Below are 72089 nucleotides of genomic sequence, written 5' to 3' on the forward strand. Positions count from 1 at the left end.
GTCAGCCGGTATGGAGTATAAATATATGTGTTGCTTCTTGTATTCTAATAGTGTACATTTTCTCTTTGTTTTGCTTTTGGTAACTTTGTTTTCATTTCATCAGTCATTATTTTTGTTCGTAAAACAGAGGTTTACAATGCACTTTATATGAAGAGCCAGCAATAATCCTAATAGCTTTTGTCTGAGTAATGCATACAACTAGACTTTCTTCACAAATCAATATCCAATGACATTACACTTCAGAAAAAATGAAAAATAGGTAGTTCTAATATATATTTCAAGTACTTAGTCAAGAAGCACCAAAACAAAAACAACTTAACATCGTCGAAATATACAACCGAAAACTCATCATAAATTGGATCAGCTTGTCATTTAGAGTAAAAATCAACTGCCAAGTTTTGTTTTCATTCAGGAAGAATCCATTTGCTCTAAACCAATAAGATGCTTGAGCGATTTTCTTTTCAACACAACTTTTATGATTACTGAAATATTTAATGTTCTAAAGGAAAGTTGTGTCATCTGATGGTAGACCTCTTCAGGCTCTAATAAATGAGCACAGGTTTAGAAACAAGAAAGTACCTAGCACAGGTCCCTGTGGAACACAACTGAAGTTGATCTATGCTGTACATTTTTCTCTCAGCAAAACTTTCTTATAGCTCTGCAAATAGGATTTTAATAATTTTAGGCTTTTATCTCTAATGCTATAGCAGTCCGGTTTTTCAAGCATTGTGTGCTCCACACAGTCAAGGGCCTAATTTAGGTTACAAAAAGTGACTTGAGCAACACTGGAATCTTTGCTACAACTACTTCGAGATATTTTGTTCCAAATAGGCAATATGGATATGTCAAATTTCTCTGAAGAAGAAGAAGGAGGAGGAGGAAATACAAAGTAATTACGAAAATCAATAAATTCATATAAGAGCCCATGAGCTTGAATTATCAACAAGCAAACTGTCTGAGTACGACTGTATAAATATTGTTAAGTTATGAAACTACTTAATGTGATTGAAATTTATGCAAAATAATTCACAGTATTATGTGAGACACATTTTAGCACCAGCTAATCTGTGTGACTGTGTATGATGCTTTCAGAAGAATTAATGATTATGGTTGTGAAACCCAGAGTAGTTTTATAGATTTGTTTTCCAATACAAAATAAATAAAAATAATTTATATAAAAGAAGTGCAAAGATCATCATTGCAAAATAAAAAAGGATAAATCAGTTTAGCTCATTTTTCATGTCAGTTGTCAAAGATGTACGGGGACAAGCTGTTCTAAATTAACAAATAATGTCCAGGGTGTTTGGCTGCATATATCATGTTACTCCCTTTGAAAAACTGAAGTTTTATGAAATTGGTGGCTTTATGCACAACTGGCTTGAGACACACTTTACAAATAGAATGTAAAAAGTTCTTCTGAATAATTCAAACATTTTTGGAAGGGTAGAAAATTTTAAGGGCTGTGAAGAGATGACAAATGGGCCCCTACAAGGCTCAGTTTAGAGTCTACTCCTATTCCTTGTGCACTGATGTGACAGAGGTCATGAGATACCTACATATATCGTGTACAACCCCCTTTTGCCCAGTGTAATGCAGCAACTCAACATGTAATCGACTCAACAAGTCATTGGAAGTCCCCTGCAGAAATATTGAGCGATGCTGCCTCTATAGTCGACCACAAACGCGGAAGTGTTGTTGGTGGAGGATTTTGTGCACGAACTGACCTCTCGATTACATCCCATAGGTGCTCGATGGGATTCATGTTGGGCGATCTGGCTGGACAAATCATTTGTTCCAGTTGTCCAGAATGTTCTTCAAACCAATTGTGAACAATTGTGACTCAGCGAAATGGTGCACTGTTATCCATAAAAATCCCATTGTTGTTCTGGAACATGATGTAAATGAATGGCTGCAAATGGTCTCCATCTAACAGAACATAAGTATTCTCAGTCAATGATCGGTTCATTTGGACCAGCGAACACAGTCTATTCCACATAAACACATCCCACACTATTACAGAGCCACCACCAGCTTGCACAATGCCTTGTTGACAACCTGGGTCTGTGGCTTCATGGGGGTCTGCGCCACAAACGAACCCTACTATCAGCTCTTACCAACCAAATCGGGACTCATCTGACCAGGGCACGGTTTTGCAGTTGTCTAGGGTCGAACCGATATGGTCACAGGCGCAGGAAAGGTCCTGGGGCTACGTTGTGCTGTTAGCAAAGGCATTCACGTCAGTTGTCTGCTGCCATAGCCCATTAACGCCAAATTTCGCCATACTGTCGTAATGGGTACGTTTGTCTTACGTCCCACATTGATTTCTGTAGTTATTTCACACAGTGTTGCTTGTTTGTCTGTTGGCACTTCCAAATCTATGCAAATGCGCTGCTCTCGGTCGTTAAATGAAGGCCGTCGGCGACTGCGTTGTCCATGGTGAGAGGTAATTGCTGAAATTTTGTACTCTCGGCACACTCTTGATACTGTGGATCTTGGAATACCGAATTCCTGAACGATTTCCGAGATGGAATGTTCCATGCATCTAGCTCCAACCATCATTCCAGGTTCAAAGGCTATTAGTTCCCATTGGGCGGCCATAACCACGTCAGAAACCTTTGTACATGAATAACCTGAGTACAAATGAGAAACTCCGCCAGTGCACTGATCTTTTATAACTTGTGTACGCGATACTACCGCCATCTGTATATGTGCACATCGCTATCCCATGGCTTTTGTCACCTCAGAGTATAAGTTAACGGCGTTCCATTTAACATTCATCAAGCAGAATTGGTGCTTTTTGCAAGGGACACTAGTGTTATAATAAATCTTATTAGAGAAAAAGAAGATAAAGAGATTGTTGAAGATGCTTTCCAAAGAATTGTTAAGTGGCTCTCAAAACTGGACTCTTAGTTTTGAGAAAACACACGGTTTTCAGGCCTGTACAACAAATAGTTATATAGCAATTAGCGTACCGCATGAACGGGAGACAGTAAACATGGTAGAATGCTCCTGTTTTGGGTGTACATAATGATGAAAACTTGAACTGGAAGAAGCATATTACAAATCTGCTCAAAAAGTTAAAGCCCAGTCCACACGCAACGATCTGTCTGCGCTGACATCGGCGCAGATGTCTGTACATGCAAAAGATCGCTGCAATTGTGGTGTGTTCACACCACACAAACCCCAATCTACTACTCGCCCGCCATCTGTCGGTGTAGAAAAGAAATATCAGTGGCAAGCGACTACGCTCCCCGTAAACGTCAAAAATTTAATTCAGTTATTTTGAAATATAGAAATGGAGGAAGTTCTGTTGTGGTCTGTGTTCGCAACTTGTGATGCAAAAAACATTCAAACCAACTGCAGGGAACAGAAAGCGGTCAAAATGGTGTAGACAGTGGCTGCTAAAGCGAAAGCAGTTTTCTCACGTAAATTTACTGCGAGAGTTGCAGGGCGAACCTAACGACTGGTGAAATTATTTGCGGATGGATGTCGAAACTTATAATTATCTCTTAAAGCTTCTAACCCCTCATATCATGAGAAAAAATACTTGTATGAGAAGGGCAATTTCTCCTCATGAACGGCTGGGGGTAACATTAAGATTCCTAGCAACAGGAAGGAGCTACAACGATTTGGAATTTTCAACTGCAATATCGAAACAAGCGTTGAGTGAAATAATACCCAACACATTTACGCTGTCCTGAAGGATGAGTTCATGAAAGCAAGTCAAGTAAATTAAGTCTGTCAAGTTACAGATAATATTTTTGGTGTTGTAGACGTGTTTGAAACACAGTAGGCCTATATTATTAGAGATTATATACCTACATGGCCAATGAGCTATGGTTTACTTTGTTTCTGAGTAGGCATTTTCAGTTCGATACTGTGTAGAAGCAACCTGTTACAAACTTTTGTTCCAGGATACAAAACTCCTACACCAGATCTAGATTTCTAAACTTTGGATAACTCTTTTCGGTAAACAGTTCGCAACGACTTTTTTTATTTTTTTTTATTACTGTTTCTCTGTTTGCCGAGGAGTCAACTGCCCGCAATTTTTCAATTAGAGCATTGTATGCTGGTCTTTTTGTCTCGGTCACTATATTCTTTACTTTTAATCTTCCACAAACATGGTTGGTTTCTATATATTTCAATGAATTCACTTACAAACTCTCGAGAACACTGACGATTATCAGCCATTTTAATGCCCTGTGCGCACAAATACAAACACTAGACTGAGCAAACAGCTGTTTCGCGCCAGATTTGCGGCGATCTCCTGTCCACACGCTCCAACTTGTCTGCGCAGATGTGGTTTGAACCCACAGGTTTGAGAGGTTTTGCTCAAACCTCCAACTCCAACTTCCAGGTTTGCACACACCTCAGGTTGGTGCAAATCTTCTGTTCACACGCAACGATCTGTCTGCGCAGATATGATGTGTGCAGACATTTGCGCAGGCAGATCGTTGCGTGTGGACGGGCCTTAAGTTCCGCTACTTTTGCTCCTCATGTAATTGCTAGTCTTGGAAACAAATAAACCAACCTCCTGATATATTTCGCATATTTCCACGCAGTAATGTCTTATGGAATATTTATCTCATCTTTTGGCCGCGCGGAGTGGCCACGTGGTTAGAGGCGTTATGTCACCGATTGTGCGGCCACTCCCGCCGGAGGTTCGAATCCTCTCTCGGGCATGGGTGTGTGTGTTGTTCTTAGTATAAATTACTTTAAGTAGTGCGTAAGTCTAGGGACCGATGACCTCAGCAGTTTGGTCCCTTAGGAATTTACACACGTTTGAACGCTTTTTAACTCATCTTTTAGAACGGAGGTATTGATTACACAAAAGAAGGAGGAAGGAAGATAAGAATTTAACGTCTCGTCGGGACGGCCTCATTATAGACATATCACATGGTCGAGATGTTTCAAGGAAGCTCAATACGCACCAACAAGACGTTTTGGTCATTTGCCAAATACCATAAAATGTGCGACAGGTAGCAAATCAAGTATAAAATTTAACTTAAAATCAGTTCTCTGGACAACTCCTTCTATTCCACCGACGAGTTTTTCTTTAAACTTTGTTAGCATATTAAAAGAACCTGGTTTATACATGTAGTTGCATGATTAGGACTGGAAAGTAATTTACTCATCAGTTTAACACTAATTATGTATACCGTACATAACCTGTAAATTGACTCCGTCCACATCGTCACAAGAGTTGTTCAAATTATCTATGCAACATGCAAACAGCTAACGTGATAAAATAGTCCAACTTTTCCTTTACCGTGTGACAGGTAATGTTTGATAGGTAAAAAAGAAGATATTTTATTCATTGGCTGTTCCAGATAGCCGCAGTAAATAAGTTATTGAAGTTTTTTTATCGTTAAATCTATTCTGAACGATAACTTACAGCCAGCTACAAATAATGAGCTATGGAAAGTGATGCAATTGGTGATCCATGACTTCGGTCAATCTGATATAAAACCCGACTACTCTTTAAATACCAGGTGACAGGATGCCACACAGTGGTATTTACATCATGTCTCTGACTCTTAGCATGACTCCTTGTGGTGTGCGTCATAGGAGTGAGTTTTTATTCTATGTTCCTTGGGAGTGAGTTGTTTACCGATGCCGGAGGCAGTGTAGTCGGCGTGTGTAGTGTTCGTAAGCGTGACGGTATGGCAGTAGCAACGATGGATTCGGAGAAACAGTGTAATATTCAGTCTTTTGCAGTGCTTGATTTAGAAACAACAGGCTTACCAGTGTTCGAATGCAACAGAACGAGAATAACAGAATTGAGCATTGTAGCCGTAACTAGAAAACATGTTATCGAGACTGGGAATTCAGAAGAGAAGCTTCCTAGAGTGCTGCAGAAGCTAAACCTATGTATTTACCCAAAAAAGAGAATATCACTCGAGTCCTCTCAAATGTCAGGTATGTTAAAGTGCATACGTGCCAATAACATTTCTGTGGTACTTTGTAACTTCGTAATGTCGTTCCGTAGGTAACGGTACAGTTCAGGTGTTCACGTACCTAGGAGACACCTATCTGACATGTATATACCTTCCATAGTCTTCATAGGATTTTTATGTAGTGCCTGTTACTTTTGATTGTGCTGTAAAAATGGTGTAATGTATGAAGGGTGCCCATCTATTTCATGTGCCGTTGTATGACCATTTGTTAGATACCATGTGTATGTCTTCCATCCAGTTACTCTGTTATTTCTTTATTGTTGTATTGCCCCTGACGTTGCCCAAAATGCAGCCCTTAAGGGATCTTTAATACACGTCAAGATGTTATCATTGCTTGAAAAAATGTGTGTACGGTTGGACACTGATTTTTGTCTTAGTGTTGCCTTGCATTTGATGTCAGGTTGTACTTCTCCAGTAGCACTATGTTTCTGAATTAAAATAGAAATAAATCCTTATCAAATTATAAAGTCTTTGGCGTTCGAAATATGTATTATGTACTCCGGAAAGTTTCTTATTTCGTGCCGATTTTACTGTCGTGAATATCTCTCTTAGATTCTTATGATAAAATTTGTGTAATTCATACCTGTACATTACATTGATCTAAATTTTACACTATGTTGTGCACTGGAACTGGAGTGTAATATATATTCTGAGCTGGACCTAATATCCCTGCGGTACTTTCTTTATCGTTTAATACAAATGGCTGTCCCTTGTTTGCCCTTTTTGCATTAAAGGGAAAAAGAAAGATCAGTCTTTAAAATTCCAGATTAATTATGTGAAATCACCATCATAAATGTTAATTCAGATGTGGTTTTAGTGACACAATTCAGGGGTCGACAGAAGCGTCTGATCCCACGCGTCGGCTTTGACCCGTGACGTAAGGGTGTTGTCGTGTGTGACTCATGACGGCGCGGAGTTTGGTTTGAGTGTGGCTGTCTCCAGTTCTGTTTTATTATTTTATATACTTTTCTGATCTGTTCGTTCTATCTCGTGAGATTTTTTTTTTTAATTTAAAAACACTTATTACTTATTTTAATTATCTGTTTCGTCCAATTTCTGTTTTAGTTTATTATATTTATCTTTCTGATCGTTCTATCCCGTGAATTTTTTTTTTTAAAGACAAAAGACACTAATCAGCTACTGAAGCATCTTTTTCTCTGGGTTGCAGGGGTTACGACACCTGGGGAGGTGGGTGGGGTATTCATGCATGGCTGTCTTCACTTACATGTTGTAGCTACGCAAGGCGTCTAAATTTGTTTATATTTTGTTTGCCCCCCCACCCAAAACACCCTATTTCCCGCGCTTGTCCCGTTAGTGTCATTAGGCTTCTTGTGGAAAGTGTGTGTGTTTGTTTTTTGTTTCCGCCATATTTGTGATGTCATGGGTCGGAAAGTGTGTGTGTTTTTTGTTTCCGCCATATTTGTGACGTCATGGGTCAAAGCAGACGGGCGGGATCGGACGCTTCCGTATTTCCCAATTCAGTAGGAATTTTATTAGTGCAAGAGGCATAGCTGTTTCATAAGTCACACGTTAGTACCACGAACATCAGTGATGAAAAAAGTCTGTGCTCATTTATATATGAGTGTTGCACAATAAATTCTCGAAACAAGTCATTTATATTGTTTATAGACATATATGTGTTTTACAATACACTATACAGTGTATCGCAGAAAAAAAAGTTCCAACGAGCTTTAGGACAGGTTCCGTGGTTGGTTTTTTTTTTGGGGGGGGAGGGGGGGGATAATCACAAGTAGCTTGGGATTTCAGTGGGTATGTTGGGAGCAGTGAAATAGAAAGAATTTCTAATGGTCACTTCCTTCAGCCCTGTTTAAAATCCCTGACTCAGTTGGGCGTACAATACACGGTAACTAAATGCTTTAAGTAGATTAAAGTTTGACCTACGTGTGAGAAGCATGTGCTCTATCTCCCTTTCTTCCTCCCACCTTCTGTGTTTGTGTGTCTGTATATAGACTGTATGATATGAGTTGTATCATACATTTCTGTAGCTGTGTGCTGTCTTCGTGCAAGTTTTACACTAGACCTGGACACTTACATTTTTTCATTTATTTTGAATCCTGTATAAGTCATTAGATAATAATTTTCTTGATTTTTAGGACTAGACAAACAATCATCATCATCATTTAAGACTAATTATGCCTTTCAGTGTTCAGTCTGGAGCGTAGCCCCCTTATAAAATTCCTCCATGGTCCCCTATTTGGTGCTAACATTGGTGCCTCTTCTGATGTTACACCTATTACTTCAAAATCATTCTTAACCAAATCCAGGTACCTTCTCCTTGGTCTGCCCCGACTCCTCCTACCCTCTACTGCTGAACCCATGAGTCTCTTGGGTAACCTTGCTTCTCCCATGCTTTTAACATGACCCCACCATCTAAGCCTGTTCACCCTGATTGCTACATCTATAGAGTTCATTCCCAGTTTTTCTTTGATTTCCTCATTGTGGACACCCTCCTGCCATTGTTCACATCTACTAGTACCTGCAATCATCCTAGCTACTTTCATATCCGTAACCTCAACCTTGTTGATAAGGTAACCTGAATCCACCCAGCTTTCGCTCCCATACAACAAAGTTGGTCGAAAGATTGAACGGTGCACAGATAGCTTAGTCTTGGTACTGACTTCCTTCTTGCAGAAGAGAGTAGATCGTAGCTGAGCGCTAGCTGCATTAGCTTTGATGTAGTTGTTACAATCTTTTCTGTTTCCATGTTTAAAGATTGGTGTGATTACTGCTTTTGTCCAGTCTGATGGAACCTGTCCCAACTGTGAAATGTGATCCTATTTCCATCATAATTCCTATCCCATTCTACCTCGAAATCTGAAACATTACTGCTCGTATTTTCACCTACATTGAGCAACTCTTCAAAATATTCCCTCCACCTTCCGAAGGCATCCACAGGATTCACCAGCAGTTTTCCTGACCTGTTCAAAATACTTGTCATTTCCTTCTTACCTCCCTTTTGAAGACTACTAATTACACTCCAGAATGGTTTTCCAGCAGCTTGATACCATAGTCTCCAACCTGTTTCCAAAGTCTTCCCAAGATTTCTTCTTGGATGCTGCAATTATCTGTTTGGCTTTGTTTCTTTCATCAACATAACTTTCTCTGTCTACCTGAGTTCTAGTATGTAGCCATTTTTGATACGCCTTCTTTTTCCTTTTACAGGCTGCCTTGACTGTGTCGTTCCACCAAGCTGTTTGCTTCATCCTACCTTTACACACTACTGTTCCAAGACATTCTTTAGCCACTTCTAGTACTGTGTCCCTGTACCTTGTCCATTCCTTTTCCAATGACTGTAATTGACTACATTCAACTAACTGGTACCTTTCTGAGATCGCTGTTATGTACTTGTGCCTGATTTCCTTATCCTGAAGTTTCTTCACCCTTATCCTCCTACATATGGACCTGACCTCCTGCACTTTCGGCCTCACAATCCCAATTTCACTGCAGATTAAATAATGGTCAGTGTCATCAAAGAATCCCCTGAATACACGTGTGTCCCTCACAGCCTTCCTGAAATCCTGATCTGTTATTATATAGTCAAATGACAGATCTGGTTCCCCTGCCTTCCCAAGTATACCGATGAATGTTCTTATGTTAAAAAAAGGAGTTTGTGATTACTAAGCCCATACTGGCACAGAAATCCAAGAGTTGTTTCCCGTTCCTGTTGGCCTCCATATCCTCTCCAAATTTACCCATAACCTTTTCATACCCTTCTGTTCGATTTCCAATCCTGGCATTAAAATCACCCATGAGCAGAACACTGTCCTTGTCCTTTACTCTAACAATTACGTTACTGAGTGTGTCATAAAAACTATCCAACTTATCTTGATCTGTCCCTTCACAATGCGAATATACTGACACAATCCTAATTTTCTTGCTAGACACTGTCAAGTCTATCCACATCAGTCGTTCGTTTACATACCTTATTGCAACTACGCTGGGTTCCATTTCTTTCCTAATGTAAAGCCCTACACCCCATTGTGCTATTCCTGCTTTGACTCCTGACAGGTAGACCTTGTATTCTCCCACTTCCTCTTCTTTCTCACCCCTTACCCGAATGTCACCAACAGCTAAAACGTCCAGCCCCATCTTACTTGCAGCCTCTGCCAGCTCTACCTTCTACCCAGAGTAGCCCCCATTGATATTAATAGCTCCCCATCTCATTACCATTTGTTTGCCAAGTCGTATCTTAAGAGTCTCTGGTTTGTCAGTTAGAGGTGGGACTCCGTCACCTCCAAAGGTCCGAGGCATTTTGCTCTGACTGTTACCAGCATCATATTTAAAGTACCAGGGAAGCAGGTTGCTAGCCATTGAGTTTTACCCCTAACGGTTGAGGGACTAACCGTAGGATTTGGTAGTCTTTGCCGTATGAGCACAAAGGTGACCACGGCTCAGAATATGTCAGAGATGCCCAGCCTTATTCCAAAGTAACTGGTATCCCGAATGTCGGGACCACTTACTTAGCCACTTATACGTTGCCTGTGGTTCATGAACTAGGACATGACTACAGGAACCCACACCATGAACCACAAACATTTTACAAAAATTATTACCAAGATTGATAAAATGTGAAAAGAAATACACCTAACAAATACAATATGAAATATATTTTTACAAAGATACATTGACAGTTAAATAATCAATAGTGTCAGTTTGAAGACTTTGCTAAATAAAGGATAATTAGTGTTCGTGAATACTTGCTGATAGTTAGCAAATTCTTTTCAGTGACTACAAAATCATTCATGTATTAAAAATTATTGTCTTACTGGTCATACCTTAAAACATTCGTCAATTTCAATTTATGGTATGAAGATGGAAATGCACATTTGCATCAATGTGTGCTAAATCTTCATTGTATTACAAAGTCAGAAAGACATACTTTTTGTCCTATAGATCATGAAGAAATCTCATCCATTCCATTGGACACAATCCTTCACAATAGTCTACCTGCTGAACTCTATTCAACCTGTATGATTTAGGCAAAACTTAAGTTTGCCCTTTCCTCACTTAATATGCTGTGTATAATGAATGAAGAGCAAAAGACAGCTTGTGTATTCCTACATTTCTGGGAAGTGTTTGGTGCAGTGCCCTACAGCAGATGTGAACAAAGCTCCAAACCTCAGAATAGGTTCCTAGACAGATGAGTGGATCAAATACTTGTTGAGTAATAGAATCCAGTATGTTGTCCTGGGGAGTGAGTGTTTATCAAAAACTGTTGTCAGGAGAGCCCCAGGGAAGTGTAATAGGACCACTTTTCTCCTCCAAATGCAAAAGAGATCTGGTGGATAGGGTGAACACCAGTATGCAACTGCTTCCTGGTGACACTGATAGGTGCAAGAAAGTGCCATCATTGAGTGAATGTAGGATGATACATGGTGACTGAAGAGACAGAATTTCTATTTGGCATGATGCCAGATGTAGAAAAAAATATAAGTTGATGCAGCTGAATAAGGACAATCCTGTAGCATTGAAATACAGTATTAGTGATGTGCTGCTTGAGACAGTCACATCAGTGAAATATCTGGGCATAACACTGCAAAGCAATATGAAATGGAATGAGCACTTAAGACCAGTAGTAAGGAAAGCGAATGGTAGACTTCAGTTCATTGGGAGGATTCTAGGTCAGTGTAGCTCACCTCTAAAGGAGACCACATTAAGACACTTGGGTGACTCATTCTTGAGTACAGCTAGAGTGTTTTGGATTCCCACCAGGTCAGATTAAAATAAGACATTGAAGGAATTCAGAGATGTGGAGCTAGAGTTATTATCGGTAGATTTGATCAACATGCAAGTATTACGAAGATGCTTCATGAACTCAAATGAAAACGTCTGTAGGAAAGACGACTTTTTTGCAAAACACTATTCAGAAAATTTATGGAACTGGCATTTGCGGTTGAGTGCAGAATGATTTTACTGATGCCTTCTTACATTTCTCATAAGGACCACAAAAAACAAGATAAGAGAAGTTTGACTTGTGCAATGAGGTACAGTCAGTCATTTTCCTCTGCTCCATTTTTGAGCAGGACGAGAAAGATTGAGTTGTTGTGGTACCAAGGAACCTCAACCATACACCATTTGGTGGCTTGTGGCATATGTATGTGAATGTAAATAGAAATTTATATGTTACAGGAAAAAGGAAGATTCCTGTATAATTAGCAGGTCTCTCTCCCTTATACTAGTGGTTGCATCAGTTTGTGGTCATGAGGTATTTTCTCAGTGTACTAAATGTTTTCCATGCCTTGTGTAATTTATTTCATGTTATTAGAGCCAACTGACTACAGGAGATGCTTTGATACTTTTTAGACTTTTAATTTGTCTTACAATTTCTCCATTTGGTCTTTGCGAATAGAGTGATTTTCGAGGGAATTTATTGTGGAAATCTCTGTGGACTCATGGAAATTTAGAAGTTTCTTAGACTATAGATCATTTTAGAGAATTCTCTGCAGTTCTCATGGTGTAATTACCAGTCGTCCATTTTCAACAGTATGAAATGGATGGTTTGCTACTCACCACATAGAGGAGTCACAGAGTTGCTCCCCCTGCGGGTTCGGGGGTCAGAATAGGCCCGCAGTATTCCTGCCTGTCGTAAGAGGCGACTAAAAGGAGTCTCACATGTTTCGGCCTTATGTGATGGTCCCCTCTCGGGTTTGACTTCCATCTTTCTAAATCATTCCGAAGAGCGAGCCAATTGGGGAAGGGCGCCTTACGTGGTGCACTGTATCCGTCGTGCAATTAGACCTTTAGCCGGCTTTCTCGTCGTTGCAATGGCGTCCGGCTCGTTTTCGATCTCTTGGGCGAGGATGCGTCCCTGGGTGCGATTACCACACTGCACTCTGCAGTGTTTCTTTTAACTGCGACGACGACCTTGGACATTTTTGCACCTAAGATCCAGCACGGTAGCCAGTCCGTTGTGGTGGGGCCGCCATGTACCCTCTTGGTTGTAGCCCCCTGACGACACAGGGATCACTCTACTGATGCCTGCGCCGTTAACTCCCTACGTATGCCAAGGAGTAGATGCCTATCCTACTGGGGTATCGGGACTCCCGGCAACGGCCATCCTGCCAGGTGGCCTTTGCTGTGGCTGGGTGGCGCCCGTGGGGAGGGCCCTTGGTCGGAGTAGGTGGCATCAGGGCGGATGACCCGCAATGAAGCATGGTACATCATCTCTCGCTGGCGGCCAGCCGCCAGCAGTCTCTAAGCGTTCTCGGGCTCAATTTAATGCTCAGAAGTACGATCCGAAAACGTTCCCCTCCATGGCCACGCCGTTGGAGGAGCGTAAGTCTCAGGATGGAGGTAACAGTTATTCGCCCCGATTCTTAGTTTGCACGAGAGCTGATGGGGAGTCTTTTCTCCCCACAAAGCCTCAGTTCTTCGTCGAGCATTTAGAGGACAAGTTTGGGGAGGTGGAGGGCTTGTCTAAAATGCGCTCTGGGTCAGTACTGATACAAACGGCATCCTCCGCCCAGTCACGCAGGTTACTTGCTTGTGGCAAGTTGGGGGATGTTAACGTTACTATTACACCACATAAGAGTTTAAATATGGTCCAGGGTGTTATTTTCCTTAGGGACCTCCTTTTGCAGTCTGATGACGAGCTGCGCGCCAACTTAGAACGTAGAGGTGGTCATTTCGTCCGGCACGTCCATCGGGGTCAGAGGGACAATCAGGTTGCTACCGGTGCCTTCATCTTGGCCTTCGAAGGTGATACGTTATCGGAAAAGGTCAAGGTGATGGTCTACCGACGTGACGTCAAGCCCTGTATCCCTCCCCCGATGCGGTGCTTCAAGTGCTGGAAGTTCGGCCATATGTCTTCCCGCTGCACTTCCAGCCTCACATGTCGTGATTGTGGACGCCCATCTCATCCCAATACTCCATGTGCCCCGCCTCCCATCTGCGTCAACTGCGGGGAGCACCATTCACCTTGCTCGCCAGACTGCAGAGTGTTCCAGAAAGAGCGCAAAATCATGGAATATAAGACCCTGGACCGGCTGACTTATACTGAGGCCAAAAGGAAATACGACCGCTTACATCCAGTGAGAATGACATCTTCCTACGCTGCTGCTACAACACCTGTGCTCACCCCATCAGTTTCGCGATTTCCGGCCGGATCGACGAGTGGTACAACTCCTCCTGCCCCCTTGCCAGTGGGGGGCTCTACCCACCGGGTTGCTCCTGTGCCACCTCCCTCGGGAGCAACACCATCCCCCCCATCGGGGACGTCGGTCCCTGCTTCTAAGCCGGCGAAGTGTCCAACTTCTTCGGCTTCCCACGCTCGCAAGGGGTCCCTTGGGTCCCTCCCTTCCCAGGTTTCCACCAGCGGGAAGGCTGACGACCAACAGTGGCATAAGTGCCCACAATCAGCTGGTCGACGGGCTTCACGATCCTCCTCAGTCCCGGAGACTGAATCGGTGAAGCCCTCCCCGCCAGTTAAACCCAAGGAGCAGCGTGAGAAATCAAAGAAGAAGAGCACTAAGCCCAAGGAACTCGCGGTGGCAGCCACCCCGCCGCCAACTTCCAGCTCTGCGTCTGAGGACGAAGTGGAGATTCTGGCGTCCGCTGAGGACCTCGATCTCGCCAGTCCCTCAGACGCCATGAATAGCACTAGCGCAGGTGCTCCATCGGAGGCAGCAAGTGACCCAGTGGCGTAATCTGCCTTCCCTGTCCCGTCACGCCTTTCCCAGCCATGGACAACACCATCCTCCAGTGGAACTGCTGCGGTTTCTTCCACCATCTAGCTGAGCTCCGCCTTCATCCTTTCCTTTGCATTGCTCTGCAGGAAACTTGGTTTCCAGCAATGCGAACCCCCGCCCTCTGTGGCTATCGGGGTTATTTTAAGAACCGGGCAGCTTATGAAAGGGTGTCTGGTGGCGTCTGCATATATGTCCTTAACTCTCTTCACAGCGAGTTTGTACCTCTACAAACAGCTTTAGAGGCTGTTCGGGTGTGGACGCCACAGGCTATTACCGTCTGCAGTATTTACCTTCCACCGGATGGTGCTGTCGCGCAGCATGTCCTGGCTGCTCTGATCGCCCAACTGCCGCCACCTTTCTTGTTGCTGGGCGATTTCAATGCCCACAACCCTCTATGGGGTGGGACTGTCCCCGATGACCGCAGTCGTGCCGTGGAGCATTTGTTGGCTCAGCTCGACCTTAGCCTCTTGAACACCGGTGCTCCCACGCATTTCAGTGTAGCCCATGGCTCGTTCTCGGCCATCGATCTCTCTCTTTGCAGCCCCGGACTTGTCCCATCCCTCCACTGGAGAGTGCATCCTGACCTGTGTGGTAGTGACCATTTTCCCATCTATTTGTCACTGCCCCAGTGTCATTCTTCTGGGCGCCTGCCCCGCTGGGCCCTCCACAGGGCTGACTGGCCGGCTTTTACTTCCGCGGCAACCATTGAGTCTCCCCCACAGGGTGACATTGACGAGGTGGTCCGTGTGTTAACCACGTCAATCATTTCGGCGGCCGAGGCTGCCATCCCCCGCTCTTCTGGGCTCCCTCGGAGGAAGGCTGTACCCTGGTGGTCGCCGGAGATTGCTGAGGCTATTCGCGACCGTAGGCAGGCCCTCCAGCGTCATAGGCGGCACCCGTCTCTCGAGACCCTCATCACCTTTCAGAGGCTCCGTGCCTTCGCCCGTCGTCTTATTACACGGCGTAAGCAGGAGTGCTGGGAGCAGTATGTCTCCTCCTTGGGCTCCCGTGTCTCCCCCTCGCTCGTGTGGTCCCGGATACGGCGGATTTATGGACACCGGACCCGTACGGGTGTCCCTGGGATCTCTTTGGACGGCGCTGTCTGCACGGACGCTGCCGCCATCGCTGAACACCTTGCTGCACACTTCGCTAAGAGCTCTGCGACTGCAACTTATCCCCCCGCCTTTCGCTCTCTCAAGGAGCGTGCCGAGCAGACGCTGTTATCGTTCCGCACGCGTCGTTCTGAAAAATACAATGCTCCTTTCAGCGAGAGGGAATTCCTCGCTGCCCTCGCCGATTGCCCTGATACAGCACCAGGCCCGGACTGCATCCACGCACAGATGCTGAAGCATATCTCCAGGGACTGCCAGAGACACATCCTCACCATCTTTAACCGCATCTGGAGCGAGGGCGTGTTCCCGTCGCAATGGCGAGAGGGTCTTATTGTCCCCATCTTGAAGCCCGGTGCGGACCCACTGGCGGTGGACAGCTATCGTCGCATTACCCTCACCAACGTTTTGAGCAAATTGCTCGAACATATGGTGGGGCGGCGTTTGTGTTGGGTCCTTGAGTCGCGCGGTCTCCTCGCTCCATCCCAGGGTGGCTTCCGCCGGGGCCGGTCTGCAGCGGACAATTTGGTGCGGCTGGAATCTGCTGTCCGTACGGCCTTTGCCCGACGTCAGCATCTCGTTGCTGTATTTTTCGATCTGCGGAAGGCGTATGACACCACCATGGAGGCTTCACATCCTCGCCACGTTGCATGAGTGGGGTCTTCGTGGTCGGCTCCCGGCTTTTCTTAAACGCTTTTTATTGCGCCGCTCTTTCCAGGTGCAAGTCGGTGCCACCTCTAGTTCATCTTATATACAGGAAAATGGGGTCACGCAGGGCTCGGTGTTGAGCGTCTCCTTATTTCTAGTGGGCATTAATGGTCTGGCTGCAGCAGTGGGGTCGTCGGTGTCTCCTTCTTTGTATGCCGACGACTTCTGCATCTCATTTAGCTCCACGACTACAGGAGTCGCCGAACGCAGGCTGCAAGTCGCCGTTCGCAAGGCAGCATCATGGGCTCTGACTCATGGTTTTCAGTTCTCTGCTGCCAAGACTCGAGTTATGCACTTCTGCAGGCGTCGGACGGTCCACCCTCATCCTGAACTTTACCTCGACGGCCACCTGCTTGAAGTGGTGGACACTTGCCGCTTCTTGGGGCTTGTGTTTGATGCCCGGCTCACATGGGTTCCTCATGTTATTCAGCTGAAGCAAAAATGCTGGCGGCACCTCAACGCCCTCCGCTGCCTTAGCCACACGTCTTGGGGTGCAGATCGCTGCACGCTGCTGCGATTGTACAGAGCCCTTGTGCAGTCCCGGCTTGATTATGGGAGCCTGGCCTATGGGTCTGCTTCACCCTCAGTGTTGAAGTTGTTAGACCCCATACACCACTGTGGGGTTCGGCTTGCAACTGGCGCTTTTCGTACCAGCCCCGTGGATAGTCTACTGGTGGAGGCCGGGGTTCCCCCGCTGCGGATTCTCCGCCATCGACTGCTCGCCGACTATGCTGTCCGCGTGCATTGCTCGCCAGGCCGTCCCAATCATCGCCTGCTTTTCCCTGCCATGGTCCTCCATCTGCCCGAACGGCGACCTAGGTCTGGGCTTTCCGTAGCTGTCCGCATCCGGTCCCTGCTGGGGTCATTCCCTCTTCTGCCTCCCTTCCGGGTCCGTGCACCTATGCCTCCCTGGTGTTTGTCCCGGCCGTCCGTCCGTCTGGACTTGGCACAGGGACCCAAGGACTCGGTTCCGCCTGTGGCCCTCCATCGCCGTTTTCTTGCGCTCCTCGCCTCATTTTCGGACTGTGAGACTGTCTACACTGATGGTTTCCTGGTTGATGGTCGCACTGCCTACGCTTTTGCTCACGCTCCCCATGTTGAGCAGCACTCCTTGCCGGCTGGCTGCAGTATTTTTACTGCAGAGCTGGTGGCCATATTGCGCGCTCTTGAGCATATGCATTTCTGCTCAGGTAGGTCCATCGTCATCTGCAGTGACTCCCTGAGCAGCCTTCAGGCCATCGACCGCTACTATCCCTCTTCTCCTCTGGTGTCCTCTATTCAGGAGTCTGTTTCCGCCATTGCCCGTTCTGGTCGTTCGGTGGTCTTGGTTTGGACGCCAGGTCATGTTGGCATCCCGGGGAACGAACATGTTGACAGGCTGGCCAAAGGGGCGCTCGACGCCCCAGCTTTGGCGATCGGCCTCACGGCTCCCGATCAGCAGCTGGTGTTGCGCCGTAAGGTGCTTGGGATGTGGTCTGCTGAGTGGCGAGGCATGACAGTGCCTAATAAACTGCGGGCTGTCAAGGAGACGACCGATGTGTGGCGCTCCTCTCTGCGATCTTCTTGCAGGGACTCTGTTATCCTGTGTCGGCTCCGCATCGGCCATACATACCTGACGCACGGCCATCTTTTGCGTCAGGAGGATCCCCCCGTGTCGGTGTGGGTCCCGGCTGACGGTCGCCCTCATCTTGTTAGAGTGTCCCCGACTGCGCCCCCTCCGGCAGTCTTTTAATCTTCCGGGCACTTTGCCTTTGGTTTTATGTGACAATGCCTCCATGGCTGACGACGTTTTAAATTTTATGCATGGTAGTCCTTTTTATGATTCCATTTAGAGTGGTCCTGCACCTTTCCCTTTGTGTGTATCTTGTCCTCGAGTCTCTCATATTTGGTTGCAGATTTTAGTGTGTAGTCGGTTGGTTGACTCTTTCCCTTTTTTGTTGTCGTGGTCAGTCAACCAGTCTCCGGTCGTCTTCTTTTGTTCTGTTTCTTTTTGTCTGGTGTCTTCGTGTCTGTAGTTTTCGTTACCGCATTTGTGTTCTTTTAGGGCCTGGGGGGGGGGGGGGGAGGGGTCTCCTTCCCCTTGGGGTTTTACCTGCTTCGTGCATTTATGTCTCGCCTGTTTTTGGACTGGGGGACTGATGACCTTAGCTGTTTAGTCCCCCTTAAACACACCAACAACCACCACCACAGAGTTGCAGACAGGCATAATGAAAAAGACTGCTAAATGTGGAGCTTTTGGACAAGAAAGGTCCTTCTTCACACGCGCGCGCGCGCGCGCGCGCGCGCGCGCGCGCACACACACACACACACACACACACACACACACACACACACACACACACACAAAAGAAAGCACAACTTACATGTACACATGACCTACTGATGTAGCCATACGTGAGGTGGGGTAAACATTGAAGAAGGTGGCTTGTTGGCTGAGGACGACGAAGCGAAGTGGATGATGATGATGATGATGATGATGATCTGGAGGAATGTGGGCTGCCTGTTCTCATGAAGATGCCATCTTTGACCTGAACCAAGTGAGTGGTTTGGCAGTATGGGTGGTTAGCAAGCTTTCTTCCAGGTGGCCCATGATGAACAGGTTGGCATAAGGTGTAACTGTCTGCGTGCTGTAACAAAGATTTGTTTGTAGGTGATACCTTCAAAGGAGAAGTAATTGTGAGTGATAATATAGGCTAGTTGCTAATGGTGACAGAGGAGGAGGTTATAGGTTTGGATGCAGTCGGACTTTGGAAAAGATAGTGTTAAATAGCTGCAAGGCCATGACTGTTGGAAGTGTTAGTGTAGAGGGAAATGGCATCAACAGCGACGAGCAGGGCACTAGAACTGTGGAGGAAATGGTTGGTGTCTCCTATTTTATAGGATACCTTATAGGTAATAGGCTGAAGGTATTGGTCCATGAGCGCAGAGATTCTCTCTGTGGGGTCTCAGTACCATCCACAAAGGGTGTCCATGGTGAAGGCTTTCTGGGCTTTAGGAAACGTGGAGAGTGGTAGGGATGAGGAGAGAGATAGACTTAGGGGAGAGGTTCTGCGATGGACATCAGGATTTGATGAGGAACAAGAGACCCTGCTGCATTTCAGGAATCAGATCACTGTGTCAGGATTTGCAGGTTGTCATATCTGACAGCTGGTGGAGTCCCTCTGCCAGGTAATATCTTTGTTTAATAACCACAGTCGTGTAGCATTTGAAGACAGATAGGATTATAAAATTGGGATCAGTTTTTAGTGGTATTTTGTGGATGTAAGGTTGTTTCCATGTTAAGGGATTTGGGGAATGATGGTGAGGCAGGGTTCGAGGTTAGGAAATTCTTGAAAGTTAATGGGATGGTTTGAGGGCATCACATTAGGATGGAAGAGTGAACTGAGTCCTGCATGGTTCAGTATTAATTATGGATTGAGCCCAGTTGATAAGGTTGGTAGCGAAAAATTGTTTCCACTGTAGAGTCCAGGAGATAAGCCCAGCATGATTGAATTTCTTCATCTACATCTGCACTTTAACCTCATTTACAAATCCCTTTTTGATCCCTTTACTGCATGTTCAGTGTATGGATTGAATGACATATTAGGGATAGGCTACAATGTTGTCTCACTCCCATCTCATTTACAGCCTTGTTTTCATGCCCTTTAACTGTTAGAACTGCAGTGTGGTTTCTGTATAAGCTGTAGATAATCTTCCACTCTCTGTACACCAGACCTGATCATTTCAAAGTGGATGTTACATACGAACTCCCATATATTTTGGGTAATAACAACAAAGGTTTGAAATGGCTGTTAGAAGTTTTTGTTTCTGGGAGAGGGTGGTTAGTATGGTTTGCATTGTTGCCACAAGTCATATTGTAGAATTGTATTCATAACTATTTATATTTTTTAGTAGCTTTGTGTGCTTCTCCTTCAGTATGTAATTTCCTGCTTTACCACAACCGTGTTATTTTTAAATATGAAAGAAAATATTCATAGACATAATTTTAAGTCCTCAGCAGTGGCTGTTTTTTTCTGAATATCCTACCCAGTGCTGTGTATTGTAGATTCTTCCCTGTCTTTTTTGAGAGAATATGTTGGTGTACACAATACGGGAGTTTGTTTTGAGATGATGGGAAGAGAAGTATGTAAAAAAAAAAAAAAAAAGGGAGAATTTCCATTACTTTCTCAGAAACTTCACAGTAAGCAACATATGGATGAACACAGAAAGCTTCAGTTTTAGTGAGGGTGCTATTTTCTGTTATGTATATAGGATACATATTGTCTTCTTCTCCAGATGAGGTTCCGAGAATCTTCCTTGCTTAAGTAGCTGTAAAGAACGTAAACTTATGAACAGTAAAAGTGAAAAGACATGAGTGTCACAGCATTTCACAACACTTAATGTTGCCAGTGTGTAATCCAATCCTGTCTAGTCTGAATGAAATTAATACACCACCACTTTTTATCGCAATAAGTACAGCACTGTGTTAGTGGTGTTAATGTTCGAAGCATTATTTATGATCAGACGGACATAAGAAGGTTGTCCAATGCTGCGTATGTGTTACTGCACATATTTACAAAAAAAGGAGTATCTAATGAAATGATAAACCATTCTACTTTATATGCTTCCTGTCTCTTTAATTTTTTAAACCTTATTGCCAAAGTACATGACATTAAAAAATGAATATATCCTGTGTCTCATTTGTGGTGGTGGTGGTGGTGGTGGTGGCAAGTACGCTGCAGAGCAAGGTTTAATGTAAGCAAGAAAGTCAAATGCGAATAGTTCTTAAATATTGATTATTAGGCATAAAGACATGTTTCCTGTTTTTTCTCTATCACGTAGCATGTTCCCAAGTTCCTTCATTATAATTCTTGCTTTAATCACTTTCAGACACCACCTCTTTCTAATTTTTTTCATGAACATTTCGATTATCTGGCAAGTCAAGATGATTCGTTCAAGAGCTGTCCTCAGCCATGCAGTGGGCTTAGATTTATTTGGTGTTTGCATCTGTGCACATGTCAACATAACACTTCAAAAACTCCAGGATGGAAAACAAATTTTCATGTGGGAAGGATTTCTAGTAAACATTCCTGAAGTCTAATTTGGGTGTTGCGTAATAATCTCTGATGGGGCGGGTGATAGGAGGAGGGGGAAAACAGCTGTGGGTGAGAAGAGATAGTGCCACTGTTTAGCGCACAGGTGCATGCAGCCCAGTTGGGTGGCATATTTGTGGAAAGATAGGATATTGTATCTTTACACTATTCTATGTTTCAAGAAATGTCTGCCACCTGTATTGCATGTACCTGTATGAAATATTGATAACATTAGCAAAGAGGACAGACGGAGAATCCAGAGTGAGATAACAGTAAAGGAAGTTACATATGGGGAGAAATCAACAGGCATGAAAAAGCTTCAGACATATTGTATGAAATGTTAAAAGATCATTACTGTTCACAAAATAAAATCTGGTGCATAGTGTCAGTGATTCCATGAAACTGTTCATGAATGACACTGTGCTTGTAGGAATGTAACTGACCTCAAAATTATAGCAGATACACAGAGAATTGTTGCTTCTTGCAGAAACTCCCAGTTGATTATCAGAGTAAATAAATATTTAATGCATTGTATGTTAATAGACAGGAAGAGCCATTATTATATCACACAACTGATAGTCAGTAATTGGAAATGGACCCAAGCTCATAATATCTATGCGTATGGTGCAGTTTTAAAATAGGAACGGTCGCTCAAAACTGATTACAGCAAAAGCAGGTGTCAGACAGATTCATCAGAAGAATCATAATGAAATGTAATTCTTTCATGGAGGACATAGCTTACAAACCCTGTGTTGAGACGAACTCTTGGGTATTGCTCATCACTCTGGGACCATTGATGTAGGTTTAATAGATGACAGAAAGAAGATCCAAAGAAGATCGTTTATTACAGTGTGTCTGTCATGCTTTGTTTAGCAATTATAAGTGTGTCATGGGACACTCACCCAAACCCAATAGCAGAGGCTACGAGAGCCATTGTGCATCGTGCAGAGACTCTTTGTAATAGTCCTGAGAACACACTTCAAAGAAACGTCAAGCAGTCTTTGTCTCGAATGTGCCTTGAAAAATTACGTTAATGGGACGATCTGAGAAATTCAGACTTGTGCAGAGGCTTTTTTGGCAGTTACTCTTACCACCCACCATTTACGCATGGAACGTTTAATGTGAGGAGAAATGATAATGGTTTATAATGTACCTTTCACCACTCACCAAGGGGTGTCTTGCTTAGTATAGATGTAGATTGTTATGGTTGCTGTGAAGTAGAAAATTACTAAGGGATGTATTACTCTGATATGAGGATAAGAGGGTGCAATGGAGTGGGAAGAGAAATGGCAGTAGAGTCAGTTAGAGGAAAGTGAGTCTGTGTGGTCATTAATGCTTGGAGTTTATTAGTGTTAAGTTTCCAGACAGAGCGCCTGTCACTGCTTTGTCCTCTTCTTTTTCCTCTTACTGTGTGACTTCAGCCAAGAGCCTTAAATACCTACTAATTCACACCTTTCCGCTTATATGTTGCATGTCATTGCTTTGTGTTTGAATATTTCATGCATTAGCTTCCTAAAGTATGTATTTGTGTCATGTTTGTGTTCCTTTTATCCAGACACGAAATGCATGATAACCTGCCTGATGCTTTTATTCTTAACATTGCTCTGGCAGATCTGTGAGCTATGAGTCATCAATTACTTGCTTCATGAAAATGAAATGAACAACTTTTTATCCTGGCGAGAGTGATGCTTTAAACAGCAGCATTGGTTTGTGTCAGTGTGCAGGGATCAGTGCTGAGGTAAGATGTTAATTCGTTGAAATTCTCCATTTTTAACATAAGACAAGCACATAGCAGTTGAATTTCTAGTCTTTAAAAGATCCTAGAAATTGATAGTTACACTGTAAACTAATTTTGAACCATTATGTTTACATACAAGGCATTGCAATATGTGGGGCATTGACAGGAACTTGTAGTAGATAGAACACAGTACAAGGTTATGCAGAATAGTTCACATTGTTCACATGGTATACAGCCATCTAAGGTACTGAACCTTCATAAACTTGCATTTTATTCTGTGATCCTTGAGGCATCCAGTCAGAAAATTGGCACAGAAATCTTTTGCAACACTGACCATGGAAGAAAACTGAAATACAAATTATATCAGTATTTAAATATAGTGTTCATACATGCAAGCTGATACATATTACTGAATTATTCATAGTTCACTAAATTTTATTGTTAAACTTGCAGATTTTTAATGATTAGAAAATATTTTTGCATTTTGGTTCATTTGGGGATTTAATGTCTTTGACTAGTGCCATTATGATGACTTTTGTTCCTATATAAAGCTGTATTTGAAAATTGCTATGCCTTGGGTCTATGAACCCCGAGTATCTATAGCATTTCCTGCGAATGGGGGAAACAATATATTGGACAGACGCAGCATTGCATAACACAATGCAGGTCTGAACATGTGAGAAGCGTTTGCCTCGGACAGAAAGAAAAATCCATGGTAGCGAAGCACAGCCTCCTCAGTGAAGAACACACGTTTCCATTTGAAGAAACCAAGATACTGTGTAGAGCAAAAGGCTTCTGGGACTCGTATTAAAGGGGTAGTAGAGATACGGGTCAGTAATAACCCAGTCAGTTGGGATAGTGGATTCCAACTCAGCATCACGTGGAACACAAAATTATCAAGAAGAAGGCAAGGGCGCACCGATGGAGACAGGTTGGTGGCAGCGATAGGTTGGTGGCGGCGGATGGAGTAAACAGGCCACATAGACGAGACACCAGGACCCAGCACCCGCGCCCCCAACCCCCTTCCCCAACCACATGCTTCTGTGCTGATTCCACTCGCGCCTGATTTGCCCTAACAGCACCGAGCATGCGGAGAAGCCCGTGGTCCGGCAGCTATAAAGACCTGGATGAAACATGAACCCAACACTTTGCCTGAAGATGGCAAGTAAGGAACTTACAGTAACATTTCTGGAGAACAACGCATTGACTCAGCTGTCAACCCAAGAAGATTTTGTCGTAAACAAACATTTTGATCTCTATGGAGTAAGACTCATTGCTAAAGGAAGTCATATTTTGTACCTTTGTGGAAACAGTGAGACTTCGCGTTATGTGGGTTACACAAATGTTATGTAATATCACACTAATTTCGAACAGCGTGCCACTGGTACCTCTGGTGCATACACCGGACTGCTTGAGCAGGAAGTTTGATATGTTCTCCCCTAACTGCAGTGGAGGGCACAGATCGTTATTTCTAGGAAGTTCATGGGTGACCAGAATTTCACGGGCTCCAGGAGGTTCTGACATGCAGTTGCTGTTCCAGGGAAGTTCACAGAGCCGTGTTTTTTCTGAGGGTACTTGGGTATGGAATAGAGAAGCAACATTCATTGTGAGAAGATAGTCATGTTTGTGAATCAGTTAATGCTGTATTGAAACAGTGATAGCATTGGAGTGGAAAAGATAAAATGCACTAAGTACATACCTGAGCAAAAAGATAGGGAAGAGTGATTTGTTGGGCCACTGTTCCCTGCAGAATAAAATAGATTAACTACATAGATGATTAACACATGAACCTACAATTCAGTTCAAAAGTATGATTATTACTGGTTGTAATATTTATTATCAGGAATTAATAATAAGATGTGTTAACATCACAATCAAGGAAGGGAACAGTGACCACAGTGCTACAAACTACAAACAGAGAATTGTAGGATGAAAGAAAATAACTGAGTTTGTCATACCTTAATATTGTTTGCAAAGGGTTGGATATGCTGTAATGCTGCAGCTTCAGAGGTCCAGATTTCTTTTAAGATTGACAGAATATTGTGTTTATTTAAGTATTTTCTATAATTTTTATTGTTATATATAAAACAATAAGTTAAATCATGGTAGTGCCTTCAGTTGCCTCAAAGTTTTCTCCTAGTGCCCTCAGATCTCTGAAAATAATAATAGATGTTTTGCAGAACTGTCTTAGATAGTATAGACATTGTAATGAATTATCACAGCACAGTGATTCCCATCTGCTTCAATCTGCAGAGCCTAATGAGCACAACTACTACTATCCTCAATACAAAAATATTAAACTATGGTATGTCATGATGATGATATGATATGATGTGATGATGACACAACACCACCCAGTCATCTCGAGGCAGATGAAAATCCCAGACCCTGCCCGGAATCTAACCCGGGACCCCGTGCTCGGGAAGCAAGAACGCTACCACGAGACCACAAGCTCCGGATGGGATACGTCATTATCTCAACATGCCTTAGTATCCTTTTTTTTCTGGCATATGGGATATGTCATATTCCAGGAAAATAGTGAAGGATACTAAGTGTGTTGAGATAAAAAAAAAAGATACAGTTGATGAAGTTGCCAACAAAGCACGTAACAAGGCACTGTGATTTGGTGAACTGACCCCCACCATGGTATCATGCAAAATGAAGAAGAATGGTCTATTGATCCTGCAGCCCTTTGAATAGAGATGAAAAGGAATTAGATATTAGCTGCCTGTGGGCATTGATTTAAATCAATGGGGAAAGTTGAAAATTTGTGCCGGGTTGGGATCCAAACCAGAGTCTCCTGCTTACTAGGCAGATGCACTGGCCACTACACTGTCCGGACACGGGTCATCACAACTGCATGGACTATCCTAGCATGCTGTCCATCAGATCCAAATTATACACACACTACCGATGTAGTGACCCTCGCCCAATATCATCAGCAGACATGTCTGAAAGAATAGACATCACATATATAACTAAGGTGAGGCTGACCAATGATTCTTCAGTGCAGATGTACACCGAACTCGAACTCTTCTGGGAATCGGCGAAATGCCATGAGTAGTGTAGACAATGGGTAATTGATCTGATAGGAGGCGTGCTAGGGTAATTCATGCAGTTGTGATGACTACTGTGCTTGGATGGTGTAATGGTCAGCACATTTGCCTAGTAAGCAGAAGACCGTGGTTCAAATCCTGAGCCAACACAAATTTTCAACTTCCTCCTTTGATTTAAATCTATGCCCACTGCTAGCTTAAGTCTTTAACTCCTTTGTGATTTAAGAAGAATAGTGTTAAAGTAGGAAAAAAATTGTTGTGAAGCATAGAACAAAATACTGCAGTAATTCATATCGGCAACTCTGTTGGGGGTGAACCTCTTGGCAGCCCCATCAGCAGAAGGAACGAAGCCACACTTGCTGTACTAAAAATAGGACATTATCCTTTAGTATAGTTTACCTTCCAATGAGAAGGCCAGTCAACTCATGTAGTTTGTGAAGTGCCTCAGTTGGTATAGTGTATTGTAACAAGGTGTATTTTACTTGATGAGAGCTGTGGAATTGCAACGTTTGTTGTCAGTACATCTGCTTGTTTTCATACTTTTTTGGCCAGGCTGCCCTAAGGTGGTGGGAATTAGTACTACAATGAAAGGGCTTTCTGTGTCACAATTATTAAGGCCCCATGAAACTGAGTATTTCTGGTAAATGTAGTTTACGTTATTATTATTATTATTATTACTATTAGTATCACCACCGCCCTTTTTGATGAGTCATTACAGAACTTTTGACAAAGGACGTGAAATGAAAGCCATAGTTAAGAAGGGGGTGAAGCAAGGTTGCAGCCTATGCTCAATATACTTAGAGCAGACAGTAAAGGAAACCAAGGAGAAATTTGGAGAAGATATAAAATCTTTTAGGTCTGCCGATGCAGTTACAGACAGTAAAGGACTTCGAAGAGCAGTTGAACAGAATGGTTAGTTTCTTGAAAAGTGGTTATAAAGTGAGCATTGACAAAAGTAAAAGTAGGCTAATGAAATGTAGTTGGATGAAGTGAGGAGGCAATGCCGAGGAATTGGATTAGAAAATGAGAAACTAAAAGTAGTAGAAGAGTTCAGCTATTTGGGCAGCAAAATAAAGACTGGCTATATCAAGGAAAACATATCTGAAATGAGGAATTTGTTAACATGGAATATAAAGTGTTTCAACATTTGTCCGAAGAGTAACCTTAATGGAAGTATAATTTAGATGACTAAAACAGTTCAGATGAGAAGAGAATTGAAACTTTTGAAATGTGATGCCATACAAGAATGGTGAAGATTAGATGGGTACCTCGAATAACAAATGATTGGTACTGAAATGAATTGGGGGGGGGGGGGGGAGTAATTTATGTCACATCTTTATGAAAAGAAGGGATCAGTTGATATGATGATTTCTGAGGTATGAAAAAACTGCCAATTTGGAAATGGAAGGAAGTGTGAAGGATAAAAATTGTGGGAGGAGACCAAGGCAGCAGATTTAAATTGAAGTAAGTTGCAGTAGCTATGCGGAGATGAGGTGGTAAGAATTGTTTAGTTTTGCATATTATCTAGATCCGCAAAACATACAGTAATGAAACTTTGGATGATTTATCATCACACAAATTACATTGTTGTAATAATCCTTCTTTTACTGTCTTTCTTCAAATTTTATGTGTGTTTCTATTTTTCAGGACTGTACAATGACACACTAGAGGACTGTAGCCCATTTGATGATGATGTGTTCATGTTATTGGATGCATTTCTCAGACGACTGCCTCAGCCTGTGTGCCTAATTTCACACAATGGTTTTAGGTTTGACTTCCCAATACTTCAGACTGAACTATACAGATTGGGAAAGGTGATACATTTTTTTCTGTTTATGATATTGATAAACGCCTAATAGTCATAAATTTGATGATGCCAATAAATTATTGATAAGTATGACCCATGTCCAAATTTAAAAAAAAAGTTAAAATAATATATGAATGTGGAATAACTCATGGTATATATTAACCCCTGTAGTGCCATGTATTTTGCAAACTGTCTGGTGCAGAGTGGTACAAAAATGTTTTGACAAAATGTTAAAAGTACAAGGTCAAATTTTTTAAATTTTATTTTAATTTTTTACTGTGGAGAACAGCTTTGTCTACAATAAAAAGCAAAGTAAAATTTATAAAAGAATGCCCTCAGAGCAAAGAGGTAAAGTGTGGTGTTTTTTAAAAAAGGAATAAAACTGAAATCTGTTACTTCAGCTCATATTGAGATATGGTTTACTGTTTACCTGCTCAAAAATTCTTTATTGCTTTCACAAATTGCATACCATATTCAATCATAGTGTATCATACTGAAAAGTATTATCAGCTGTAATGACTAATTAAAAATGCACACTGCAGTAGTAGAGTTTTTCTCATTAAACATTCTAAATTGCAGAAATAAATATCGTATTCATTGTCTCGCAGATATTACCCAACAAATATGACATAAAATCTCTTTCCACTACAAAATCTCTTAAATTATCAAATGTTGCTTATAGAAGTAGCACTTCTTACGTGATAATAGACAAATGGCATTATAATTATGTCGTGTTTGACATCAAAAGTGTTAACAGAAAGAAGTGTCTAATTCCTTAGCGTGTATTAAGAAGCAGCTAAATTGTTCAGGTGAGATTTTAGTTAAGTATTTAGCAGTAGGAATGTCCTTTTTGTGAGTTGAAATGCTATTATCCCAAGTACTTCAGTTTATTGTAACAGAATGCATGCTGCTGGTTAGAATGTGCTTTTAATAGTTGAAACAAAAGAAGGCAACTTCGAGAAAGTTTCACTTTTCTACATTCAGAAGTGTTTAGAGGGCATTGCTGGAATTTTAAAATCAAGTGATTCCTCAGTTGTACATTGTTCATTAGAACTTTTAATTCTCAACAAGTAAAGAACCTGCAGAAAGTTAAATGCATAAAGGAATCTGCAATCGAAATGAAGCTACACATAATCTTCAGCTACAGCAGATGTATTGTTGCTCGGAGACCTGATAGCTATTTCCAAAGAGGAACTGAAAGCTGAAGGCTGAGTGGATCGAAGAAGGCACTGTTGACATACAAAATATAATGGAAAAGGGTGGATGCTGATATGGTCAAATCACTTATTTAAAGTTACTCTCAACAGCACAAAACTTCCAGAGTGTGTCAAGGCAGGTTTCCTTCACTTAAACATGCAGCCTTATGTCCCCAACCCAGTACACTGTTTTAATGCAAGCACTTTGGACACACTACTCTTGGGTGTAAGGGGAAGCCACTTTTGGCAAGTGTGTTAAGGCTACGCATGAGAGTCAGTTGTTCATCTCCTCTGAAGTATGTAAATTGCGAGGGAGATCATCCTATCTGGAGTAGGACAGCAGTGCCTATCTTGAAGAATGAAGAGACAGGGGCTAAAAACAACTAGGTTTTTCCCATATAGTGAGGCCAAAAAAATTCTATAAAGGTGTTTAGCCTCCCACCTTCACTACATCTTTCCTTCAGCTCTTAAAAAAAACCTCTTGTGACAGCCAATGCCTCTACACAAACAGAGGTTGCTAGTGGTAACTGACACCTGCATTTGTCTGTGCAATTGTAAAGTTGGAGTTATTTCAGAGCCCATACAGATCTGGAGAAAATACTGCAAATATTGGTTTGAAAAGCTTTACTTTCAAAATAAATTTCCTTTTGTGCAAGATCAATTAAGTGACATGTAAGAATGTACAATTAATTTCTTAAATCATCGAGCATTTGACTCTTGTTTACATCGTAACATTTTGAGGACCGGCCACTTACAAGAATTTAGAGTCCAGAAGACCAGACGTTTATCATTGTTTTAAATTTTACTGGTGCATTTGTGTGATGCATCTTAGTGTAACACACACAAGAAAAAGACCAATATTAAACGTGAAAGCTTAGCTTTTCTTGTAGCTACATTATGTATATTAATTTAAACCATTAACTTTTCCTATTTGTGTGTTTGTGCTACTTAACAGTGAAGTTGCTGTTGGGTGACTACATCACATGTCTTATACTCTGAATAGCAGCAGGCAAGATCACACAACATGAGCTATAATTGGCTTACAAAAGGGCATCACAGTCTTGATTTCAATGCTTTGGAAACTAAAGTACTGTGTTTGGAGGAATTCGAATTTACACTTACATAATTACAAAAAATATGCAGTGTATCGTTATATGAAAATATGCAGCATACATGTTCCTGCACATCATCAAAGATCTTTCAAAGACCTCATTTTCTTAAGTGGCGGCGGTAAGTTCTATGATGATGATGTATTAAAATGTTAACCATTCAAAGGATTGATAAGTTTTACAGTTCCATGGAAAAGTATACTGTCACTTAACATGGAAGAAGTGTGTTTTTTATCTGAGAAGTCCGGAATTTTTTTCTTTGTCCACATATACACCCTGTCTTAGGAGGCAACCTGTACCTTGGCGGACCACTCAGCAGTCCGGGTTGTGCATATGGCTCTACAATGGTTTAACTGCCACCCAACTGCAGACAACCTTACAGTCTGCCGCGTCACAAGGGCCAAGACTCAAAATGTCTTTAAAGAGAGCAAGAAAAGCTAATGGCAACCATTCTTGGACTCCATCAACCATTCCACTTGTTCTACAAAAGTACAGGAAGCAATTAATATTTACAGTAAACACAGTAATTTACCAATAACACCAGTGCTGAAACAGGGATGTCGCCTAAAAATGGCCAGAGACATCATCCAGACAATGACAGAGCATTTTACAGCAACTACTGCCAGTGCCACCCAGGGTCCGGAGTTCCACTGCTACAGTGCCACTGTAGAGAAAGGCAGTTGGGCTTCAAATCCAAAAATTTTGAGTTTTACAACTGCCGTGGATTTGGGACTGAGGCTTGTGATTCCGCAGTCAGTCATGACCAAATCTAGTACAGTATGGTTAGGCATTTGCAAGAAGCCTCGAAATAAATCTTCCTCGAATGTTTTAATTTGATATGGCAGACACCCACTTTCCCAGCTCATGGAGAGAGGCAATTTTGATACCTCTCCTCAAACCAGGAAAGGACCAAACGTGTCCTAGTAGCTACTGGGGTATCACCTTAACAAGCTGTGTAGAAAAGACCTTGCTGCAAATGGTTAACTATTGTCTAGTCCGATTGCTAGAGACCAGGCAACTCCTGTTGGTGTGGACTCTGGAGATTTTGATCCACTGTTGACAACTTGACCTTGCGAGAGGCAGGTATTCAACAGGCTTTCCTACATAACCATTGCTATAATGGTACATTCTTTGACACCAGTAAGGTGTAAGACACTACTTGGAGATACAGTATTCTAGGGCAGCTGCACCAATAGCACTTTCATGGCTGCATCTCCATGTTCATACAGGTCTTCCTATAAAAGCACTGTTTTAGGTCCCAAGTTGGTGACGTACTGCCGAATCGTTTCGAGCAGGTATTTGTCAGGGCGGTGTTTCAAGAGTTACCCCTCTTTGTCGTAGCCCTAATCAGTATCGCATCTAGGCTAAGAAGCCCTGCACAGAGCTCCTTGTTTGTGGACAATTCTGCAGTTTTCTGTTCCTCCCCAGTGTTGCAACAGTAACTCATCAGTTGCAACTTACACCATTCTACATTTTAAAGGATCGATGAAATTTCTGCACCTTATTTTGTCTCTAAACTGTGGGGTTTACGACACCTGAGACACATGAAAGCCAGAACCCACATGGCACTGAATACCTTAAAGTGCCTTGCGATAGGTCTTTGGGAGTAGACAGGGCATATCTGCTCCAGTTTTACAGGGCTTTCATGTAATCACAGCTAGACTATGCATGCACAGTGTGTGGATCAGTGAGGCCTTCATTTCAGAAGTTCATTGACGGTATTGACCATGAGGGGATTATGCTGGCCATGGGTGCTTGTAGGACCAGCCCCATACCCAGTCTTTGCTAAGGCTGGGCAACCACCACTCACCATCGAGTGGCTGCTCCTCATGGTACATCAGGCATGTACCGTATTTACTCGAATCTAAGCCACACTCGAATCTAAGCCGCACCTGAAAAATGAGACTTGAAATCAAGGAAAAAAATTTTTCCCGAATCTAAGCCGCACCTGAAATTCAAGACTCGAAATTCAAGGGGAAAGAAAATTTTAGGCCGCATCTCCAAATCGAAACAAAGTTGGTCCATTGTAATATGAGACACAATTTAGGTCAAATTAATGACAATACAGCTACAGTAAGCTTAGCAGGTAAGCTTTACCAGGTAACCATTGCTATGCGTCAGGCGCTCCGTCCGTATTTATACGGGTACCCTTCCTTTTTCATGTGCTTCGTATGGTTTGAATTGATTGCTTATTTTTCTTTGATCTGATAAGCGCCATTTTCTTTGTTATAGGTGTTTACGTCACTCTAATCTGAAAATTCATTACTGTACTGTGTCATGCATTGTTTGTCGCATTCTGATAGTGCGTGTCTACGGCCTGTCGCCGCTCCCGGCATGGCTTGCTTTTGTGCGCGCTACCGCCGCTTACAATTAAAAAAAAAAAAAAAAAGAGAGAGGAATCGTCTCATTAGCGAAACAATGGCAAGAGACTGCTATTTGTTGTTACTTACACTGCTGCTTTCTTTGATAATGATCAACAAGAACTAAATAATAGACAGCATATGATAGATGATGTTCTGAACGAGAGTTTAGCGAAAATTTTTCTCGGTTTGAAAATCTTTGCAGACACGTCTTTAGTACATTACATTCTGCACTGAAATTAGAGTTATCTTAGATTTAAAAGTCTAGTAAATTGCTGTGCTTCATTTCTGACTGTATCACTATTAGGCATAAGAATAATACGAATATAAACACGACATGATATGTATATTCTTCCGTGTTTGCTGTTGTCTCACTCTAGTTTCGTAGTTTATTAGGCAGACAGGATTTAAATGAGACAGCAGCAAACACGAAACAATACATGGCAAAATGTTTATATTCGTATTATTCTTATGGTGAAGAGAATACTATATGTGATTCACAATTCATTAAAGTTCCTATTAGAAACCATCTCTTCTCACAGGTAGAAAAAATTCAGAATGTAGAGTTGGCCATATTGACAAGTAGAGTTGACCATATTGACAAACATCCCGAACAGTCTTGCCAGTCGGATTTTCGTAGTACATTGAAATGCTGCTATATTCGAAGATGAACAATACGGAATTTGTATTTACTTCATCGGATAATGTATGAAAATACAGTGGTCGAAACTCGGGGCGGAGAAAAAAGCTCAACTTCCACCTTTTTTTTTTGTTTTAATTTATTTACTGTGGCAGAGGATTTGGTGCCAGTATTTATCTTTGTGCTTGCAAAGCATGCCTGTGTAGCGCTACATATATTCGACGGCAGAAGTTAGTTGTGGCGGCACCCACCAACATTTTTCAGAACTTCCGCTTGCTTTGCACTCGATTCTAAGCCGCAGGCGGTTTTTTGGATTACAAAAACCGGAAAAAAAGTGCGGGTTAGATTCGAGTAAATACGATAAGTTCCTCAGTGCTCCAAAATCACCTGCGTACCATGCTGTTGCTCATCTGCCTCTGAAATATCTCTTTCCCCAATTATCCATGAGAAACATAGCTCTTTGGGATCTGCGTGCGCTGGAGTGACTTGGTGTGCAGCTAGTATAACCCTAAATTCAGGGTTTTAATCGCCTGCTAACCTGGATACTGCAGAGTCCCAGAGTAATTTTAGATTTAGTGCAGTATAGGAGAGGTTGCACTACTGCATATGTTTTTAATACGTTATTTTATGACACATCTACATCGTTACTCTGCACTTCACTCTTAAGTGCCTGGCAGAGGGTTCATCGAACCATTTTCATACTACTCCTCTACCATTACACTCTCGAATGGCGCATGGGAAAAAAGAACATCTAAATCTTTCCGTTCAAGCTCTGATTTCTCTTATTTTATTATTCTCCCTACGTAGGTGGGTGTCAACAAAATATTTTTGCATTCGAAAGAGAAAGTTGGTCATTGAAATTTCGTAAATAGATCTTGCCGCAAAGAAAACCGCCTTTGTTTCGGTAACTGCCACCCCAGCTCACGTATCATATCAGTGACACTGTCGCCTCTATTGCCTGATAACACAAAACGGGCTGCCCTTCTTTGCACTTCTTTGATGTCCTTCGTCAATCCTACCTGGTAAGGATCCCACGCAGGAGCAAATTATTATTTTGGTACTGCTGTTGAGTATAACCTCTACCCATAGTAATTCACAGGAACTGTCTATTTCAACTTCAATACAAGATAAACAACTACCAGCAGACACAAACACACTACCACCTACTTTATTTAATCTATCCTTTCTGTACACAGTTTGCGCCTATGTAAAAAAATTCGGCAGAATTTATCTCCGGCTTCAGCCAGCTTTCTGTTCCTATAAGGATTTCAGATTCAGTTCTTTCTATCAGTGCTTGAAGCTCTGGTACTTTTCCAACACAGCTACAACAATTTACAATTACAATACCAACTGCTGCTTGGTCAATTCTTGTTGTTTCTTTGCCCTGTACTCTTTGAGACTGGAGCCCTTTTTTGATCTTTCCTGAGACTGTCTAACCTAAAAACAACGCCCATTTTAATGGAGCACCCCCAACTCTAGCTGTGTTTATGGATGGCTCTAAAGAGAGGGGGGAACTATTCATTGCTCTGTAGTTTCCCTGATCGTGTCCTCAAGATATAAGTGCCTCAAGACTTTACTATCTTCGATGTAATTATACGTGATCTTGTGGGCACTGGGGCAGAGAGATGTTTAAAGTACAGAAGTCCTTGTCTGTTCAGATTCCTTGAGTGCCCTTCACTTTCTGCAATGCTAGTACCCAGCAGGTAAAGTAGTCGAGAGTTTCCAGGACACCCTCCTTCAACTAAAAAGGCTGGAGAAGCAGATGTCTTTCTTCTGGATGCCAGGGCACATGGGTGTTGTGGGGAATGAAAGGGCAGATGTGGCAGCCAAGGAGGTGTGTTGTGACTCTTAGTGAGTTCAGTGTGTCATCCCCCTGCATGCTATCACCTCACTTTTCAGGTAGTCATGTGTCAATCAGAAAAGGAGCGGTCTAGTAGTCTACAACATGGCTGTGGCATCTCTCTTTCCAGTCATACAGATGTGATGAGGTCTTCCTTCCTTGTTCCTGCATAGGCCACAGCCCTGAGAAGCGTGGCTTCTTGCTCTGACCCTCCAATGTGTGGTGCTTGTGGCGTACAGATCCCAGTGCGCCCCATTTTACAAGGCTGCATTTTAATTTTACACCAAAGGGTTGAAGTGCATTTGCTAACAAATTTGCCCTCTATTTTAATTGACAATCAGTCAAATGTGGTAAGACTTTTAAAATTTTGTGAATTGTCAGGCTTGTTCCCAAAAATTTTAGGGCTTCATTTTTAATGTGTCATGGTGCCTGTCTCACAATTTTTTGGTATAAGTGATCAGCCAGCTACATATTCCTTTGAACCTATTATAGTTTTCTCTTGTCTTACTTAGTTCTACTTCCCAATTTTAGAAAATGGGAACAATTTTAACACTGTCTTCCACAATTTCAGCTTGTGTGATTGTGCAGGTGATCATGAGTGAGATTGGATGAGAGTGAGTGTGCTTTTATCTAGGGTTGCTTTTTATTTATTTTGTCGCATTTTCATATTTCAACTATGTTTCTGTCCACTAATTTTGCAAAGGAGCTGATAACACAATGCCAGCAGCCTTGCCTCTGTGATAACACCGGTTCACATCAGATTACTAAGTTAAGCGGTGCCAGTTTTGGGTGGGGTCACGATCCAGGTCTGCTGCTGAGTGCTGTTGGCAAGCAGGGTGCACTCAGCCCTTCTTGTGAGGCCAGTTGAGAAGCTACTGTATTGAGAAGTAGTCACATTGGTCATGAAAACTGACAACGGCAAGGCGAGCGGTGTGCTGACCACATCCCCCTCCGTACCGGCATCCAGTGATGCCTAAGGGATGAGGATGACACAACAGTCAATCAATACCGTTGGGCCTTCAGGGCATGTTTGTTTTTTGCTGATGACATCGTCATTCAGTGCCCCCTAAAACCACACACAAACTGTGGTGTCACCGCCAGACACCACACTTGCTAGGTGGTAGCCTTTAAATCGGCCGCAGTCCGTTAGTATACGTCGGACCCGCGTGTCGCCACTGTCAGTGATTGCAGACCGAGCGCCACCACACGGCAGGTCTAGAGAGACGTCCTGGCACTCGCCCCAGTTGTACAGCCGACTTAGCCAGAGATGGATCACTGACAACTACGCTCTCATTTGCCGAGACGATAGTTAGCATAGCCTTCAGCTACGTCATTTGCTACAACCTAGCAAGGCGCCATAGCATTTGATATTGAGATTATAACATGTACCGTCAAGAGCGATGTACACCAATTATGGATTAAAGTTAAGTATTATATCAACTACGTACTTTATTTGCTACTATTAATTCCCTTAACTGTTCCAGACCTCGCGCCAGTCAGCGTGTAATTAAACGCGTGCATTTCGGCCTCCTCTAGCAACACAGTGTTGGCTCTTCTGCCAACACTTCACAAACACCACTCTGATCCAAAATATACTGCACTATTTTAATTTGGGCATTGCTAAATCCCGTCTATTGCTTCAATGTTGTGGCTACACCAGAACTAATGTTTTCACTGTCTGGTTTTCGGAAAACAGCCTTGTGACCAAGTCAAGTTTGCGTAAGTGTCCCTTTTCTTCTTGATTTGAATTCCTGTCTCTTCATTTTCAAATTAATGTTCCAAATTCAGTACAGGTAGAATAGAATCCATACTTTCAATGCTTATGACAGTCAATCTATGAACTGATCATAGTGACTTAAAACAAAAAAAAAAAAGGGCACAGTCCATTCTCTGGTATAGAACTTACTTAAGTATGCTGATGATAGAGTGCCACAAACTATCATGAAAGGTTCCGTAAGGAGTAAAATGCTGCATGACCATTGCAGATAACACAGTGACAGTTCATCTCCCAAGGGTCAGAGGATAAAGTCTTCTGATTTAATTCATTAAGAGGCTGTGAAAGGATTAAAATAAATACTCAGCCACTGGTGAAGCATTATGAACATCAGGAATGAATGCAATGGCAGTTGGTCTGACAGAGAAGAATTCTGCTTTAAGCTTGTGTAACTTAAATGAGTTGATGTTGTTTGAAACTGTGCAAGTTGCGTCATCACAAGACGAAGTGTGAAACAGTTGTATAGAAAACTGCTTTTGTTTTTCTGTAGCCAACAAAACCTGGCTTGTTGCAATAAACAGATATGCTTCCCAAACATTTTGAATGTGCAAATCAAATGACTTTGCGAATGACAGTCTGGTGGCACAACTTTTGATATGAAGCTTGTCATTAAAGTAGAAAGGAAGAATGATAAATTGATGTGTGCGTAAATATAAGTGTAGAATCAAGTTTATGAAAACTATGAAGTGAAGTGTTATGGACTATCCAGTTCTGGCTGCAGAGTTGAATGTGCCAGCAGCAGGGGTATGGGTCCTGCAGTACCATTGCGAGAACTGAGTCCACAATACTTACACAACCTGAACATTCTTCATTACATCTTGGTTTCCATAAAGTACTTAACTGGTAGAGGCCCACGGTCAGTCATGGCTATTAGTCAACAGTATGCTGATGCAGCAGTGGCTAGTGGCAGGCAATAACCTTCCTGATGTAAGTCGCCTTGTCATCTTAAACTTTTTGCTGCTACAAACATGTTACCTACACTATGTGCTTCCCCCCCTCCCTCACCAAACGCAGGTGCCTGTGCTCACGCAATATGAAATGCTTATCATCCAATTTTAAGACAGCTATTATTTGAGAGAATTTGATTTTTGCACATCTTGATTTTATACCTTTCTCAATAAAGAACTGGGTTTCTTTTCATTATACGTCCTAGTTACCGTACTGCATCAAATTAGGTAAAGTATTGTACAAAATTTTAAAGTGTTTGCAGAGGTGAAAACATATTGTGTAAACTTTACACACAATTGATTTTAACTCCTTCCTTGCAGTGAACTGAATGCAGATAAGATACTGAAATTAGTTTTAGAATTGAGAGCAGAATGATAACTCGTTTCATTCTCGAGTTATTGTTATTTATATGCGAAGGATTGTAAATCATGGCGCCCCCATTTCTGTCCTGGGCTATGTACGAGGGTTGGAACTTTAATAGAGGCAACTATTTATCTACAGCTCATAACAAATAGATACATGTTTAAAAGTTTTACTGACCTTCAAACTAGTCACCAACATTGTGTGTAGCCTGTTGCCAGTGATGTGGCAGTCGTAGTATACTCTTAGCAGTGCCAGTTGTGTTGACAGTTCGAGTGGCGCAGTCTATTGCCAGATGAATTTGTAGCAGTTCTGAAGCGAACGCTGTGAAGTGTTTCCTTCAGTTTAGAAATAGAGCAGAACGCACGAGGGCTTTAGTCAGGGAAGAGCAGTAGGTGGTTCAGCACGTAGCAGACCCATCAGTCAAACAAATCAGTAACAGCTTGCGCTCTACGTGCTTGAGCATTGTCCTGCAAAATGATGGTCAGGTCCTGCAGAAACTGTTATCTCTTCTGTCTCTAAGCTGGTTGTATGTTGTGTTCCAAAAATGAAAAGCATAGAGACAGAAGTTGGAACACAAAATACAACAAGCTTAGAGACAGAAGAGATGACACTTTCTGCAGGACCTCACAATCATTTTGCGGGACAATGCTCAAGCACGTAGAGTGCAAGATGTTACTGATTTGACTGATGGGTCTGCTAAGTGCTGTACCACGTACTGCTCTCCCCTGACTTAAGCCCTTGTGCGTTCTGCTCAATTTCTAAACTGAAGGAAACACTTCATGGCATTCACTTCAAAACTGCTACAAATCCGTCGTCCAATAGACGACGACGCTCAAACTGTCAACACAAATGTCACTGCTAAGAGTATCCTACAACTTCCACATCACTATCAACGGATTATGCACAATGCTGGTGACTACTTCGAAGGTCAGTAAAACTTGGAAACACGTATCTATTTCGTACAAGCTGTAAATAAATAGTTGCCACTGTTTAAGTTCCAACCCTCATAAATCTTGTGATCATAAAAGTCATCATATTTCATGAAAAATTCAAGATATTGAAATGAAGTTTAATGCAAATGATAGCACACAAAGAGACACAAGTGTTGTATGGTAAACACTTCAGATGTTTTTGTTCACCGAGATACGGAAGCAAATTGTCAGTAGCAGTCAGAGGTTGATGTCTCAGGACACATACAGAGAATAGCACTGTAGGAAAACCCAAGTGGTGCACATATACATACCCACATCACCTGGGGAATGGCGGAAAAGAATGTGTATAAACATCCACAGCAGCAAGAGGGTTAATGACTTAAAGCATTAGAGAACCGTCAGCACTTTGTGATGTTGCACAGGCCCCATATCGAACCAGTGACCTTTAGAGACTGGATGGAGTGTCAGGCCATGGTGCTCAGTGCACAGTCTAATCTCAACAGACTCAGTTTGTAGCCCAGAACTGATGGCTGTAGGTTAGCAGCTTTGCCTAGTTGTCACCATTGGTCAATGAAGCTTGAGTAGGTGTGCTGCACGTTAGATCAATGACTGGTGCAGAGACTGCATGACACCAAAGGAATGATGCAGCCGGCTAAGCTGGTAGCATTTATACTCCCTTTGGCCTGATGTTTTAAGACTGGTGGTGGGCTCCCGTTGGTTATTTAATTGGCTGTGGAAGCACGTCACTGTGACACAGAGCACTGTTCCAGCACCCATGTGCAGAATTGCATTGGTGGGTGGTTTGCGTATCACTTGCCTGGTTGCAAAGGTCTGGCTGACTCTTAGGATGCAACAGAACAAAACACTGTTCTGCCTTCTGAAACCCACAGACAAAGCTATATCTGTTTGTTTCCAGTGAGTGTTATGTAACACACTAACCAGGTTTCTTTGTACAAGATTTGTCATCATTTTGGTTTGTGTTATCATTTTGTGTGTGTTTCTCAGATAATATTTTGAATTTCTCTTTCATATAAGGTACAGTTAATTTTTTCCTGTGTCACAAGTAGAATTACTGTTAGTTCTTACAGAAATAATCTTTCCTTCACTCTGTTCCTCACATATTGTAAAAGCAAATCAGCTGAATATTTTATTTCATCTTTTGATTAACAATTTTTTTTCATATTACTCTTAATCATTGGTCTAACTTTAGTGTGCAGTAGAATTCAGTGCACAGTTATGTTTCTATTAACTGCAGTGTTTTTTTATTGATATTTGTTTATGAAATTTGCAGGTACTTGCAGACGGCATATTATGTGCGGACTCCTTGATTGCCTTTCGGCAACTCCTTGGACAGAAAGCGATAACCAATGGCGTATCATGCGTAGAAACAAGAAATGAACAGACTGTTAGTCTCCCAGCTTCAGATGGATATGATGATATTCTCTGTGATATTGTAGAGAAGATTGAGGCAAAATGTTCAGAGAGTGCTGATATCGTATTTAGTGATGATGCAAAGTATGACTATAAGCAACAAGAACTAGAAAAAACACCAACCCAGGGTATTGCACAAGCAAATGATCCCCCTAAGCTCAAACCTCATGAGAACAAACCAAGCACTTCAGAAAAAACAAGTAGCAAGGTTAGAAAACGCTTGTTTGATGAAACAAACACACATGAAACTGAATCTAAAGTACTGAAAAGATTTAGATTGGGAGATGTATACGAGTTTTTGTTGGGGAAAAAACCTGAAAACTGTCACCATGCCGAAGGGGATACATTGAGTCTCTTGCAGTGCATAGTTACAAAGGGTTCAGAATTTATTGAATGGACTGACAATAATGCAAAGCTTTTCAGTAAGATACAAAAGTTGTCGTTCTGATGAAAGCTGTGCACAATGTAGTTATGTTTTTAATCCTTTTATGTTTTTTTTATAGTTTTAAAATGCTGTTAATATTTGAATATGTTTTAATGAACTATGTAATGTGCCTTTTTGCATTCAGCATTACTTGGTGTTTTTTATATAGTAATGAAATCGTGTGAATGTTTTATCCTGTTTTGAGAGGAAGTGTGGAATGCAAAGAGAAATTCTATATTGTCATGTATTGTACGTCAGTCTCTATTCAAGAGCACTGATAATCATATTTTTAGTATAATACATGTATCACTGCTGATAGGAACATAATGTTTCAAACTGTATTTACCTTGTGACAGATAATGTAATTTTTTTACTTCTATTAAATGTATGTTTGCTATCTTTTGTATTATTCATTTGTTACGAAGTAGTTGCTAATTGCGAGAAATAATAATTTGTTCCTCTTATGTTGTATTGCTTTTTGAAATATGCATTGCAACTTACCATACTCAACCTCCTTCTCCATGGTATTTATACCATCTAAAGATTGGTGGTAACATTATCAATGTGTCTATTGATAAAGTTTGAGTAAGATCAGTGTATCATATTGACAAGAAAACTTGAATATTAAGTATTTCATGCTCTTAATACAGTTCACAGCCAGGGCTTTGGCTGATCATTGTTCCTCGAGATAAAGAATACTTACTGTTACTCTCCTGGACACACAAACCACAGTTGGTTTTTGGCCTCATCAAGTAGCCTCTTCCACAGTATTCTGTCTTTGGCATCTTCCTTCCTTGCTCTCAGTACCTGGAAATCTTTGGCAATCTGGTCTCTCCATCTCATTTTCAGCCTGCCTGGAGGTCTTCATCCTTCTGGTTTATTCTCTGAGACTTCTCCCAGTAAAGATTTCTGCTCTCTTCTGTAGATGTGGCTGGCCCATCTTATCTTATTGTCTTGGCTTCCGCAACTACATCTGGTTCATCGTATAGCTCCCTGAGCTCCCTGTTCTTTCTTCTTCGCCATTCTCCTCCCTCATAGATTAGTCCAAATATCTTTCACAGGATTTTATTTTTAAAAACTTTTATCTATCTATTCTCCACATTTCTGCCCCATATAGTAATACTGGTCTGTTATGGTTTTATATATTCTTACTTTGGTTCCTCTTTAAAATTTTTTTAGATGACACTAGTTTGAGTGAGTATGATGCTCTGGATGCAGCTTTGATTCTCGCATCTATTTCTCGCTTCTGACTGTTTCTGTTGTTTACTACTCCCCCAGATATTTAAACTCTCATACTTCTTCAGACATGTGGTTATCGTTCTGCATAGTTTCCCATCTTTTTGTTTTGTAATTTCTTTCTCCCTCATGAATTTTGTTTTCTCATCATTTTCTTCTAAAGCAGCTTCCTTTGATTTTTGAAAGAGTTTTTCTGCTGGTATTTTAAAATCATCCGGATTTTTGGCAATTACTGCTACATCATCGGCAAAGGCCAGTAAATTTACTTTTGTTCCTATTTTAGTTCCCTCTTCTGCTTCACTTGGTGTGTCCAGCACTTACTGTTTAAAGATGTTGTACAAGAGGGGTGACATTCCATCTCTTTGCTTGACTCCTGTTTCTTATGTCAAATTCCTTGGAATATTCTCCATCCATTTTCACTACTCCTTTCGAGCCTTTCAGTGTCACTTTCACAAGATTTCTTCAGTATTCCGAATCTCTGAATTTTCTCCCACAACTTATCTGTGGATATACTGTCATAGGCTTTCTGAAAATCGACAAATAGTATTGCCATTGTTTTGTTATACCCCCAATATTTGGAGACGGCTTCTTTCAGTATGACTATCTGGCCAGTAGTTGAAAGATTTATGAAGAATCCTACTTGTTTCTTATTCATTATCTTTTAAATATGGTTCTATTTTTTTTTTTTTTTTTGTTCTTGGAGAACACTTCATTGGTGGTGATAATTAATGAGATGCCTTGTTTGTCGCCCTTTTTATGAATTGGTATTATTATTGCTTCTGCCCACTCCTCTGGCATTCTTTCTTCATTCCAGATGTTCGTAAGGAGTTAGTTTATTTGTTTCGTAATTTTTATTCCTCTCTTCTTAAAAAATGCAGGTCTTATACCATCTCTCCCTGGAGCTTCGTTGTTTTTTGGTGTTTTGATTGAATCTTTTGTTTCTTTCATTGTCAGCAGTTCCACAAAGGAATGTATACTCTGATAATCATGTTGTTGCTCCATTTCTGCACTTCTATCTTCCAACATTTAGAAGCTCCTCAAAATATTCCCTCCAGATTTCCATACCTTCGGATTTTTCCATAACTGTATTGCCACTTCTATCTTTAATGCCATACATCCATGGTATACAGAATGGTCCGTTGATAGTGACCGGGCCAAATATCTCATGAAATCAGCATCAAACGAAAAAACTACAAAGAACGAAACTCATCTAGCTTGAAGGGGGGAAACCAGATGGTGCTATGGTTGGCCCACTAGATGGGTCTGCCATAGGTCAAACGGACATCAACTGTATTTATTTAAAATAGGAACGCCCATTTTTTATTACATATTCATGTAGTACGTAAAGAAATATGAATGTTTTAGTTGGACCACTTTTTTCACTTTGTGATAGATGGCGCTGTAATAGTCACAAACGTATAAGTACGTGGTATCATGTAACATTCTGCCAGTGCGGATGGTATTTGCTTCGTGATACATTACCTGCGTTAAAATGGACAGTTTACCGATTGCGGAAAAGGTCGATATCGTGTTGATATGTGGTTATTGTGATCAAAATGCCCAACGGGCATGTGCTATGTATGCTACTTGGTATCCTGGATGACATCATTGAAGTGTCCCGACCGTTCACCAGATAGTTAAGCTATTTGAGGAAACAGGAAATGTTCGGCCACATGTGAAACGTCAACCATGACCTGCAACAAATGATGATGCCCAAGTAGGTGTTTAAGCTGCTGTCGCGGCTAATCCGCACATCTGTAGCAGACAAATTGCGCGAGAATCGGGAATCTCAAAACTGTCGGTGTTGAGAATGCTACATCAACATCGATTGCACACGCAACATATTTCTATGCACCAGGAATTGCATGGCAACGACTTTGAACGTCGTTTACAGTTCTGCCATTGGGCACAAGAGAAATTACAGGATGACAGATTTTTTGCACGCGTTCTACTTAGCGCCGAAGCGTCATTCACCAACAGCGGTAATGTAAACCAGCATAAATGCACTAATGGGCAACGGAAAATCCATGATGGCTGCGACAAGTGGAACATCAGCGAACTTGGCAGGTTAATGTATGGTGCTGCATTATGGGAGGAAGGATAATTGTCCCCCATTTTATCAATGGCAATCTAAATGGTACAATGTATGCTGATTTCCTATGTAATGTTCTACCGATGTTACTACAAGAGGTTTCATTGCATGACAGAATGGCGATGTACTTCCAGCATGATGGATGTCCGGCACATAGCCCGCATGCAGTTTAAGCGGTATTGAATAGCATATTTCATGACAGGTGGATTGGTCATCGAAGCACCACACGTTCACCGGATCTGACGTCCCCAGATTTTTTTCTGTGGGGAAAGTTGAATGACATTTGCTATCGCAATCCACCGACAACGCCTGAAAACATGCGTCAGCGCGTTGTCAATGCATGTGTGAACATTACGGAAGGCGAACTACTTGCTGTTGAGAGGAATGTCGTTACACGTATTGTCAAATGCATTGAGGTTGACGGACATCATTTTGAGCATTTATTGCAATAATGTGATATTTACAGGTAATCACGCTGTAACAGCATGCGTTCTCAGAAAAAAGTTCACAAAGGTACATGTGTCACATTGGAACAACCAAAATAAAATGTTCAAACATAACTATGTTCTGCATTTTAATTTAAAAAACCTACATCTTAGCAACTGTTCATCTAAAATTGTGAGCCATATGTTTGTGACTATTACAGCGCTGTCTGTCACAAAGTGAAAAAAGTGGTCCAACTAAAACATTCATATTTCTTTACGTACTACACGAATATGTAATAAAAAATGGGGGTTCCTATTTTTAAAAATGCAGTTGATATCCGTTTGACCTATGGCAGCGTCATCTAGCAGGCCAACTATAGCGCCATCTGGTTTTCCTCTTCAAGCTGCACAAGTTTCATTCTTTGTAGTTTTTTTCGTTTGACACTTATTTCGTGAGATATTTGGTCTGGTCACGATCAGTGGACTATCCTGTATATCTTTTTCTGAAAAATCTGACTAATCTGTAAAAATCTCTTGCATTGCCTGCACTTTTATCATCCTATGCTCTTTTGATCAAATTATCCACATGTTCTGTCTTCTTCCTCCTGGTAAGATTTTTAGTTTCTCTATTAACATTTTCATACGCTTCTTTACTTTTGTCAGAATCCTCTTGTAAGCATTTTTTTCTTTGCTGCTGATGTTTCTTTCACTGTTTGCTCACATTCTTATGAAAACCATGGATTTTTCTTCCTTTTTTTTCTGCATAATTCTAGTGCCACTTCTTCCACATTTGCTTTTATCATTTTTCAGTGGTCTTCATTGTCAAGGTTATCTTCCAGTGTTAGAACATCAAATTTGTTTTGCCCTGTGCATTGTGGTTATCCTTCAATCTGTCTATGTCAATGTTATGACCTTTTATGCTCTTCCTCCCCCTCCCCCTGGGCTTTTCTATCGCTGTTCTTTGGCATACCTCTGCTATGGCTAGATAATGGTCTTTGCCTGCTTCGGCTCCCCTTATGATTTTCACATTCGTTATACTGCTTTTATGTCTTTGATCTACCAGGACATGGTCTGTTTGGTTTTTTTTTGTTCTTCCATCTGGTGATACCCATGTTACCTTGTGAATGTCCTTCCGAGGAAAGTGTGTGTTCGTAACCCTTAGGTTGGTTGCACTTGCACAGCTTAGTGGCCTCACTCCATTATCATTACTTTCGACACATAGTCTTCCAGTCACAGATATTCCTTTCCAGATGATGCCCCTTCCAACTTTAGCATTGGCATCTCCCACGAAGAGCTTCGTATCATATTCTGGTGTCTTTCTAATTACCTCTTCGAGAATTTCATAAAAACCGTCTCTTTTCATCCTCTGCTTCCTTGGTCAGAGCATGTAGTGTAACTATTGTTATAGTTGTGAATCTACCCTTTAGTTTTATGACAGCTTTTGTATCATCAATCAGTTGGAAATAGTTACTGCCGTTGCTAAACTTTTGCTGACCATAAAACTTACTCCCTTCTGGAACTTTCCATCTTCCAATCCACTGTAGTACAGAATGCACCTACCTGTGGATATCTAATTTTGTGCAATGCTATAAGATCCATTTCATATCTATTGAGCTCTTCTGGCAGAATAATGAGAGTTCCAGGTGTTGCCGAAGTCCTGACGTTCCACATTCCAAATTGTAAGTCCTTGTTCGTAAGCTGTTTTCTATCTCCTTGTTTCTGTTTTCCTCTCAGGCCATTTCTTGACGTTTCATAACAAGTTCTTTTTTATGGGATGGGTTGTTAGCCCGGAGCCCAAACCCCAACCTGGAGGACCAGTCCAGTTATTTTTTCATGATTTGTATTTTATTTCCTCACTACCCTCCGACTCTGCTGGTGGCAGAGCCAGTGAGCTTTCCCCAATTCCAATGGGGTCATACCCAAAGGAAGTAACTGGCAAATCCTCACATTAGGAGATAAGGAATATCTTTTCTAATATTCTACCATCTCCTAAAGTGGTATTACATTGCCCGTGTAACCAATCAAATGTGAGGCCACGTGTAAAAGTAGCACTATCAAATACTGGTATGCCATAATTATTGTGCAGGGATCTCTCTAAGTATGAAAACTACATTGGTTTTCTACCCACTTCAGAGGCTAATACAGATTGAACCAACCAGCTGGTGAAAGTAACATACATGAACAATTCTGTTGTAGCTTTAATACCTGTCCCTCTTTGATTTCCCTTACATTCACTTTATCCTCCTTCCTTCCACTAAATTGTGCAGTTAGATACTGTCCTGCGAATCTATCTGGCAGTCCTAAAAATATAGCCCCCTAACCCACAGCCCAGTGTACCTCTCAACTAATAACTATTCTCATATACCCATTCCTTTTCTGTACTTTTCTACACTATTTCTGACTTGTCCTGATACTGAAGGCACTTTGCCCTCTCCCATCACTAGCTATTTATAAGTGCCTGGCTTACATAATTATTCAAGGTAATATGAGACAGTAAAAGCATATATATAATGAAAGCTGGAGAAATGGCAGTTTGAGAAAGCCATTTCTAATTACACACGGCATCTCGGGAAAGGTACCAGAGAAAGGTCAACCATTTGTGTGACAAGGCCACCAGCCGCCACCTCCACCACATCCAACAACCACCACTGTGCCCGAATTTCACACTAGCTGGTTGCGCGCACTTCCCCTGAGTTAAGTATAAACAATGTTGTTGCCATCTGATTAACTAAAACTTACCTTTATTTACAATAGGTGCTCAAAGTGATGTCTCTGTGTGTGTTTGTGTGTGCGCCTCGCCTCTCTCATCTAATTTAGTTTCAGTTAAAATACTAGGTTCTCTAGGCCTTTTTTGTATTACACTGACCCAGTGTCTTGAAATTTCTTCATTAATCTGTATATCGTTGAATCATTGGGAACATTCATACCGGGAAATTTTTGTATGAATTCAAGAAGACATTCCACATGCAGTTCTGTTTTTCCATAGATCAACACAAGAAACACTCGTTAATCCTTCTTGTATACCATGCCAAATGGAAACTAGACAGGAAACTCAAAACAAAACATCTGAACACTGTCACACAGTATAGGAGACAAACGCCCAGTGACATAAGAGCAGGGAAAGCCCCAAACTCGCCACAGTTGCAATATACCCATTCTTTTTGAAGGCCTGTTTCAGATGATTCAGTTCCATATCCAGATGTTCCGGCGTACAAATCCGTTTTGCCCTGTCTGCTAAACTTTTGATTACACCTCTTTATTGTTGTGGGTGATGATTGGAGTTCTTATGTAAGTATCTATCAGTATGTGTGCGCTTCCGAAACTTTTTATGTTTTAGACTGCCATCGGTCTGTCTCATGACTAACACATCGAGAAACAAAATAGCCTGCTGTTTTTCCACTTAAATGAAACAGGCCTTCGAAAAGAATGGGTACCCAAACAAAGAAATTAATAGAGTTTTAAGACCTAATTACAGCAGGCCTAAGGACAAGGATGGTACACAGCAATGGAAGAACACAGCGTCTTTACCTTTCATTCGTAAGATTACAGATCGAATTGGCAAAATTTTGCTGAAACATAAAGTGAAAACGGTATTCAAACCTACCATAAAAATAGGACAAGTACTTCATTCTGTTAAAGATAGAAGGCCACCATTATCATCTAGCGGTGTGTATAAAATTCCGTGTACTTGTGGCGAGGTCTATATTGGTACTACGAAAAGAAGTGTGAATACGAGGGTAAAGGAGCATAAGTCTTTGCCGACTGGGAAAAATAGATAAATCGGCCGTTGCGGAACATGCGCTTCAGTCAGGTGACCATTAGTTAAGTTTTCTGAAACTACAGTTTTAAGTGCTACCACGAACTATTATCCATGACTGTATAGGGAGGCTATTGAAATTTATAAACATGAAGATAATCTTAATAGAAAAGAAGAGGCCTTGAAATCAAGCAAGATATGGACAGTGGCATCACAGAATCGATAAGTGATTTTTATCTATGATGGACTATTATCGATAGTTACATTTTATCTTTGACTAGTTTTCTCTCTGCTACTATGTGCAAGCTAGACCACGCCCACTTTCCTCTGTATTTAGGCCGCTCACCGACACTCGACTCGTCAGTCGGCAGGACTCAGCAGGACCAGCCATACCTCTGAAGATGTCCAACGTAGTATTGGACAAAATGTTAGGAATAGAGTAATTCCATGGACCACGGCCATATAATCCGGAAGAATTATCAACAACACTACCATCCGGTCGTGAAAGCCTTCATTGTATGATTAGAGGTAACACTGTCAGAAATTCCTGACACAGATTCTTGGAAAAATCTATTGTGGTGTTCTCAGATCCAGAAGTTGGGTCAGATGACCTACAAAGGAACTCCTATGAACACACAGAGAGTATGACGGATAAATTTAGTAAAAGACACCTACTGTTTTACAGACGTGTAGGATGATGGAAACAGACTCCCCAAGAAAATTTTAATATTGTTAATGCAAGAAAATTAAAGACCAGTTAGATGAAAGAAACACAGGAAGACTTGTAACAATTGAAAATTTCAGAAGAAACTGAGGACAGAAAAAATTCAGGAGTAAATAAAAACAAGAAAATTGAACAAGTCTCAATGAAATGACACACACACACTTTTTCAAGTGCCCCCATTTTCTGTGTTGTTCCCATCCTCAAATTTCCTCAATCATAAAAATTTGTGTGATGTTCCAAGTGACAGGAGTACCAAATAACAGAGTATGTAGTTTAAAGATGTTAAGTTCTCTTGAAGGTTGCAATTTTTCTTAATGGCCTCTGTGTACCTCAGAATTTAATATTGTCAAAAAGTCTACCATCTCTCATCTAGTCTTCACTTGTAATGGTAACTATTAATTTTACATATTCATCACAGCATTCGAGTTTCATTGCCCGACCTTAAATGTTGTTCTGTTCTGTGTAAAATTACTAAAAGAGTAAATTTAGGATAAACAGTGTAATTTACAGCCACAAAACTAGGAGTAAAGTAATATCCATATAGATTGGCTGAATTTTGTACTGTGGTGAACAAGTCTTTTACAGTTTGCAGATATCAGGCAGGTAATTGAAAACCCCCAGATATTTAAGAACAAAGTAAAAAGAATACTTTATTTCCACTGACACACTCCCTATAGTTTACCTGAATATTTGGACTTGGGGATGTGACTTCTGGTCAACACTAAGTGTGCATATTAAACATGGTTTGAACTTTTCCAGTAGTTAATTAGATGATAACTTTTCTCTGAAGTCAGTAAAATTGCACAAACGTTTGACGCATTAAGTGACAAAAGGTTTTATCTAGCACAATAATGAAGTACATGTATGTATGTTCTCTATAGAAACAGTTTTATTAATAACTGTTCAATTTATTTTGTATCTCAAGTTCACCATGAGTTATGGAGTGGTAAATGCTCATACCAGTGAATCAGCAGCATAAAAGTATAGATAGTAAGTTTTAAAAACATCAGCAGGAAATTTTCAGTGTCAGCTTCTATTAGTAAACATTTGCTCTAAGGAGGAAGACATTTCCAAGAGGGTTGAGGCATACAACCAACTTTATACTGTGCATCTAAATCCACATTTGCAGTCACATCAGTGTCACAGTCACTTTCATTACTTTCATGAAATGCTGCGCCTAGCACAGGCACATAGTTTACCCTACCTGCTGCATCTGTCATAGATGTCTCACCCACTGACCCACTTCACACTTCAACCAAGTCCAAACCTCTTTGCAGTACCTTCTTTCCAGCCGCAAAATTCTCCTGCTATGTAATCCCAAATTCCTGGAACCCATAACACACATTGAAACTCTTGCCCTGCAGGAACTTGAACAACATGCACAATGCCACCTCAAAAAGCTCTCCATCCTACTCACTTTCTACTCCTGCCTCAGAGTACCACTGTCCACCATTTCTACATCAACGTCTAAATCTCCCCCACGCCCCCTCATAGCTGACAAACCCTGTCTCTCAGACCTACTACACTTATCCCACACTCTAGAACGCCAGCTCCACCATTACACAGAACCCAGAACCTAAACAGACCCACAACACAGTTATGAACTTTTCCTCCAGAAGCCTCAGTCCTTTCCAAAGGCCTCATCTTTTGCCCCCACTCCCAAATTCAACCATGCAGGACTAGCTCTTCTCTCCTACTCCCCATTTGTACAGTGGAAACGCCTTTTCGCCACCAGCCCGACCAATGAGACTCAACCAAAGACCAATATTGAACCTTGCCTAACTCAGTTCACTCCTCCATCCAACCGTGATCCACCCCACACTGCCCCCAAACCACCCCCTTTTAACTTTCCAGAATTTCTTAACCTCAAACCTTGCCTCAACATCATTCCCCAAATCCCTCAACATGCAAACTAACCTTACATCCGCAGAAAGAACCGCAGTCCATCATCTAAAAACTGATCCCGACCTTATAATCCTACCTGCTGACAAAGGCTCCACCACCGTTGTTTTGAACTGCAAGGATTACGTGCCAGAAGGACTCTGTCAGCTACTTCCACCTACAAACCATTCCACAGTGATCCCATTCCAGTAATCCAGCAGGATCTCCAGTCACTACTCAAATCCTTAGGCCCATCCCAGAACCTCTCCCAAAAGTCCATCTCTCTACTTACCCCTACCACTCCCTGCACTCCCACCTTCTACATGCTTCCTAAAGTCCATAAACCCAACCACTCACAACACCCCATTGTGGCCGGTTACTGTGCCCCACTGAGAGAATTTCTGCTCTCGAAGACCAACACCTTCAATCTATTACCCAGAACCTCCTCCTATATAAAAGATACCAACCATTTCCTCGACCAACTCTCCACCGTTCCTGTCCCTTTACCACACGGTGCCCTGCTCATCACTACTGATGCCACCTCCCTGTACACTAACATTCCTAATGCCCATGGCCTTACTGCTATTGAACACTATCTTTCCAGACGCCCTGTGGATTCCAAACCAATAACCTCCTTCCTAGTCTCCATGACTAACTATACCCTCACCCACAATTACTTCTCCTGTGAAGGCATTACCTACAAACAAATCTGTGGTATGGCTATGAGAACCCACATGGCATCATTCCATGCTAATCTATTCATGGGCCATCTAGAGGAATCCTTCCTAAAAACCCAGAATCCTAAACCCCTCACCTGGTTCAGATTCACTGATGATATCTTTGCTATCTGGATTGAAGGTGAGGACACCTTATTCACATTCCTCCAGAACCTCAGCAACTTCTCCCCCATTTGCTTCACCTGGCCCTACTCAACACAACAGGCCACCTTCCTAGAAGTTGACCTTCACCTCAGAGATGGCTACATCAGTACCTCCGTCCATATCAAACCTACTAGCCACCAGCAAACCCTCTACTTTGACAGCTGCCACCCATTCCATACCAAGAAGTCCCTTACGCACAGCTTAGCCACCCGTGGTCATCACATCTGCTCCCCCTCAAAATGTATCGAGGGTCTAACTGAAGCCTTCACTGACGTAATTATCCTCCCATGCTTGTACAAAAACAAATCTCCCATGCCTTATCTTTCCAGTTTCCCACCACCTCCCAAAGTTCTACAGTCTGGGCACAGAGGAGCATTCCCCTTGTAACTCAGTACCATCCGGGACTGGGCAACTGAATTAAATTCTCTGCCAGGATTTCAATTACCTCTCGTTGTGCCCTGAAATGAGAAATTTCCTGCCCACTATCCATCCCACCCCTCCTACCATGGTATTCCGCCATCCACCAAACCTACACAATATACTTGTCCATCCTTACACAACCCCTGCTCCCAATCCCTTACCTCATGGCTCATACCCCTCTAAAAGACCTAGATGCAAGACCTGTCCCATACATCCTCCTACCACTACTTACTCCAGTCTGGTCACTAACATCACCTATCACCTCAAAGGCCGAGCTACCTGTGAAACCAGTCATGTGATTTACAAGCTAAGCTGCAACCATTGTGCTGCATTCTATGTAGGCATGACAATGAACAAGCTGCCTGTCCGCATGAATGGCCACCGATAAACTGTGGCCAAAAAACAAGTGGACCACCCTGTTGCTGAACACGCTGCCAAACTTTATATCCGTCATCTCAATGATTGCTTCACAGCCTGTGCCATATGGATCCTTCCCACCAACACCAGCTTTTCTGAATTGGGCAGGTGGGAACTTTCCCCGCAATACATTCTACGTTCCCGTAACCCTCCTGACCTCAACCTTCGTTAGTCACTGTTCTCTCCCATCCAGCCCCCTCCCTGTTTCCATTCCAACACTACATAGCTGTCATTTCACCACCACACCCAGTCTTTTAATTTCTTTTTATTTCTCTCCTATCCATTACTTAGCCCCTCCCCCTGCCACACATTCTCTCCTGCCCTTCGTCTAAACTGCAACACTTCACTGTCCACCACTCCCCCTCCCTGCCTCAGCCTCCTCCTTACCCCCACGCAGTCGCCATTCCCATCATGCACTGGTGCTGCTGCTCGCAGTGTGGTTTCAGCTCTCTGAGAGTGCAGACGTGTGTCTGCAAGTTGCGTTTGCGTGAGTGTGCGTGCGTGTGTGTGTGTGTGTGTGTGTGTGTGTGTGTGTGTGTGTGTGTGTGTGTGTACTGCTGATAAAGGCCTTAATGCTTGAAAGCTTTAATTGTGTGAATCTTTTTGTTGTGCCTACCGCGACTCTGCACCTCCGCTATATGGTGAGTAGCAACTTCCCTTCTCTGCTATTGTTACAATCCACTTCATAGTGTCTTACCCAGACTACCAACAATTACTACAGTAGTGTTTGAAACTGTAGAAATAGTGGTTACATCATCTGCATGCTCTTCTGTAACCTCTTCCCAGCAGTTCATTACACAATCTGCCAAAATTTGTCTTCAATGGAACCATGCCACCTCCATGACATCCTTCTCATATATCTAAAAGAAATATTCACTAATGTCAGTATGAACACTAAAATGTGTGCATAAACTACTTTCATCATGTTGCATATTTTCAGTAATCATATTGCAAGTGAACTGTCAGCAGAAATAATTTATATCACCTCAGCAGCTAACATTTTTGAGATAACTGTAAAAAAAAATATTGTCTGTAATGTTCATCCTTCTTTAGAAGCAGTATTTCATAGCATACAATAAGTAAAATTGGATTTAACCATGAACCGAATTCACTATAACCTGTTTGCTAGCATTTATGGCACAGATTTTAAACTGTAAGAAATTTCCAGGGGAAGATGTGGACTCTTGCCGTAATTTATTGGTTATGACCTGTAGGCTAAATCTGAAGAAATTGCTAAGAGGTAGGAGATTAAGGAGATGGGACCTAGGTAAGTTGAAAGAACCAGAGATTGTTGAGAGTTTAAGTGAGCATTAGCCCACAATTTACAAGAACAGGGGAAAGGAATACAGTAGACAACAAATGGGTAGCTTTGAGAGATGAAATAGTGAAGGCAGCAGAGGAGCATATAGGTAAAAAAAAACAAGGCCAAGTAGAAGTCCTGGGATAACACAGAAGATATTGAATTTAATTGATGAAAAATGCAGTAATGAAGCAGGCAAAACTGAATACAAATGTCTAATAAACGAGAGTGGCAGGAAGTGCAAAATGACTAAGCAGGAATGGCTAAAGGTCAAATGTAAGGATTTAGAACTGTATGTCCAAAGGGGAAAGATAGATATCGCTTACAGGAAAATTAAAGAGGTCTTTGGAAAAAAGAGAAGCAACTGGATGAACATGAAGAGTTCAGATGGAAAACCAGCCCTTAGTGAGAGTCTGTACAAGGGAGATGAACTTGCAGTTGATATTATAGAAACAAAAGAAGATGTAGATGAAGATGAAATGGAAGACATGATACTCTGTGAAGAAATTGACAGAGCACTAAAAGACCAGAGTCAAAACTAGGCTCCAGGAGTAGACAACATTCTGTCAGATCTACTGATAGCCTTGGGAGAACCAGCCATGACAAAACTCTTCCATCTGGTGTGCAATACATATGAGACTGGTGAAATACCCTCAGACTTCAAGAAGAATATAAGAATTCCAGTTCCAAAGAAAGTAGGTGCTGACAGGTACGAGTATTATTGAACTATATGTTTAATAAGTCATGGTTTCAAAATACAAAAATGAATTTTTTACAGAAAAATGGAAAAATTGATAGAAGCTGGCCTTGGAGAAGGTCAGGCTGGATTCTGGAGAAATACAAGATCGCAGTAGACAATACTGACCCTACGAATTATCCTATAAGATACATTAAGGAAAGGCAAGCTTATGTTTGTGGCATTTTTAGACTTAGTGAAAGCTTTTAACAATGTTGACTGGAATACTTTGAAAGTCTGAAGATTTATTGGTAGAATACTATGGAAGCGCAATTAATCTACAAAGGAGATTGCTTACAAATCACTTGTATGATCAGTTCTAGAATATTGCTCAAGTGTGTGGGACCCGTACCGATTAGGACTAACAGGGGATATCCAATGTATACAGAAAAGAACAGCACAAATAGTCACAGGTTTGTTTAATCCATGGGAGAGTGTCACAGACATGCTGGAGGAAATGAACCAAAAGACTCCTGAAAATAGATGTAAATTATCCTGAGAAAGTTAATTAACAAAGTTTCAAGAACTGGATTTAAATGATTATGCTAGAAATATACTACAACTCCCTACATATCACTCACATAGGAATTGTGGGTATAAAATTAGAGTAAGTAGTGCATGCACAGAGGCATTCAAACAATCATTCTTGCCACACTCTGTACATGAGTGGAACAGGAAGAATGCCCAAAAACTGGTACAATGGGACATGCCCTTGGCCATGCATCTCACAGTGGTTTGCAGAATGCAGATGTAGAGATAGATGTAGAAGGTAGCAGGGGTAAAATACAAGGAGCAAAAGGCTATTTACAACTTGTACAAAACCAAATGGCAGCTGTAAGAGTCATTGGCATGAAAGGGAAGCAGTGATTGAAAAGGGTGTAAGACAGGATTGTAGCATATACCTGGTGTTATTCAATCTTTACATTGAGCAAGGGGTAAAGGAAACCAAAGAAAAATTTGGAATGGGAATTAAAGCCCAGGGAAAAGAAATAAAAACTTTGAGGTCGGACACAGCAAAGGTCCTGGAAGAACTGTTGAGCAGAATGGAAAATGTCTTGAAAGGAGGATATAAGATGAACATCAACAGAAGCAAAACAAAGATAATGGAAAGTAGTCGAATTAAATCAGGTGATGCTGAGAGGATTAGGTTAGGAAATGAGAGGCATAAATTGGTAGACGAGTTTTGCTATTTGGGCAGCAAAATAACTAATGATGGCCGAGTTAGAGGGGATATACAATGTAGACTGGCAATAGCAAGAAAAGCATGTCTGAAGAAAAATTAGTTAACATGGAGTATATATATTTAGGTGTCAGATAGTCTTTCATGAAAATATTTGCATAGAATGTAGACATGTATGGAAGTGAAACATGGACAATAAACAGTTTTGACAAGAAGAAGAGAATAGAAGCTTTTGAAATGTGGTACTACAGAAGAATGCTGAAGATTAGATGGGTAGCTCATGTAACTAATGAGATGGTACTGAATAGAACTGGAGAGAAAAGAAATTTGTAGCACAACCTGAGTAGATGGGATAGGTTGATAGGATACATTCTGAGACATCAAGGGATCAGCAATTCAGTACTGGAGGGAAGAGTGGGGGGCAAAAATCATAGAGGGAGACCAACAGATGAATACAGCAAGCAGATTCAGAAAGGTGTAGGTTTCAGTAGTTATTCAGAGATGATGAGGCTTGCACAGAATAGAGTAGCATGGAGAGCTGCATCAAACCAGTCTTTGGACTACAGACCACAACCACAAACACATTGCGGATGAAAACTAGCTACTCCAAATGACCCTCATATTGATGTTTTATTTTATAATTTAGGAAGCATTACCGTGATTTAAAATTACATTCGTTTGTATCAGAGAATTAAATCCACAGGTGAAAAATGCTAGCTGAGCACAAAACCATCTCCTAAAGTGACTGCCCCAATGACTATAAAAAAATATTCATACCATTTCTCACTTGTTCTCTGATCTCAAACGCCTACCAACTTAGGAATTTAATGCATTCAGATATTCCCATTACAGACTTATGGAACTTAAAGAGGGGAGTGAGTACACGATATTTTGAATAGGAAACAATGTCCAGAAATATACCATTTCTGTGCTACAGTTCTTTGAAAACATGTTTGCTGTTTAGGTATGCAACAGGGTAGTCATGGGGGGGGGGGGGGGGGGCGACATTATGCGACATCAGCTGATGCATCTGACGTCCATCCTACCTCTCTGACTTGTTTCAAGCCTCATTCACATGTCTGTGTGTGTTAGAGCAATATGGTGGGGTACATGTTTGCAGAATACCCCATTTCCTTTATTGAGATCATTCTCTACAATGTCCAACTCTATTGTATACCCATTTGACCACAGTTAAGCAACATTCACCATCAGCAGGCATGACAGTAGTTTTCCAAGGAAAACTGCATACATGAAATGGAAGAGACCATATTGCATTACACTGAATAGAACTTGTCAATGAGTACACAAGCAATTTATTTGGATATTAGTGAATTGAACTGTAAAACAAGTGATGTACTGGGTCACACCTAATCAGTTACTTGTAAAAGTGGTTGCAGTGCCCGTTATAGCAATAACACATACACCAAGATATCTTCAACACAGTAATGGAACTTTATTTAATCATAGAATGATAAATACGGAGTTCAAAATAATTTATGTTAAATACAGGGCTTGTGAGACTAGGAAATCAAGAACAGAACAGATACGCTTAATGAGCTCACTGTTTGCTTGCGTTACTAGGTACATGGTACATAGGAATCCATAAAAGACTAAAGGTAAAAAACATAGACTAATAAACTTACAAAAGGTAACAAACCAAAGCATAAAAGCTCTGCGCATTATGAGGACAAAACACAGTGCCTCTAGTGGAACATGTGGAACTACCTTGTGCATGCACAAAAATTGACACTTGCACTCAGGTTGACACTCACACATGAACACAACACATGCCAGATGATGGATGCAGTCCTACAACAGCCCCTTCAGTGGGAGCAGAGCTCCATCTAGAAAGCACACTGGGAAGTGCACAATGGCCAGATCTTGTGTTGCAGAGTGGTACAGAAGCTGCTGGCAAAGGTGGTGCAGTTGTCCAGGTCGCTTCCAGGGCACATGTGGATGCTGGACCAGACAGCAGAGAAGGTGGTGGTTGTAGGCCCATAGGTGGTGGCAGTTCATGGAACACTTAGGCTGGCTTCACTCTGTCTACAGTGACCGTGCTATGTTTCCTATTGGAGAAAATATCCATGGTGCAATCTACACTGCTGACAACTTGCTGTGGAACAGTGCATGGCAGCTGGAGAACTGATCTGATATCTTCACTACGTAGCATGACTTGTGAGTGCGAGCTGAGGCCCTTGTGTATGAACAGAGGACAGGTACCATGTCTGGATAAATGTGGAGGGCATATCTTCTCTTTGAGACACCTAGTGAGTGTAAATGGGTTGATCTCTTGTCACAGGGTGGCTTCTACTAAACTGTGGGTAGTCTCATTGTTTCTTCATAAACTATCTCTGCTGAGAAGCCCTCCAGGTCTGGTCTGCAGGTGTTGCAGAGCCTGAGGAGGAAAAGTGGCAGAGTCTCAGACCACCCAGCCACATGGCACATCAGGGTTGCTTTTAGGGTGTGATGCCACCATTCTGTTGTTGAACAGATGGTAATCAGTTGTCCGATGATGGCTCATGCCGTAAAGTGCTACCAGTTTTGGGAACAACTGGGACTCAAGTTGTCTGCCTGTATCGGATATGACATGGATCCCAATATCCAGAGTGTTACAAAGGCCTGTACCAAGGTTTCAGCTGAGATATTGTCTATCGGAATTACTTCAGGCCAATGAGTGAATCTGTCAACAATGGTGTGCAGGTAACGCTGGCCATTCAAGGTGGTAGCGGTCTGACAGCATCAACGTGGACATATGTAAAGCACACTGTGACACTGGAGAAATTACCTACTGGCTCATGAATGTGCCTGCTAACATTGCTGCATTGGCACTATAGACAGCACTTCGTATACTCTCTGCAATCCTTCCTTGCCCCTGGCTACAAAAAAGTGAGCTAGAACTAGACAGAGTGATTTTAGGTATGCACACAGCATGGTGCAGCATTGTGCACATTCCCCAAAATGCCAATGGTAGCAGCAGATGTCCTTTGTGCATCAGGTGTTGGTGCAGGCAAGTGGGATGCAGCCCTGCTGTGAGAGCACCTTCTATCCCTTTGCTGGCTGCCATCACCACTGACACTGCAACATGATATGAGCAGGCTAATCTGTTGTGTATGCTGATTGACTTTCATGCTAATGCCCAGTGTGCTCTACTGTAGTGGTTATACTCGTGCACTGCACAGTTGATAATGTAATGGGCACAGGTGATACAGCATCCATTACTTTGTTGGCCAATTCTTCCATGGTGTCTAGCAACTTCTCTGACTGCATCGCAGTAATTGCCTTCATAGATGGAGGCAAGCGACTGATCCAGTTCATTCACAACAGCTGACCAGGTATGGTATCTGCGTCAATTTTGCTTTTAAGATGCCGCAGGTACTGTGACAGTCAACACTTGCCTGTATCCTCTTGTGTCAGTACCAATCTAATATGCTCCTCTTGATATGAGGAAACATGGCAGATCAGTCCTGACTTCAAGTGGTCATATGCATTCCCTTCAGGTGGTACGACAATGGTGTCCTGAACTTCTGCCGCGGTATTTCTGTAAGAACCTATGGTCTAGGGATAGCATCTTTAATTAGTAGTCAAAATGCATTAAAGACACATAATGTGTATCCACAGGACATGTGGCCTGTAACTGAAAAGTATCATGATGACCTCTCCATTGGCAAAAAATTCCAGAATAATCCACCATTTGGATCTCTGGGAGGGGACTGGCAAAGGGGAAATGACCATGAGAAAAATATTGAATAACCAACAAAAGGATAACGTTCTATGAGTCGGGGCATGGAATGTCAGAAGCTTCAGTGTGGTAATTAAGCTAGAAAATCTGAAAAGAAAAATGCAAAGTCTCAATCTAAGTATAGTAGGGGTCTGTGAAGTGAAATGGAAAGAAGACAAGGATTTCTGGTCAGATGAGTATAGGGGGGTAATATCAACAGCAGCAGAAAATGGCATAATGGGAGTAGGAGTTGTGAGTAATGGGAAGGTAGCGCAGACAGTGTTACCGTGAACATTTCAGTGCTTCAGTTGTTCTTATTGGAATCAACAGCAAAGCAACACCTACAATGATAGTTCAAGTATACATGCTGACATCGCAAGCTGAAGATGAAGAGATAGAGAAAGTATATGAATATACTGAAAGGGTAATTCAGTATGTTAAGTGAAAAGAAGATCTAATTGTCATGGGGAACTGGAATGCGGTTCTAGGGGCAGGAATAGCAGAAAAGGTTACAGGAGAATATGGGCTTGGGACATTGAATGGGAGAAGGTAAAGACTAATTGAGTTCTGTAATAAATTTTAGCTAGTGATAGTGAATATTTTCTTAAAGAATCACAAGAGGAGGAGGTATACTTGGAAAAGGCCAGGTGATATGGGAAGATTTAAGGTAAATTACATCATGGTCAGACAGAGACATTGGGGTGTAGAATGTATGAGTCTGACAGTATACCATCTGGCTTTCGTAAAATTATCATCCAGGCAATTTCTGAGACTGCAAGAGCTGACAAGTATGAGAATTATTGCACAACCAGCTTGACAACTCACGCATCCACGTTGCGTACAAGAATCATATACAGAAAAATGGAAAAAAGTTGAGGATGTTTTAAATGATGATCAGTTTGGCTGTAGGAAAGGTAAAGGCACCAGAGAGGCAATTCTGATGTGGCGGTTAATAAGAAAAGTCAAGACACGTTGATATGATCTGTCACCCTGAAAAAGAGTTTGACAATGTAAAATGGTGTAAGATGTCCGAAATTCTGATAAAAATAGGGGTAAGCTATAGGGAGAGTTTGGTAATCACAATATGTACAAGAGCCAACAGGGAATAATAAGAGTGGAGATTGAGAATGAAGTGTTCAGATTAAAAAAGGTGTAAGACAGGGATGTAGTCTTCCATCCTTACTGTTTAATCTGCACATTGAAGAAGCAATGATGGAAATAAAAGAAAGGTTCAGGAGTAGAATTAAAATTCAAGCTGAAATAATATCAATGATATGATTTGCTGATGACATTGCTATCTTGAGTGAAAGTGAAGAAAAATTACATGAGCTGTTGAATGGAATGAGCAGTCTAGCGAGTGCAGAATATGGATTGAGAGTAAATCAAAGAAACGTGAAAGGAATGAGAAGTAGCAGAAATGATAACTGTGGGATACTTAACATCAGGATTGGTGGTCATGAAGCATATGAAGTTAAGGAATTCTGCTACCTTGGCAGCAAAATAATCAATGACGGATGGGGCGAAGAGGACACCAAGGCAGACTAGCACTGGAAAAAAGGGCATTCCAGGCCAAGAGAAGTCTACCACTGCCTAACTTATGGAAGAAATTTCTGTGAATGTACGTTTGGAGCACAGCACTGTATGGAAGTGAAACATGGACTGTAGGAAAACTGGAACAGAAGAGAATTGAAGCACTTGAGACATGGCGCAACAGATGAATGTTGAAAATTAGGTGGACTGGTAAGATAAGGAGTGAGGAGATTCTGCGCAGAATCAGAGAGGAAAGAAATATGTGGAAAAAGAAACGGGATAGGATGATAGGACATCTTTTAAGACATCAGGGAATGACTTCCATGGCACTAGAGGTAGCTGTAGAGGGCAAAAACTGTAGAGGTAGACAGAGACTGGAATACATCCAGTAAATAATTGAGGATGTAGGTGGCAAGTCTTGCTCTGAGATGAGGAGGTTGGCACAAGAGAGGAATTCGTGGTGGGCCACATGAAACCAGTCAGAAAACTGATGATAAAAACAAAAAAAGTTGCTGTTCCAATTGCCACACCACCAATTCGAATCTAGAAGCATCTGTAGTCATACCAGAATATAAAAAAGTTGCTTCTAGCTGGATGAACCACAAGGACAGATTGTGCGGCCAGAACGGTGTTAGCCTCGTGGCTTGTCTGGACATGGTGAGGTTCACAGTCTCTGGACTTTCATCAGTTGTATTGTTTACTTGTGTTATGTACACGCAGGCAGCCAATCAATTTGGGGTTACCAGTTTGGCCGGATGAATGCTAAATAACAGGCTCACAAGACTAGGAATGCTAGAATAGATCAGCTACACTTCGTGATATTGCTGTTTGCTTACTTTATTACCTAATAAAGTAAGCAAACATTGTAAATAGGAACTCACAGAAGACTAAAGGTTAAAAAAATAAAATAAAAAAAACATAGAATAAGCAACATACAAAAAGTAACAGAACATGGAATAAAAGCTCTGCGCATCACGGTAACAAAACACAGCACTTTGCTAGGAATGTTGGGAACTACGTGGCACACATGAGATAATTGACATTTCTGCTTAGGTTGACCCTCATTCACTGACACAACACGTACCAGATGGCTGCAGTCACTACAGGTACATTTCTAGGTATGGGTTTCAATTCAAAATATTGTCTACTTAAACCCAGAACCTGTGGACAGAGTTTACGTTTTACAATATACCGTACTTCCAAGCCATATAGTTTGACTTGAAATATAAGGCTGGAGTCAGAATAAAAGTTTGCCCTCTGTAGTAAGCAAAAGATGAAATAATAGCACACAAGCTTTGTCTGTAACTTTAATTATACAGTTAGTCCAGGTCACACATTAGTCAATCGCATGGACCAGATATTTATCTGAATCATACCCAGGCAAATCCCTGCCACCAATAAAGGAGCTGGTGATCAGGGACTTTGTGTGTGGTTGTGAAATATATAGCTTGACATTAGGTGAGACTACTTTTAATCTTCCCAACATTGCAATATTGGATCATTTTTTCCAAGTGTTCCTGTAATATTTTATAATCGAAGAGAAAAGATAACTTGAATTTATATTCTATTCAAACCATAATTGACATTTAGTACTAAATATTGGATGATATGTCAAAACTACATTTAGAATGGGTTAAAATTTTGTGCCCTTTTTTGCGATATAGAAGCAACAACTGAATTATAAAATTAAAGATCTAATAATATTTTGGAAAATAGTTTGATGGAAATCACATCAATGCACATTGTTCATGGAATTGTCATGTACTTGCAGGATCCTGTTGGCCTTGCTGTTATCTTCAAGACAATGAGACCCGGAAAGGCGTTTTTTCTTTCATAATATTTTTGTATTTAAATGCTAGCACTCAAAACTTAATGACTGTTTTACTCTGCATCTACAAAACTTAAGGCTCAAATAAAAAAAATTGAGGTCTCACCCTTATTACAACTTAATTTGTTACACTTGTGTCCCTCTCTCTACATAACCTCATGACAAGATAATTTCCTTCTGCTGAGCAGTTGGAAGCACTATTAAATGCATCTGTCTCTGAGGAGAATATTTCTGAAGAAGAAAATCACATCAGTGACGAGCATTCACCCAACATCTGAATCAGAAACACTTCAGACACTGGTATCTTGCATGACACTTGGCATGCACGAATGTTTCAGTCAAAAGACAAAAGTAGCATAAACAACTTGCAATCTTCTCCACAAACTGGAAGAGCATCCAGTGCAAACATTGCAAAATTGACTCCTTGTCCAAAAAGATATGTCAATTCCACAGCAAGTGATAAAAAATCCTGTTTTATACATCCTATGAACAATGATAGTCACAGTTTTGTGATGGAAAAGGCTAATACTGAGGGTCAAAATGTATGTGGTAGCTGTGAAGAATTAGATCAAACTACACTTGAAGCCTATATTAGTTTATTACTGGCTGATGCGTACAAATTGTTTAGTGAATCAACAAAGAATTTACAGGACCCAGAAACAGGTAGACCCATCATTGCTACTCTAATATCATGGAAACTAATCTCTTGCATCTCGCGCTCTTTGATGATAAGCCTGATCAAACTGAGTGGTAGAGGGGGGGATCCCCTGACCAGAGCAAGCCTTGCAGGAACATGGTAATGCATAAAATAATGTTGTAGTGTCCAGCTAAATGAGAGATGTCAGTAAGTAATCCTGCCAAGTGTGAGCTACATGTCATAATCTGCTTACTACTCCAACCATAGGGAGTTTAGTGGAAGCAGAACAAATGTTCATGGTGACCAGAAGAGTGGAAGACCATCCATTTTGACTGATGGGTTGTTGCAACAAAATCAAGGAAACTGTTACTTAAGACTGCCAATTGACAGTTGCATGAAGTTTCTGCAATGTTTCTCTCCAGAACTCTCTCATATGAGACTCACAGAAATGCTGGAATACTGGAAACTACGTGCAATATTGGTCTCAAAAGAGCTGACAGAACATCACAAGAAAAACTTGGTTAGTAGTTCCTGCAAGTTTGTTGGGCAACTTAAATTGGAAGGTGAGGATTTTCTGTCTCAGTTGTGACTGGAGAAGACATGTGGGTGGCTCATTACACACCTTACACACCTGAGACAAAAAGACAGTTGTCACAGTGGCATCACACGAATTCGCCACCTGCCAAAAGTTTCAAAACCATAACTTCGAGCAAAAAAATCAGGCCTCAGTGTTTTGGGACCAGAAAGGCATCATGTTGGCTAAATTTCTGCCCCCAGGGGAAGACAAAAAATGCTACACGATATTGTGAGACCACGAAAAACTCAAAAGGAGCATTCAAAACGAGGGAAATGCCCATGAGAGGAGTGTTCTTGTTGCACTACATCATCCATCCTCGCACAGCCTTAGCCAGCAACGTGCTCTTGCACTCATTTGGTTGGGATGTTTTGAACCACTCTGACTTTGTGCCTTCAGATTATCATATTTTCACCTCCCTGAAGGCACACATGTGTGGAATTAGATTTCCAGCCTATAAGCAGGTGCAGAAAAATGTTCTGAAGTGGGAGAAGGAGGTGGCGGGAGAATTCTTCAAGGTGGGCATAAAGAAGCTTGTGCCACAGTTCACCACATGTGCTGAACAGGATGGGGATTATGTGGAAAAAAGTCAACAAGTCTATCAACACTATCTTTCTTTTTCAAATACACTTTTTCTAAAAAAAATATAAAAATATAGTACCCTTACTTTCTGAATATGTCCCATAGTCGTATCACAAATGCAACCATAAATGAAAAAGAGAACTAAATTTAAGATTATGATAACTTTTAATTAATAATTTGAGTTTATTCCCTTAAATATCAATCGGGTCATTATGACCTGAAAATGCATATGTGTATAGCTTTTTTAAGAAAAGTGACAAGGTTAATACAAGTAAAAATGTTTCCAAAAGGAGTACACTAAACTTTTTTCTCCCAGTCATGAATCACAGCGGCTTCTGCCACAAAAGCTCACAGTTCCTTCACAGATTCAATGAAAATATCTTTACTTACAAACATTTCATAACACTGAGTAGCAGAGATGTTGAGTTGCAGACACACTCATGCAAATGCAACTCACACACACGAGATGCACAGTGTGGTTTCAGTTGCCTGAGACTGCAGTCGTGTGTGAGTTACATTATCTTCAAGAATTTTCTCTCCTACTTCAGTGTGGAAACGAAGGTCCTGAAAAATTCCCGTGAACTGAAATACACTCCTGGAAATTGAAATAAGAACACCGTGAATTCATTGTCCCAGGAAAGGGGAAACTTTATTGACACATTCCTGGGGTCAGATACATCACATGATCACACTGACAGAACCACAGGCACATAGACACAGGCAACAGAGCATGCACAATTTCGGCACTAGTACAGTGTATATCCACCTTTCGCAGCAATGCAGGCTGCTATTCTCCCATGGAGACGATCGTAGAGATGCTGGATGTAGTCCTGTGGAACGGCTTGCCATGCCATTTCCACCTGGCGCCTCAGTTGGACCAGCGTTCGTGCTGGACGTGCAGACCGCGTGAGACGACGCTTCATCCAGTCCCAAACATGCTCAATGGGGGACAGATCCGGAGATCTTGCTGGCCAGGGTAGTTGACTTACTCCTTTTAGAGCACGTTGGGTTGCACGGGATACATGCGGACGTGCATTGTCCTGTTGGAACAGCAAGTTCCCTTGCCGGTCTAGGAATGGTAGAACGATGGGTTCGATGACGGTTTGGATGTACCGTGCACTATTCAGTGTCCCCTCGACGATCACCAGTGGTGCACGACCAGTGTAGGAGATCGCTCCCCACACCATGATGCCGGGTGTTGGCCCTGTGTGCCTCGGTCGAATGCCGTGCTGATTGTGGCGCTCACCTGCACGGCGCCAAACACGCATACGACCATCATTGGCACCAAGGCAGAAGCGACTCTCATCGCTGAAGACGACACGTCTCCATTCGTCCCTCCATTCACGCCTGTCGCGACACCACTGGAGGCGGGCTGCACGATGTTGGGGCGTGAGCGGAAGACAGCCTAACGGTGTGCGGGACCGTAGCCCAGCTTCATGGAGATGGTTGCGAATGGTCCTCGCCGATACCCCAGGAGCAACAGTGTCCCTAATTTGCTGGGAAGTGGCGGTGCAGTCCCCTACGGCACTGCATAGGATCCTACAGTCCTGGCGTGCATCCGTGCGTCGCTGCGGTCCGGTCCCAGGTCGACGGGCACGTGCACCTTCCGCCGACCACTGGCGACAACATCGATGTACTCCCCCCAGGGGATCCACAACTCTTTTGTGGATACGTGCGTAGCGAGCACGGGGCCCCGAGCTAATGTGGCCTTCCTTCCTTTCCGGGCTGCATACCTTCCCTTTCCGCATCCTTCCCCATCCCCTGTCTTCACCCCCCCCCCCCCTCACCTCTGGCTGTTTCCTTCACTTTCTCCCCCTCTGGGAGTATGGTTTGCGCCTACGTCCGGAGACGGACGCTTGTAAATGTACCGCATTCTTCTTCTTCCTTGCTTGTATGTCTTCTTCCTTCCTTTGTCCTTCTCCTTTCCTTACCTCTTCTCTTTACCCTTTTCTCCGCTGCGGCGTTTGAGACCCCCTCTTCTTTCCTTTCCCTTTCTCTTTCTTCCTCCCTGTGCGTGTCTGAAGGCCGACCCACGCACTTCCATGCGTAGCCGGTGACGGGGTAACGCGTAATTCCCCGCCCCGGGTAGACAGGTAGGACACGTACGTACCCCCTGGTAAAGGCCAGGCCCAGGGAGGGGTGATTACCCGAGCTGATACCTTCCGAAAGTGCCGATTGGTCCCTCCGTCCGTTTGTCGGGAGGTGTGACCTGAGGTGTGAACAATCACCTAAGGCGGGTGTGCCCTCGGTGAGGGCCCCCACAAGGGAGGAGCGCGCCATCGGAGACGCCGGTAATCATGGGGGATTCTTCCGCAATGGTTTCCTCACCTTCCACTATGTCTGCTCACAAACGTAAGTTCACTGAGTCTCAACCACAGACGGTTCTTCCATCGTTGCCACAGTTCCTTGTTGTTTCTCGGTCTGACGAAGGTCACGACTTTTCCACGGTCAACCCTTTCATTATTCAGAAAGGTGTCGACGCAATTGCGGGTCCTGTAAAGTCTTGTTCCAGACTACGGAATGGCACCCTGTTGTTGGAAACACACAGTGCCCTCCAGGCTCAAAAATTGCTGCGTACTTCTCTGCTCCACACCTTCCCTGTCCGGGTGGAACCGCACCGTACCTTAAATTCCTCGCGTGGAGTCGTTTATACACGCTCCCTCGATGGATTGTCTGACGAAGAAATTCAGCACTACCTGTCTGACCAGGGCGTCACCGCTGTTCATCGGGTTATGAAAAGGGTTGACTCGAACATCATTCCAACCCGCACTGTCTTCTTGACATTTGACAAAGTTCAATTCCCATCAAAAATCAAAGCAGGCTATGAGATAATTTCCGTTCGCCCTTATGTCCCGAACCCTACGCGTTGCTATCGATGTCAGCGGTTCAATCACACCAGCCAGTCCTGTTCCAATCCGGCCAAATGTGTTACGTGTGGCCGGGATGCCAATGAGGGTGCTTGTCCACCTCCATCCCCTCGCTGCATCAACTGTATGGGTGACCACGCTGCTTCCTCTCGAGAGTGCCCTGTTTTTAAGGACGAAAAGCTGATCCAGGAAATAAGAGTGAAGGAAAAGGTGTCGACCTTTGCTGCTCGAAAGTTACTCGCCAGTCGACAGCCCACCGTGCCTCAGAAAGGAAAGTACAGCGCTGTCCTTGCTTCTCCTCGGCCAACAAAGGAGGCGGCCACGCAGACTTGCGATCTCACATTTAGTACCACGGTCGTCAGATCGGCCAGCGCAAAGATCGCCCGTTCAACCTCACCTCTTTCGCCTGCCCACTCTATGGCTCACCCTTCGTCGGGTTCTGCTAAATCTCGAGCCCAAAAGTCAGACGCCAAGTCTTCCAAAAAAGAGCATTCTCGTGAAGAGTTTTTACGTACTGCAACTTCACAACCATCGGTTCCTCCTTCATCTAAACATACCTCCAAGAAGGCTACGAAGAAACACAGTTCCTCTCCTTCTCCGCCAAGGCGTGTCCCATCTACAGCACCACCTGGCGGAAATCGCCCTCGGCCATCTTCTGTGTCGCCGAGGCGCATTGTTGGTGGCCGGTCAACTGGCCGATCGTTGGTGGCAGGAGCTGCTCCTGACCAACCTATGGATCAGGATCTTCTGCCTTCGACTGAATGCCATTCCATCCTGTCGGTCGCAAGCTCTGAGCAGTCGTTGAGTTGACAGCACCCTTGGTGACGTTCCTCCATTTTCTGTTCACCCTATGTCCATTATCCACTGGAATATCCGCGGCATTCGCGCCAATCGGGAGGAATTGTCGATCCTCTTACGATCCTACTCGCCGGTCATCTTCTGTCTTCAGGAAACAAAGCTGCGTCCCCATGACCGCTTTGTTCTCCCTCATTTTCAGTCCGTCCGATATGACCTCCCCTCTGTTGAAGGCACTCCAGCCCATGGAGGACTCATGATTCTGCTCCATGATACTCTCCATTATCACCCAATCCCCTTAAACACTTCGTTCCAAGCTGTCGCCGTCCGTCTTTCCCTTTCTGGATACACGTTCTCTCTTTGTACAGTATACATTCCATCGTCTACACCAATGGCACGAGCTGATCTCCTTCATCTTCTTGATCAGCTTCCACCCCCCTATTTGCTGGTTGGGGACTTCAATGCCCACCACCCGCTTTGGGGATCTCCACATCCTTGTCCACGTGGCTCACTATTGCTAGACGTCTTCCACCAAGCGGATCTAGTCTGCCTCAACACTGGGGTCCCTACATTTTTGTCTGCCTCCACGGCAAATTTATCCCATTTGGACCTTGCGGTCGGTACTGTTCCGCTAGCTCGGCGCTTCGAATGGTTCGCCCTTGATGATACACACTCGAGTGACCACTTTCCATGTGTTCTTCGACTGCAGCCTCAACTGCCATATATGCGCTCGCGACGCTGGAAGTTTGCCCAAGCCGATTGGACACTTTTTTCGTCTCTAGCGACATTCGATGACCGTCGCTTTCCCAGCGTCGACGATGAGGTCACACATTTTACCGACGTTATTCTCACAGCTGCGGAACGTTCAATACCACGCACCTCCGAATTGCCCCGGCGCCCCCCAGTTCCTTGGTGGAACGAGGCATGCCGTGACGCAATACGTGAGCGGCGACGTGCTCTTCGCATTTTCCGTCACCATCCAACTTTGTCCAACTGTATCCGATATAAGCAGCTCCGTGCGCGATGCCGTCGCGTCATCCGCGATAGCAAGAAGGCAAGCTGGAAATTCTTTACTAGCTCATTTAACAACTTCACTCCCTCCTCGGAAGTTTGGAGTCGGCTTCGACGGTTCTCAGGCGCGCCTAGTTTCTCCCCGGTCTCTGGGCTCACTGTCGCGCATGCTACCTTAGTGGACCCCGTCGCAATTTCTAACTCATTGGGTCAGCACTTTGCTGAGATTTCGAGCTCTTCAAATTACCCGCCAGCGTTTCTCCCGAAGAAACGTGCAGCGGAAGTGCGACATCTTGCTTTCTCCTCTCAAAATCGCGAAAGCTACAATACTGTTTTCTCCATGCGCGAACTCCAACATGCACTCTCTTCTTCTCGCTCCTCCGCCCCAGGACCGGATGGTATCCATGTCCAAATGTTGCTGCATTTATCAACCCATAGCCTGCGTTACCTCCTTCGCCTTTATAATCGAATTTGGACCGACAGTACCTTTCCCAGGCGATGGCGGGAAGCTATTGTCGTTCCCGTTCCGAAACCTGGAAAGGACAAACATCTCCCCTCTAGCTATCGCCCCATTTCTCTCACGAGTAGTGTCTGTAAGGTTTTGGAGCGTATGGTGAATTACCGTTTAGCTTGGTGGCTGGAGTCCCGCAGTCTTTTAACACCAGCCCAATGCGGATTCCGAAAGCATCGTTCTGCTGTTGACCATCTTGTTGCTCTCTCCACTTATATCATGAACAATTTTCTCCGGAAACGCCAAACGGTAGCAATATTTTTTGATCTGGAGAGAGCGTACGATACCTGTTGGAGGACAGGCATCCTCCGCACACTGTTCTCTTGGGGCTTTCGAGGCCGGCTGCCCCTTTTTCTTCGCGAATTTATGGCAGAGCGCACATTTAGGGTGCGGGTGAACACTACTCTCTCCCGTACTTTCTCCCAAGAAAACGGGGTACCCCAGGGCTCCGTGCTGAGTGTTGTACTGTTTGCCATCGCCATTAATCCAATTATGGATTGTCTCCTTCCTGATGTCTCGGGCTCCCTCTTTGTGGACGATTTTGCGATCTACTACAGCTCTCAACGGACCAGCCTTCTTGAAAGACGTCTTCAAGGATGTCTCGATCGCCTCCACTCGTGGAGCATCGAAACCGGCTTCCGTTTCTCACCCAGTAAGACCGTTTGTGTTAATTTTTGGCGACGTAAGGAGTTTCTTCCGCCCTCCTTACATCTAGGTCCTGTCAACCTTCCGTTTTCCGACGTCGCAAAATTCTTGGGTCTTATGTTTGACTGAAAACTGTGCTGGTCCTCCCACGTTTCCTATCTTTCGGCTCGCTGTCTGCGTTCCCTTAACACCCTTCGTGTCCTGAATGGTACCTCTTGGGGAGCGGACCGGGTGGTCCTTCTCCGCCTCTATCGCGCCTTAGTGCGCTCGAAATTGGATTATGGAAGCATAGTCTACTCCTCTGCTCGGCCGTCTATTCTTCGGCGTCTCGACTCTATCCACCACCGTGGATTACGTTTAGTGTCTGGAGCTTTTTACACCAGCCCTGTGGAAAGCCTTTATGCTGAGACTGCTGAACCTCCGCTGTCCAATCGGCGGGCAGTCCTTCTGAGTCGTTATGCTAGCCATCTGTCTTCCATGCCTGCTAATCCAGCCTATAACCTTTTTTTCGACGAGTCCTTTGATGTCGGGTATGCAGGCCGCTCCTCCTCCCTACTACCCCCGGGAGTCCGCTTCCGTCAACTGCTCCATTCTCTTTCCTTCCGCTTTCCTAAAACCTTCTTGACAACTTGGGGTACAGCACCGCCTTGGCACCGTCCCCGGATCGACTTGCTCAGAGACCTATGTGAATTTCCCAAGGATGGTACCCCTACACTTGTTTACCGTCGGGCATTTGCTGCTCTATGTGCACAAATGACGGAAGCCACATTTATTTACACCGATGGCTCGAAAACATCGTTAGGTGTAGGGAGTGCCTATATTGTTGGCGACACCCCAAATCACTTTCGGCTTCCCGACCAGTGTTCGGTTTATACTGCGGAGCTTTACGCTGTTCTCCAGGCTGTCCACTACATCCGCCGCCATCAGCGGATACAGTACGTAATCTGCTCAGATTCTCTCAGCTCTCTCTTCAGTCTCCAAGCTCTTTACCCTGTGCACCCTCTGGTCCACCGGATTCAGGACTGTCTGCGCTTGCTCCACCTGGGGGGCGTCTCAGTGGCGTTCCTCTGGCTCCCGGGACACGCTGGTATCTGTGGAAATGAGGCGGCCGATATAGCAGCCAAGGCTGCAGTCTCTCTTCCTCGGCCAGCTCTTCAGTCTCTTCCGTTT

General features: G+C 42.6%; 1 protein-coding gene across 1 annotated transcript; it reads left to right on the plus strand.

Annotated features, from left to right (window-relative positions):
- Positions 1-5603: 5603 nt before the first annotated feature.
- Positions 5604-41569, plus strand: LOC124795161 (three-prime repair exonuclease 1-like). The gene is made up of 3 exons (XM_047259049.1): positions 5604-5919; positions 27996-28162; positions 40609-41569. The coding sequence occupies exons 1-3, from the start codon at positions 5664-5666 to the stop codon at positions 41194-41196; spliced, it is 1011 nt and encodes a 336-aa protein (XP_047115005.1). The 5' UTR covers positions 5604-5663; the 3' UTR covers positions 41197-41569.
- Positions 41570-72089: the final 30520 nt, after the last annotated feature.

Source organism: Schistocerca piceifrons, chromosome 4 (genome assembly GCF_021461385.2).
Source record: "Schistocerca piceifrons isolate TAMUIC-IGC-003096 chromosome 4, iqSchPice1.1, whole genome shotgun sequence".
NCBI classification, from domain to species: domain Eukaryota; kingdom Metazoa; phylum Arthropoda; class Insecta; order Orthoptera; family Acrididae; genus Schistocerca; species Schistocerca piceifrons.

What these genes read in the sequence shown, in the direction of transcription:
- LOC124795161 (XM_047259049.1), top strand. Translation starts at nt 5,664, where the DNA reads ATGGCAGTAGCAACGATGGATTCGGAGAAACAGTGTAATATTCAGTCT. An exon ending in CGAGTCCTCTCAAATGTCAG is followed by an intron (nt 5,920 to 27,995) that starts GTATGTTAAAGT and finishes TCTATTTTTCAG; the next exon opens with GACTGTACAATGACACACTA. An exon ending in AACTATACAGATTGGGAAAG is followed by an intron (nt 28,163 to 40,608) that starts GTGATACATTTT and finishes TGAAATTTGCAG; the next exon opens with GTACTTGCAGACGGCATATT.